The sequence below is a fragment of the Oryzias melastigma genome, linkage group LG7 (assembly GCF_002922805.2).
Source record: "Oryzias melastigma strain HK-1 linkage group LG7, ASM292280v2, whole genome shotgun sequence".
In the NCBI taxonomy this organism is placed as follows: Eukaryota; Metazoa; Chordata; class Actinopteri; order Beloniformes; family Adrianichthyidae; genus Oryzias; species Oryzias melastigma.
This window is the reverse complement of record NC_050518.1, coordinates 19,516,745-19,580,729: the sequence shown is the minus strand read 5'-3', so window position 1 is coordinate 19,580,729 and position 63,985 is coordinate 19,516,745. Positions and strand designations below refer to the sequence as shown.

The 63,985-nt window shown below is 39.1% G+C and overlaps 5 protein-coding genes and 13 non-coding genes across 18 annotated transcripts in view; 16 read left to right on the top strand and 2 right to left on the bottom strand.

Moving 5' to 3' along the window:
• The first annotated feature begins 11,296 nt into the window (after positions 1-11,296).
• Positions 11,297-11,378, top strand: trnas-gcu. The gene has a single exon. It is a non-coding gene; the product is annotated as a tRNA-Ser (tRNA).
• A 560-nt stretch (positions 11,379-11,938) lies between these two features.
• On the top strand, positions 11,939-12,020 carry trnas-gcu. The gene has a single exon. It is a non-coding gene; the product is annotated as a tRNA-Ser (tRNA).
• A 561-nt stretch (positions 12,021-12,581) lies between these two features.
• Positions 12,582-12,663, top strand: trnas-gcu. The gene has a single exon. It is a non-coding gene; the product is annotated as a tRNA-Ser (tRNA).
• A 561-nt stretch (positions 12,664-13,224) lies between these two features.
• On the top strand, positions 13,225-13,306 carry trnas-gcu. The gene has a single exon. It is a non-coding gene; the product is annotated as a tRNA-Ser (tRNA).
• Positions 13,307-13,901: 595 nt separating this feature from the next.
• trnas-gcu lies at positions 13,902-13,983 on the top strand. The gene has a single exon. It is a non-coding gene; the product is annotated as a tRNA-Ser (tRNA).
• Positions 13,984-14,961: 978 nt separating this feature from the next.
• Positions 14,962-15,043, top strand: trnas-gcu. Its single transcript has one exon. It is a non-coding gene; the product is annotated as a tRNA-Ser (tRNA).
• A 595-nt stretch (positions 15,044-15,638) lies between these two features.
• Positions 15,639-15,720, top strand: trnas-gcu. Its single transcript has one exon. It is a non-coding gene; the product is annotated as a tRNA-Ser (tRNA).
• Positions 15,721-16,281: 561 nt separating this feature from the next.
• Positions 16,282-16,363, top strand: trnas-gcu. Its single transcript has one exon. It is a non-coding gene; the product is annotated as a tRNA-Ser (tRNA).
• A 1,252-nt stretch (positions 16,364-17,615) lies between these two features.
• Positions 17,616-17,697, top strand: trnas-gcu. Its single transcript has one exon. It is a non-coding gene; the product is annotated as a tRNA-Ser (tRNA).
• A 561-nt stretch (positions 17,698-18,258) lies between these two features.
• trnas-gcu lies at positions 18,259-18,340 on the top strand. Its single transcript has one exon. It is a non-coding gene; the product is annotated as a tRNA-Ser (tRNA).
• Positions 18,341-18,935: 595 nt separating this feature from the next.
• Positions 18,936-19,017, top strand: trnas-gcu. Its single transcript has one exon. It is a non-coding gene; the product is annotated as a tRNA-Ser (tRNA).
• Positions 19,018-19,612: 595 nt separating this feature from the next.
• On the top strand, positions 19,613-19,694 carry trnas-gcu. Its single transcript has one exon. It is a non-coding gene; the product is annotated as a tRNA-Ser (tRNA).
• A 1,461-nt stretch (positions 19,695-21,155) lies between these two features.
• trnas-gcu lies at positions 21,156-21,237 on the top strand. Its single transcript has one exon. It is a non-coding gene; the product is annotated as a tRNA-Ser (tRNA).
• Positions 21,238-25,082: 3,845 nt separating this feature from the next.
• LOC112159438 (trypsin-3) lies at positions 25,083-35,439 on the bottom strand. The gene is made up of 5 exons (XM_024293482.2): positions 35,057-35,439; positions 30,702-30,861; positions 28,954-29,095; positions 28,611-28,877; positions 25,083-26,025 (listed from the first exon to the last, which is right to left on the bottom strand). The coding sequence occupies exons 1-5, from the start codon at positions 35,109-35,111 to the stop codon at positions 25,855-25,857; spliced, it is 795 nt and encodes a 264-aa protein (XP_024149250.1). The 5' UTR covers positions 35,112-35,439; the 3' UTR covers positions 25,083-25,854.
• A 4,853-nt stretch (positions 35,440-40,292) lies between these two features.
• Positions 40,293-46,353, top strand: LOC112159307 (trypsin-2). Its single transcript, XM_024293312.2, has 6 exons — positions 40,293-40,524; positions 40,889-40,964; positions 41,154-41,307; positions 43,591-43,729; positions 43,803-44,057; positions 45,865-46,353. The coding sequence occupies exons 2-6, from the start codon at positions 40,895-40,897 to the stop codon at positions 46,018-46,020; spliced, it is 774 nt and encodes a 257-aa protein (XP_024149080.1). The 5' UTR covers positions 40,293-40,524; positions 40,889-40,894; the 3' UTR covers positions 46,021-46,353.
• A 697-nt stretch (positions 46,354-47,050) lies between these two features.
• On the top strand, positions 47,051-55,028 carry pink1 (PTEN induced kinase 1). Its single transcript, XM_024293810.2, has 8 exons — positions 47,051-47,518; positions 48,740-49,021; positions 49,103-49,206; positions 51,954-52,136; positions 52,831-52,994; positions 53,087-53,214; positions 53,768-53,998; positions 54,132-55,028. The coding sequence occupies exons 1-8, from the start codon at positions 47,162-47,164 to the stop codon at positions 54,414-54,416; spliced, it is 1,734 nt and encodes a 577-aa protein (XP_024149578.1). The 5' UTR covers positions 47,051-47,161; the 3' UTR covers positions 54,417-55,028.
• A 1,293-nt stretch (positions 55,029-56,321) lies between these two features.
• Positions 56,322-58,875, bottom strand: LOC112159616 (tubulin alpha-1B chain). The gene is made up of 4 exons (XM_024293811.2): positions 58,720-58,875; positions 57,731-57,953; positions 57,499-57,647; positions 56,322-57,428 (listed from the first exon to the last, which is right to left on the bottom strand). Exons 1-4 carry the CDS (start codon positions 58,720-58,722, stop codon positions 56,448-56,450), a joined length of 1,356 nt encoding a protein of 451 aa, XP_024149579.1. The 5' UTR covers positions 58,723-58,875; the 3' UTR covers positions 56,322-56,447.
• A 2,888-nt stretch (positions 58,876-61,763) lies between these two features.
• The window catches only part of agmat (agmatine ureohydrolase (agmatinase)), an 11,880-nt gene continuing 9,658 nt past the window's right edge, over positions 61,764-63,985 (top strand). The window contains exon 1 of the mRNA XM_024292059.2: positions 61,764-62,360. Within this exon, the coding sequence (XP_024147827.2) occupies positions 62,086-62,360 (275 nt within the window). The 5' untranslated portion in view covers positions 61,764-62,085. The remainder of the gene's footprint in view (positions 62,361-63,985) is intronic.

Below are 63,985 nucleotides of genomic sequence, written 5' to 3'. Positions count from 1 at the left end.
ATCAAAGACTTATTACTTCTTTATCATAAGATTTGGAAATCATATATATATATATATATACCGCTCGCAAAAGTTAAAGGAGCACTTTAAAGAAACACATTAGATACATCAAATCTCATTATGAAGTTGGATATCTATACAAATAACGACAGGGCAGTGTCTTAGGAACAAAAGGATGCCAAGTATTTTAATGGAAATAAAAGTTTTCAGCCTACAGAGCCTCAGTTGTGTAGACACCATAAAATCAGAGTGAAATGAAGATGTGGCAGGCTAGTCCATTTTTTCCAAAAATTAATTTCTGCAACTCAAAATGCTTTTCAGTAACTTGTGTGGCCCCTAGAGCTTGTATGCATGCTTGACAACGTCGCAACATGCTCCTAATGAGCCCTCTGTGTGAGGGCACCCTTGAGCTGTTGTACAGTCTGAGGAGCAACCTGGCGGCGCCTAATGGACCCAAACATAATGTCCCAGAGATGTTCTATTGGGATTTAGTCAGGGGATCGTGAAGACCATTCAATTGGTTCAATTCCTTTATCCTCCAAGTATTGCCTGCATACCCTTGCCACATGAGGCCGGGCATTGTTGTGCATTAGGAGGAAACCAGGACCTTCTGCACCAGCGTAGGGTCTGACAATGGGTTCAAAGATTTCATCTGGATACCTTATGGCAGTCAGAACACCATTTCCTAGGCAGTAGAGGTTTGTGTGTCCCTCCATGGATGTCCTTCCCCAGACCATCACTGGGCCACCACCAAACCTGTCATGTTGAACCACGTTGCAGGCAGCATAACGTTCTCCTCGTCTTCTCCAGACTCTTTCACGTCTATCACAGGTGATCAGGGTGAACCTGCTCTCGCCTGTGAAAAGTACAGGGCGCCACTGGAGGACTTGCCAATTTTGGTGTTCTTGAGCAAATGCCAGTCGAGCTCCACGGTGCTGTGCAGTGAGCACAGGGCCCACTACAGGACGTGGGGCCCTCAGGCCACCTTCATGAAGTCTGTTCCTGATTGTTTGGGTAGAGACATTCACGGCAGTGGCCCTCTGGAGGTCATTCTGTAGGTCACGAACAGTGCTCAGCCTGTTCCGCCAAAGGAGCAGGTATCGGTCCTGCTGAGGGGTTGAGGACCTTCTACGGCCCTGTCCAGCTCTCCGAGAATAACCACCAGTCTTTTGAAATCTCCTCCATGTTCTGGAGATTGTGCTGGGAGACACATTAAACCTTCTTGCTGCAGCACATGTGGATGTGCCATGCTGGAGAAGTTGGACAACCTGTGCAACTTCTGTAGGGTTAAAGAATCGCCTCATACTGCCAGTAGAGATAATTATCAAGCCAAAATCAGCACGAGTGGAAAACCAGCCAGAAAAGATCAAGAGGGAGAAACTTGAAATGACCTCCACATGTAACACCAGTCCTGTTTGGAGGGTTTTCTAATTGTTGCCACTGAAGTGCACCTGTTGTTAATTCCATGAACACCAATACAGCTGAAATTGATTAATGAGGCCCTCAGCTGCTTAACCAACCAGAAAATTATCAGACAGGTTTAATTCAATTCATGGCATGATAAAAAAGTGTTCCTTTAATTTTTGTGAGCAGTGTATTACACAATGTTTTACATAATACAACATTTACAATGAAAACCCTTAAATTTTGCATTCTAACACTGTTAAAATATTAGTAAGGATATTTGCATGTCTTTGGCAGTATAAAATATGATGGATAGTTATTTAAATCAATACTTATGTATGTATAAAAATGCTGGCTTTGAACATTTATAACTTTAAGTAAGCTCCTCAATAATTAAACTGTCCTTTTTTGTTATTTAGTGTAAAAAAAATATAGTTTTATGCTGTAAAAATTAAAAACTTTTTTTTTAACAATGAGCACATCCAGTTAATTTATGTTTTAACGTATTACAAAATAACTACATCAGGGATATATTAAGAGTGGATCACAGATTCAGTATCTTCATTATTTTAAATATCTTTTAGAGACAATAGTGTACATGTAAATACAATTTTGTAAACCAAAATAAAAACAATTTTGAAACTAAAAATCATTATTGCCTGAACTGATTTTATGGGGAAAAATAAGTTCCCAGAAGTAATTCTTGTAAAAAGTCTTTATTCTAGGACTATTTGATTCTTGCACATATTCAGGGACATGATTGCAAAAGCAGTGCACATCATGCAAGGATTTTCATTTCAGAACGACTTTGCAGTGTTGAATAATAAACATATTTTTAGTCCTCTTTGTGACTTTTAGGGAACATTTATGTTTTTCAGGAAAATGTATTTTATTTCTTGATTTAAAGCCTGCAGTTTGTAAACAAGCTGACAACAGTCGACCACACTAGTAAAAGCATCTGATTTAAAGGACAAGAAAAACCTGACCATTTAAATAAGAAACATAGAAGATACAGCACATTTTAATATTTGCAGGCAGGAATGCATAAAGCTCCATTTTAGTAAGGAGATTATGCATCCAGGGTTAACCAGATTGTGTGGAATGTTGTATGATATGTGTGCTCAGCAGAGCTCAGGATTAGAGTTCACAAACCTGTTTGTACGTTAAAGCATTCAAGGGGAGCACTGCAGTGTTTAGTAGAGGAAAAGCAAACAGTATTTCTCCTTGAAACAAAGTGCAGCTGCAAAAGACAGCTAAATTGGTTCTTCCACTCCTCTGTTTGTGTTGCCAACATGATGTAAACAGGCTGAGAATGAACAGTCAGTGGACTCTGATCTGAGGCTTTAGAGGGTTATCAGCCACATCTCAGCAGAATACCTCATTGTAAGCTTTTGATTGCCGCTCAAAGCTTTGAAACATGATCAAAGTGATCTCCTTGAGTACAAACAAAGAAGAAAACTCCATGGATCAATAAAAAAGATGGATTTTGAAGACCCACTCAGGAAGATTGTGTTTTTAACATAGTCTTGTGGCCTTTTTATGACGATGACCACATATGTAGAGTGAATTAAGCTCGAAATTGCACTTTTGAGCATTTCTTATTCAAGTCATTGTAAATCTGGAGCAGACAAAAGAATTAGGGCTATGTTGATAAAATCGATTAATAGATTTGAGTTGATCTAAGCTTAAAAGATAAATAATCAATACTAAAAAATATAAATTGAGCTAGCACATAAAGATAAAGTCTGCTAGCTTGATGGTAACGTTTGATTTAATTTCTCATTGGACAGCAAATGCTAACGCTCGGTCGACCTAAACATACATTGGTGACTGAATGAACATCTTAATAATCTCACAGACATTAATTTTCCAAACTCTTTTAAGGAAGTATTTTTTAAAGTGCACTTAAGGACCATTTTTTGCTAATGGTTTCTTCTTGAAAAAAGTGTGTAGCATTGCCACATATGTTTACGTTCGAATACCGGTAGGAATGTCTTTTTACTGATGGGATAAAAAGAGAATTCAGTAATGACTTTCCATTTGATAACCCTGGTTGAAATGGTCCTGTATGTTTTGTTTTTCTCTGAGTTTATGTTTGAAATAATGGTGTTGGACTTTTTATCTACATCATAAAAGGAGCCTTGGACTACAAACATGGCTACCTGGGGACTTCCTGTCACACGGGACTACAAACATGGCTACCTGGGGACTTCCTGTCACCCAGGTGCCAGACTGATTACAAACATTACAGATGAGAGGAGTGTCTCTCGGAACGAGAGGGGTGAGAGGCCTGACCTGAGTGAGGATTCCTGAGCGAGCCCCACATACAACGTTGACAGCTGCAGAACACAATCTTAAGGATTACCGAGACAGAGGAGAAGAGTACCAACCTTGTTGGTGGAAGATGGAGGAAATCTATCGACTATTGGGTGAGACCTTCACATGCTTCGCCACTGGACAGATCCGGTAAGCCACATTTGTGCAACCTGCGGACGGAACGTTGATGACCTGCAAACCTACTTTAGACTGCTTTCGCCTTAATGGAGGAGGACGCCAAAGGGACGCGGCGATTGTGTAAATAGGAACTATATATAAAAAGACTTGGGTGGGTGCACCTCGGTGAAGGACTGGGAAAGACTTGTGGAGTTTATCTGTCAACTGAAGAAAAAGCTATAAAAGAAAAAACTGCATATTCTTGAGTCATTTTTCTTGAACGTTGGTAGTGTGCATAAAGAGAAGGAAAGCAAACTATAACTTCTTGTTTTTTGTCCGTAAGACGTATATTTATGCCCCTGTTTCTTTGTTTTTTTTGTTTGTAATACTTTGCTGTACTGTAGAGTGTTACAAGTGTACTGCTATAGTATGAGCTCCGCCTAGTGGCCAAACTGAAATACTCTCCAAGAGAAGCAGAACAGTGTTTGCAATGTTAATGATCTCAACATTTTTGTTAGATCTGATACTTTAAAAACAAACAAACAAAAAACACTGTATGCCTTTAACAATATCATTATTTTATTATTACATTTTACAATATGTGAACTGTATCAGATCAATATAAATATCTTCAAAACATATAAAGATTATTTCTGAAATAGAAAATGAATGAATGAATGAATGAATCTGTCTACATGTGTAAACCATGTATTTAGTCTGAAAATGATTGTCTATACCCAGCCCAAAAAAAAGGCTGTTTGAATGAATGTCGTCATTTTTCTCGTCTTAGCTGGCATCTAGCTCCAGTATTGCTCACCATTTTTTTTCAGCCGGTAATGTTACGTTGGGGTGTGAGGGGCTGTAAGCTAGCTCGAGAGAATGTAAACAGATAAGTGAAGGAAAGTGGGGCGGGGCTTACTCCGCATCCTCTTCCTGTCCGCAACTGAATTTCTAATGAACTCCTCCCACTCTACAGAATATATGTCCTAAAAAAAATATTTGGCTAAAAACATCATAATCATAACTAACTATAGACCACAGGGAATGCTTTTACATTAGATCAGATTTGAGCTTAACCGTTTCATTATCCGTGCTTGATAATAAACAAGCTCAAGGATTATTCTAAAACTGTAACTCGTCTCAGTCCTGCATGGTAAAAGACTGTCATTAAAACAGCAGTGCTTCTGTTATCTCGTTCCAGTCCCTCTTTACCCAGCATCCTCTCCTTTCCTCCCACTAACACTTTTCAGGCCGGATGCATCTGACAACCTCCTTTCTCCTTCTAATTGTTTCCCACGTCTTCTTCCTGTACTGTTTGCTGCCATGTTGTTGTACCAGTGTCTTTTGTTCCGGCGTCTTACTGTCTTATGTAACACCAGCGGTCTACCGCATGACAGCTACACAGCTTAATGATCAGCCTGACCTTCAGGGCTGTTTCCAGATCACAACAGTGTAATGGAAACGGGGTAAAGAATCGAAAGGCGGAAAACTGAATGAGCTGAGGCAAGGTCAGAAAGAAGAATCAGTTGAAGAGAGATGAGGGAAATCCCAACCTTAAAACAGACTAGTAGAATTAAAGTGGGGTGTTCTGAAAAATAAAGGCTGAATACAGGGTTGATCAGCTACCCCAAAGGAGACATGATCAGGGGTTTCCAGCAGACCTCCAGAGACAGATGAGGTGAGGAGATACCCAATTTCAGAGCACAGGAATTGAAAGTCCTACCCCAATCATCATTTGATCTATTCTTACTTATGCTGTTTTTTTTTACCCTAAATCAAAAAAACTGATGTCATTTTCTAGAACATGGTTTCTGCAGACTAGCAGGAGCTCATTAAAAATTTATCTCTGAGTTGTGGGAAGGATTGCACAGCAACCCCGCCCCCACTTCCCATCATCCATGTGTTTACACTCTCTCCCACTAGCTTGCGGCCCCTCACACCTCCAACTTAATTTTAGCGGTGCAACAAAAATGGCAAACAATATTGGAGCTACCCATCCCTACAGTTTTAATTGGAAAGACACACATAGAAGGCATCCCTGAAACCTCGCAACTTTGCTGAAAAGGTGGATTGGAGGAGCATCACTGTAATCTCAGAACTGCCAGGTGAACAGTGGGATCCAGGCAACAATGCAGTGTTATGTGGAAGAAGAGACAGTTGAAGCTGCTTGAGCAAATAAACTCTCCTGCTGAGTCTTTGGTACTCAGATCATTCTGTCATTAAAACTGAAAGCTCAAATATAAAGTGGAACCAAAAGCTTTAATATCTTAAATAAATTAAAAATCAAACTTGAAGAATCTGATGGTATAAAAAAGCCACAAAGTCTCAGTCTAATGTAGGGCATCCTTAATGGCTAAAAGACCCAGGAGGAGGGAGAAAATTAGCTGGAACCACTGGGGACAACGGATCATATTTTAGAATAAAGCTCAGACTTACCTGAAGATAAAAAGGTGTATTTGAACTGTGATTTATTACTGGGAATAATGAGTGGAGTACTGCTTCAGGTGGGGAGTGACCCGAGAATAATGCCGCTGAGGCAGAAATCTAGAAAAAAAAGGGTTCAGCACAACTTCTTAGAGCTGGACAGGTGCAGGTAAGAGAGTCCCTACAGGGACTCAAGGTCCAGAATGTGAAAAACTTTTGGGTAGAAAAGGGAAAAACTCACTGAGCATTGAGGAAACGAGAGATCTGAAGCAAAACAGGATCAGAAACCATCATAAAGTAAGGCAGAGGCTGTGCATCATGGCAAAAGTTCACACATTCTGACAGTGGGGGACATAAAATCAGCAGTGAGAGGCAGAGCTGACAAGAACCAGGAACATGGCAATACAAGGCAAAAGACAGAGCAGATGTGGCGACAGAACAGAACACCTGACTAAGGGACCTAAAACCATGATCTTTACACACACTGAGGGTACCGTACTAGCAAAATGGAAGCACCAGAGATGACCACAAACTCAAATTTATTGAGACTTACTTCAGAGAGACAGAACCTAAAGCCTTAGTCACATATGAGGGTTGACCTGTTGGGGTGCTGTGGGTTTTTGTTTTGTCCAGGTCCATGGAGGGTTGTAGACAGGAGCAGCTGCATCATAACTGAAGAGCAGGTGTGTGCTAGCGTTCCGTTGATGGTCTTACGGGGCACCTCAAGGAAGATTGTGAAAATGGTATGTCCCATTGTCACACGTGTACTTGTATCACAATATATTTTTAAAGGTCATGTAAGTTACACACATTCATGACATACAGGTCATGAAAAAGTCATTAAGTTGTTAGTGAGGTGCGAGTACTGACTCTTTACTGATGCTAATGCTGCACACCTGGTGTGTGCACATGATGCCATAAGACGCCCACACAACCTTCACTCAGTTTGTTTAGTTTCCTAAAGCTGCATTCATACCATCCTTGGCAATACGTGTTCAAGTGACCAAGTCCAATAAAAAGCCTATGTAAACTTGCGCATGTACGCATTTTGGGCTTCTGAGTTCAAAACTCTCCCATTCACGGGTCTCTACACACATTTTTCTGACTGTTTTCAGGTTCTATGTGGCCATTGAATATGCTTTGAAAGTTAAACCAGTCCAAACTTTGACCAATCGGGGACTCGGATTTGGCAGTGATGTAAGGACGTAATGAATGGATGTGCCAGTTGTTTTAACATTGCTCATGGAGGAGAAATTAATAATTGGTGTTTGTGACCTAATTCTGTGACACCAAGTTATTCAAGTATTGGAATAGTGCTGTGAAAGAAAAAACCCCAAGCAAAGTTTCACTCGGTTTCCACCGCTTTGACATTTCACACCAAACCTCTCCCAACTGTAGGTAGCGGACATATGCTAGGATCAGGTAACAACAGTCCACTGTGCATTATTAGTGCGGTCTTAAACAGGCATCACATGTCGGGTGTGACCGTAGAATAACGGACTCCATACACAGAGCACAGGATTTGGGGATTAAAATAATTCAAAAGGCGTACAACATTCCTGCCGAATTCACCCTCATGTGTAAGTGTTCAGTATAATTCTTTGCCCATTACATGCTTGTTGAGAAATAGTATATGGACATTTTTGCTCTACGGGTTGTCTGAGAGGTCTACAACCTTGACATTTCATGCAGGCCACCTACACGGTCCATATAGGTTTGCACATTTTTCATCTGCAGATAGCCCATATCCACCTGTACGGGCAGTTGTGACTGTGGTTTTTGCAGAAGAAACTTATAAACAAAAAAACATATGCATGGCTAAAGTACAACCAAGGTCACAAATAAAACCTCAAATCCTCACAATAGGACTAGAATTTCTCTCTCACTGAGAACTTCACCTCACATAACTCCATCTCACTTTTTCATTTTAAAGGAAAAGTCTGCTTTTTACCAAAAAAAGAAAATATTTTACACTGTTCAGTTGTAATTGTTGGCCTTCAACCAGAATCGGGAGCTTTAGCATTCATCCAGGTGTGATCTACCTAGCCTGTCAGTCTCTACCTGTGAGGGATTTCATCTCCATTTAGGCCCAAAAACTGGAATCAGTGCACAGGAAAAATAAATATCTCTATCTTAGACATGATAGTTTAAGCTGCTTGTCAAACCTCAAAGAGAGGCAGCTGAAACTTTGGATTCAAGTGAAATTACTGACAGAACTCTCTTCAGCTAAATAATGTGGATTCCTTTTGATGCATTTGCTGTTTCATTCAATCACATGTTTGCTTTGCAGAGAGGACTCGGCTTGCGTGGTTGTGCAGTAGAAACAGCTGATTCATTCAGCCCACTGTTCATAACAAGACTATTTTTGGTTTCAGCATTCACAAGGATGCGCTCACCAAGAAAAGCAACAGACTATTTGCTGCCTATCACTTTGTCAGTTTGTCATTTTTCATGTTTTCTGACGTTAATTTAGTCCCAAAAATGTGAAAGAAAAAAAATATTCTGACTTTTCCTTGAAGGCAGTTGCTTCCTTCTACATATCTGACACGTGCTTGCTGTCCTATTTTCTTGACAATGGCTTCTAGCTGAAGGCATGTGAAGGAATTAGGGACCGAGATTCTTCAGACAGAAAAAAGAAAAATATAGTGCATTCCTTTCTGCTGGGTTATAGATAAAGGAGAGGCTTTAGGAAACAAGTGGCTTTTTGGTTCTGAGGAGAAAGAGCTGCACCACAATCCGGTCACGTTTCAGTTTCCGCCGTGCCTTGGAGCTTCTTGGCAGTCCGCTGACCTCAAACAGTTGACAGGCCTCCAAGGCTGCAGCTCGGCTGCACTCCGAACAGAGGAATGGGGACATTCGCACAACTCCTTGCTCTTTTTTTCAGCTTTTTTCTTTTTTGCTACCTCTTTTCTATTTGCTTCAGGAGTGGCAAAAACATGTTTAATAAACTTAGCTAGAATGCAACATTTCAAGCCCAGACACAACTTTTACTGGATTAATAAGCTTAGTGATTTCAGAAAATAAGTAAGTATGAAGAAAAGTCTGCAGTTTTTTATTGGTTTAATGATCAGACGCCCTCTGGTGGATAAAGAGAGTTTTGCACAGGAAGTGTTCCATTTTAAAACCATGATTATTCAGCAAACGCACCTCAGTCTTCAAAGTGTCAACATGTTTTTTGTGCTTTGATGCAACTCAGACCAAATTGAGAAAATATTTTTTTAAAGCACGTCTTACTAGCACACATTAAATTAGTCCCTCCTGCATTGTTACACAATTAAAGAAATTCTGTCGAATGAATCCTAAATGACAAAAAAAAAAATTAAAAAGTATATTTCATTCTTTGCCTTTTTTTTCTTTTAGCAAAAGTCACATTTTACCTTAAGAAATTGAACATTTGCCCAGTATATTTGATAAATCTGAAAACTTTATTCCTTCCACTTGTTTTGTTAAGGTTAACAAGTTCTAAAAATCTAAGGAGATCAGGACTTGCATGTTTCGGGCGTATAGATTACAAACTTTTAACTTTAGTTACTTTTATTATGTTTCCTGGAGCTACATTTACATCATAATTATCTGTTCTGGGCATCCGCGTTTAAAAAACTCACATTCACGCAAAGCTATAAAACCGTTTAAAGCTCTGCATATAAAATGTGTTACCAATAAACATGAATTGCAATCAAACCAGGTCGAACCCTGACAAAGTAGGGACTTGGATTTGGTAGTCCTAGTGTTGTTTGCATATCCAAACAATGTGGTTGCAGCTTTTTCTCTACAAAATTACAAAACCTCAACTTAATCAAGTGGTTACAAACCACAGGAATGCTTACTATCTACAATAGCAAAGCTACTGCTAGGAACCTTGGCAACACCACATTTGCTAAGGGAAAAAAGGGGCAATTTTAAAGAAACTGCAAGACTAAATTGACAACCAAGTTGACTTGGTTCTCCTGGTGTTTGACCTTTCCAAAGGGTCAATTGGCATCCATTTTGAAACTCTCACCTATCCCTTTTTTGTATTAATGTAAACGGCTTAGATGGTTACCATGATCTGGTGTCTTCAATGAATCTCAGTCTAGCTTTTTTTTTTAGCCGTTTGATTCAAATCACAATCTGAAAACTGGCAGTCCTCAGGAACAACAAGCCTAGGTTAAAGAAGTTTTTACAAAAAGTCATGCTGTGTGATTTTTTTTCTCAAAACGCATAACATTCACCAGAAAGGTGTTTTCTTTTTGGACAAGTGGTGCCTGCATGTCTTTATTTTCCAAAAGATATTGCTTTCTATGTGGTGGAAATGGAGAAAGTAAGGGGCAGTAGTATCTCTTCAACAGCTAAATGACTCTTAGCAATGTTACAAAACAATCTTTTGAAAAAAAGTGTCAGTTTTCATTCATAGACAAATTGCAAGGGGCCAGGCTTTGATCAACATTTGACACTACCAATGTTGCACGCATGGGTTCGAATCCCATCCTCATCGCTTATGATTGTGTTTCAAGCTTACCAATGTCGTCTAGTTACTACGTTCTTGTGCCACTCTAAATCCTCTCATGATTCCAAAGGTTGTGGGCATGTTTACATTTGAAAGATGTTTGTATGAAAGCCATTTGGAAAGTATGTTTTCCTCATGGCATCCAAAAAACTGCAGGCAGGTAGTATCTCAAGAGTCTTTTGAAAGGAAAAGTGAAGTTTCATTCATTGGCAAAATGCAATGGGCCAGCCTTTGATCACCATTAGACACTCCCAATGTTGGAGAATGAGGGTATCGATCCCTCTACCTCTCACATGCTAAGCAAACGCTCTACCATTTGAGCTAATTCCCCTATATCATTCGTGGCATTTTTTTGGAACAAAACTCCTGCGAACCTTGTTGCATGTCAACACAGTGGTGTTTGATGTCTTGTTTTTGTTTGTTTTTAGTTGTTCCATCCAAAAATCACCAACTCGGTTGAGTGGTTGAAATGAACACGCTACCTCAGCATATGACATGCCATTGAAGACATATGACACTAGCCATATCTTGAAGCACATTAGGAAGGAAGATGAGGTGTCCGAGTGGTTAAGGAGATGGACTGCTAATCCATTGTGCTTTGCACGCATGGGTTCGAATCCCATCCTCATCGCTTATGATTGTGTCTCAAGCTTACCAATGTCGTCTAGTTACTACATACTTGTGCCACTCTAAAGCCTCTCATGATTGCAGAGGTTGTGGGCATGTTTACATTTGAAAGATGTTTGTATGAAAGCCATTTGGAAAGTATGTTTTCCTCATGGCATCCAAAAAACTGCAGGCAGTAGTATCTCAAGAGTCTTTTGAAAGGAAAAGTGAAGTTTCATTCATTGGCAAAATGCAGCAGGCCAGGTTGTGATCTCTATTAGACACTCCCAATGTTGGAGAATGAGGGTATCGATCCCTCTACCTCTCACATGCTAAGCGAGAGCTCTACCATTTGAGCTAATTCCCCTATATCATTCATGCCATTTTATTGGAACAAAACACCTGCGAACCTTGTTGCATGTCAACACAGTGGTGTTTGATGTCTTGTTTTTGTTTGTTTTTAGTTGTTCCATCCAAAAATCACCAACTCGGTTGAGTGGTTGAAATGAACACGCTACCTTAACATATGAAATGCCATTGAAGACAAATGACACTAGTCATATCATGAAGCATGTATAGAGGCAAGATGAGGTGTCCGAGCGGTTAAGGAGATGGACTGCTAATCCATTGTGCTTTGCACGCATGGGTTCGAATCCCATCCTCATCGCTTGTGATTTTGTCTCAAGCTTACCAATGTCGTCTAGTTACTACATGCTTGTGCCACTCTAAAGGCTCCCATGATTGCAAAGGTTGTGGGCTTGTTTACATTTGAAAGATGTTTGTATGAAAGCCATTTGGAAAGTATGTTTTCCTAATGGCATCCAAAAAACTGCAGGCAGGTAGTATCTCAAGAGTCTTTTGAAAGGAAAAGTGAAGTTTCATTCATTGGCAAAAAACAATGGGCCAGCCTTTGATCACCATTAGACACTCCCAATGTTGGAGAATGAGGGTATCGATCCCTCTACCTCTCACATGCTAAGCGAGCGCTCTACCATTTGAGCTAATTCCCCTATGTCATTCATGCCATTTTTTTGGAACAAAACTCCTGCGAACCTTGTTGCATGTCAACACAGTGGTGTTTGATGTCTTGTTTTTGTTTGTTTTTAGTTGTTCCATCCAAAAATCACCAACTCGGTTGAGTGGTTGAAATGAACACGCTACCTCAACATATGACATGCCATTGAAGACATATGACACTAGACATATCATGAAGCATGGTTGGAAGGAAGATGAGGTGTCCGAGTGGTTAAGGAGATGGACTGCTAATCCATTGTGCTTTGCACGCATGGGTTCGAATCCCATCCTCATCGCTTATGATTTTGTCTCAAGCTTACCAATGTCGTCTAGTTACTACATGCTTGTGCCACTCTAAAGGCTCCCATGATTGCAAAGGTTGTGGGCTTGTTTACATTTGAAAGATGTTTGTATGAAAGCCATTTGGAAAGTATGTTTTCCTCATGGCATCCAAAAAACTGCAGGCAGGTAGTATCTCAAGAGTCTTTTGAAAGGAAAAGTGAAGTTTCATTCATTGGCAAAAAACAATGGGCCAGCCTTTGATCACCATTAGACACTCCCAATGTTGGAGAATGAGGGTATCGATCCCTCTACCTCTCACATGCTAAGCGAGCGCTCTACCATTTGAGCTAATTCCCCTATGTCATTCATGCCATTTTTATGGAACAAAACTCCTGCGAACCTTGTTGCATGTCAACACAGTGGTGTTTGATGTCTTGTTTTTGTTTGTTTTTAGTTGTTCCATCCAAAAATCACCAACTCGGTTGAGTGGTTGAAATGAACACGCTACCTTAACACATGAAATGCCATTGAAGACAAATGACACTAGACATATCATGAAGCATGGTTGGAAGGAAGATGAGTTGTCCGAGCGGTTAAGGAGATGGACTGCTAATCCATTGTGCTTTGCACGCATGGGTTCGAATCCCATCCACATCGCTTATGATTTTGTCTCAAGCTTACCAATATTGTCTAGTTACTACATTCTTGTGCCACTCTAAAGGCTCCCATGATTACAAAGGTTGTGGGCTTGTTTACATTTGAAAGATGTTTGTATGAAAGCCATTTGGAAAGTAGTTTTTGCTCATGGCATCCAAAAAACTGCAGGGCAGTAGTATCTCTTCAACAGCAAAGTAACACTTAACAATGTTACAAAAGAGTCTGTTGAAAAGAAAAGAGAAAAGTCAAGTTTCAGTCAAAGGCAAATTGCAAGGCTTTGATCGCCATTGGACTCTACCAACATTGGAGAATGAGGGTATCGATCCCTCTACCTCTCACATGCTAAGCGAGCGCTCTACCATTTGAGCTAATTCCCCTATATCATGCAAGCCATTTTTTTGGAACAAAACTCCTGCGAACATTGTTGCATGTCAACACAGTGGTGTTTGATGTCTTGTTTTTGTTTGTTTTTAGTTGTTCCATCCAAAAATCACCAACTCGGTTGAGTGGTTGAAATGGACACGCTACCTCAACATATGACATGCCATTGAGGACAAATGACACTAGACATATCATGAAGCATGGTTGGAAGGAAGATGAGGTGTCCGAGTGGTTAAGGAGATGGACTGCTAATCCATTGTGCTTTGCACGCATGGGTTCGAATCCCATCCTCATCGCTTATGATTTTGTCTCAAGCTTACCAATGTCGTCTAGTTACTACATGCTTGTGCCACTCTAAAGGCTCCCATGATTGCAGAGGTTGTGGGCTTGTTTACATTTGAAAGATGTTTGTATGAAAGCCATTTGGAAAGCAGTTTTTGCTCATGGCATCCAAAAAACTGCAGGCAGGTAGTATCTCAAGAGTCTTTTGAAAGGAAAAGTGAAGTTTCATTCATTGGCAAAAAACAATGGGCCAGCCTTTGATCACCATTAGACACTCCCAATGTTGGAGAATGAGGGTATCGATCCCTCTACCTCTCACATGCTAAGCGAGCGCTCTACCATTTGAGCTAATTCCCCTATATCATTCATGCCATTTTTTTGGAACAAAACTCCTGCGAACCTTGTTGCATGTCAACACAGTGGTGTTTGATGTCTTGTTTTTGTTTGTTTTTAGTTGTTCCATCCAAAAATCACCAACTCGGTTGAGTGGTTGAAATGAACACGCTACCTCAACATATGACATGCCATTGAAGACATATGACACTAGTCATATCATGAAGGCAAAAAGAGGTGTCCGAGTGGTTAAGGAGATGGACTGCTAATCCATTGTGCTTTGCACGCATGGGTTCGAATCCCATCCTCATCGCTTGTGATTTTGTCTCAAGCTTACCAATGTCGTCTAGTTACTACATGCTTGTGCCACTCTAAAGGCTCCCATGATTGCAAAGGTTGTGGGCTTGTTTACATTTGAAAGATGTGTGTATGAAAGCCATTTGGAAAGTATGTTTTCCTCATGGCATCCAAAAAACTGCAGGCAGGTAGTATCTCAAGAGTCTTTTGAAAGGAAAAGTGAAGTTTCATTCATTGGCAAAAAACAATGGGCCAGCCTTTGATCACCATTAGACACTCCCAATGTTGGAGAATGAGGGTATCGATCCCTCTACCTCTCACATGCTAAGCGAGCGCTCTACCATTTGAGCTAATTCCCCTAAGATGAGGTGTCCGAGCGGTTAAGGACATGGACTGCTAATCCATTGTGCTTTGTACGCATGGGTTTGATTCCCATCCTCATCGCTTGTGATTTTGTCTCAAGCTTACCAATGTCGTCTAGTTACTACATTCTTGTGCCACTCTAAAGGCTCCCATGATTGCAAAGGTTGTGGGCTTGTTTACATTTGAAAGATGTTTGTATGAAAGCCATTTGGAAAGTAGTTTTTGCTCATGGCATCCAAAAAACTGCAGGGCAGTAGTATCTCTTCAACAGCAAAGTAACACTTAACAATGTTACAAAAGAGTCTGTTGAAAAGAAAAGAGAAAAGTCAAGTTTTAGTCAAAGGCAAATTGCAAGGCTTTGATCGCCATTGGACTCTACCAACATTGGAGAATGAGGGTATCGATCCTTCTACCTCTCACATGCGAAGTGAGCGCTCTACCATTTGAGCTAATTCACCTATATTATTCATGCCATTTTTATGGGACAAAACTCCTGCGAACCTTGTTGCATGTCAACACAGTGGTGTTTGATGTCTTGTTTTTGTTTGTTTTTAGTTGTTCCATCCAAAAATCACCAACTCGGTTGAGTGGTTGAAATGAACACGCTACCTCAACATATGACATGCCATTGAAGACATATGACACTAGTCATATCATGAAGCATGTATGGAGGCAAGATGAGGTGTCCGAGCGGTTAAGGAGATGGACTGCTAATCCATTGTGCTTTGCACGCATGGGTTCGAATCCCATCCTCATCGCTTATGATTTTGTCTCAAGCTTACCAATGTCGTCTAGTTACTACATGCTTGTGCCACTCTAAAGGCTCCCATGATTGCAAAGGTTGTGGGCTTGTTTACATTTGAAAGATGTTTGTATGAAAGCCATTTGGAAAGTATGTTTTCCTCATGGCATCCAAAAAACTGCAGGCAGGTAGTATCTCAAGATTCTTTTGAAAGGAAAAGTGAAGTTTCATTCATTGGCAAAAAACAATGGGCCAGCCTTTGATCACCATTAGACACTACCAATGTTGGAGAATGAGGGTATCGATCCCTCTACCTCTCACATGCTAAGCGAGCGCTCTACCATTTGAGCTAATTCCCCTATATCACTCATGCCATTTTTATGGAACAAAACTCCTGCGAACCTTGTTGCATGTCAACAGAGTGGTGTTTGATGTCTTGTTTTTGTTTGTTTTTAGTTGTTCCATCCAAAAATCACTAACTCGTTTGAGTGGTTGAAATGAACACGCCACCTCAACATATGACATGCCATTGAAGACATATGACACTAGACATATCATGAAGCATTTATGGAGGCAAGATGAGGTGTCCGAGCGGTTAAGGAGATGGACTGCTAATCCATTGTGCTTTGTGCGCATGGGTTTAATTCCCATCCTCATTGCTTGTGATTTTGTCTCAAGCTTACCAATGTCGTCTAGTTACTACATTCTTGTGCCACTCTAAAGGCTCCCATGATTGAAAAGGCTATGGGCTTGTTTACATTTGAAAGATGTTTGTATGAAAGCCATTTGGAAAGTAGTTTTTGCTCATGGCATCCAAAAAACTGCAGGGCAGTAGTATCTATTCAACAGCAAAGTAACACTTAACAATGTTACAAAAGAGTCTGTTGAAAAGAAAAGTCAAGTTTTAGTCATAGGCAAATTGCAAGGCTTTGATCACCATTAGACTCTACCAACATTGGAGAATGAGGGTATCGATCCCTCTACCTCTCATATGCTAAGCGAGCGCTCTACCATTTGAGCTAATTCCCCTATGTCACTCATGCCATTTTTATGGAACAAAACTCCTGCGAACCTTGTTGCATGTCAACACAGTGGTGTTTGATGTCTTGTTTTTGTTTGTTTTTAGTTGTTCCATCCAAAAATCACCAACTCGGTTGAGTGGTTGAAATGAACATGCTACCTCAACATATGACATGCCATTGAAGACATATGACACTAGTCATATCATGAAGTATTTATGGAGGCAAGATGAGGTGTCCGAGCGGTTAAGGAGATGGACTGCTAATCCATTGTGCTTTGTACGCATGGGTTTGATTCTCATCGCTCGTGATTTTGTCTCAAGCTTACCAATGTCGTCTAGTTACTACATTCTTGTGCCACTTTAAAGCCTCGCATGATTGAAAAGGTTGTGGGCATGTTTACATTTGAAAGATGTTTGTATGAAATCCATTTGGAAAGTAGTTTTTGCTCATGGCATCCAAAAAACTGCAGGGCAGTAGTATCTCTTCAACAGCAAAGTAACACTTAACAATGTTACAAAAGAGTCTGTTGAAAAGAAAAGTCAAGTTTTAGTAATAGGCAAATTGCAAGGATTTGATCACCATTAGACTCTACCAACATTGGAGAATGAGGGTATCAATCCCTCTACCTCTCACATGCGAAGTGAACACTCTACCATTTGAGCTAATTCCCCTATATCATTCAAGCCATTTTTTTGGAACAAAACTCCTGCGAACCTTGTTGCATGTCAAGACAGTGGTGTTTGATGTCTTGTTTTTGTTTGTTTTTAGTTGTTCCATCCAAAAATCACCAACTCGGTTGAGTGGTTGAAATGAACACGCTACCTCAACATATGACATGCCATTGAAGACAAATGACACTAGACATATCATGAAGCATGGTTGGAAGGAAGATGAGGTGTCCGAGTGGCTAAGGAGATGGACCGCTAATCCATTGTGCTTTGCACACATGGGTTTGAATCCCATCCTCATTGCTTATGATTGTGTCTCAGGCTAACCAATGTCTTCTAGTAACTACATGCTTTTGCCACTCTAAAGGCTCCCATGATTGCAAAGGTTGTGGGCTTGTTTACATTTGAAAGATGTTTGTATGAAAGCCATTTGGAAAGTATGTTTTCCTCAAGGCATCCAAAAAACTGCAGGCAGGTAGTATCTCAAGAGTCATTTGAAAGGAAAAGTGAAGTTTCATTCATTGGCAAAAAACAATGGGCCAGCCTTTGATCACCATTAGACACTGCCAATGTTGGAGAATGAGGGTATCGATCCCTCTACCTCTTACATGCTAAGCGAGCGCTCTACCATTTGAGCTAATTCCCCTATATCATTCATGCCATTTTTTTGGAACAAAACTCCTGCGAACCTTGTTGCATGTCAACACAGTGGTGTTTGATGTCTTGTTTTTGTTTGTTTTTAGTTGTTCCATCCAAAAATCACCAACTCGGTTGAGTGGTTGAAATGAACACGCTACCTCAACATATGACATGCCATTGAAGACATATGACACTAGACATATCATGAAGCATGGTTGGAAGGAAGATGAGGTGTCCGAGTGGTTAAGGAGATGGACTGCTAAGCCATTGTGCTTTGCACGCATGGGTTCGAATCCCATCCGCATCGCTTATGATTTTGTCTCAAGCTTACCAATGTCGTCTAGTTACTACATGCTTGTGCCACTCTAAAGGCTCCCATGATTGCAAAGGTTGTGGGCTTGTTTACATTTGAAAGATGTTTGTATGAAAGCCATTTGGAAAGTAGTTTTTGCTCATGGCATCCAAAAAACTGCAGGGCAGTAGTATCTCTTCAACAGCAAAGTAACACTTAACAATGTTACAAAAGAGTCTGTTGAAAAGAAAAGAGAAAAGTCAAGTTTTAGTCATAGGCAAATTGCAAGGCTTTGATCACCATTATAGCCTACCAACATTGGAGAATGAGGGTATCGATCCCTCTACCTCTCACATGCAAAGCGAGCGCTCTACCATTTGAGCTAATTCCCCTATATCATTCAAGCCATTTTTTTGGAACAAAACTCCTGCGAACCTTGTTGCATGTCAACACAGTGGTGTTTGATGTCTTGTTTTTGTTTGTTTTTAGTTGTTCCATCCAAAAATCACTAACTCGGTTGAGTGGTTGAAATGAACATGCTACCTCAACATATGACATGCCATTGAAGACATATGACACTAGTCATATCATGAAGCATGTATGGAGGCAAGATGAGGTGTCCGAGTGGTTAAGGAGATGGACTGCTAATCCATTGTGCTTTGCACGCATGGGTTCGATTCCCATCCTCATCGCTCATGATTTTGTCTCAAGCTTACCAATGTCGTCTAGTTACTACGTTCTTGTGCCACTTTAAAGCCTCTCATGATTGAAAAGGTTGTGGGCATGTTTACATTTGAAAGATGTTTGTATGAAAGCCATTTGGAAAGTAGTTTTTGCTCATGGCATCCAAAAAACTGCAGGGCAGTAGTATCTCTTCAACAGCAAAGTAACACTTAACAATGTTACAAAAGAGTCTGTTGAAAAGAAAAGAGAAAAGTCAAGTTTTAGTCATAGGCAAATTGCAAGGCTTTGATCACCATTATAGCCTACCAACATTGGAGAATGAGGGTATCGATCCCTCTACCTCTCACATGCAAAGCGAGCGCTCTACCATTTGAGCTAATTCCCCTATATCATTCAAGCCATTTTTTTGGAACAAAACTCCTGCGAACCTTGTTGCATGTCAACACAGTGGTGTTTGATGTCTTGTTTTTGTTTGTTTTTAGTTGTTCCATCCAAAAATCACCAACTCGGTTGAGTGGTTGAAATGAACACGCTACCTCAACATATGACATGCCATTGAAGAAAAATGACACTAGACATATCATGAAGCATGGTTCGAAGGAAGATGAGGTGGCCGAGTGGTTAAGGAGATGGACTGCTAATCCATTGTGCTTTGCACACATGGGTTCGAATCCCATCCTCATCGCTTATGATTGTGTCTCAAGCTTACCAATGTCGTCTAGTAACTACATGCTTTTGCCACTCTAAAGGCTCCCAAGATTGCAAAGGTTGTGGGCTTGTTTACATTTGAAAGATGTTTGTATGAAAGCCATTTGGAAAGTATGTTTTCCTCATGGCATCCAAAAAACTGCAGGCAGGTAGTATCTCAAGAGTCTTTTGAAAGGAAAAGTGAAGTTTCATTCATTGGCAAAAAACAATGGGCCAGCCTTTGATCACCATTAGACACTGCCAATGTTGGAGAATGAGGGTATCGATCCCTCTACCTCTCACATGCTAAGCGAGCGCTCTACCATTTGAGCTAATTCCCCTATGTCATTCATGCCACTTTTTTTGAACAAAACTCCTGCGAACCTTGTTGCATGTCAACACAGTGGTGTTTGATGTCTTGTTTTTGTTTGTTTTTAGTTGTTCCATCCAAAAATCACCAACTCGGTTGAGTGGTTGAAATGAACACGCTACCTTAACACATGAAATGCCATTGAAGACAAATGACACTAGACATATCATGAAGCATGGTTGGACGGAAGAAGAGGCGTCCGAGTGGTTAAGGAGATGGACTGCTAATCCATTGTGCTTTGCACGCATGGGTTCGATTCCCATCCTCAGCGCTCATGATTTTGTCTCAAGCTTACCAATGTCGTCTAGTTACTACGTTCTTGTGCCACTTTAAAGCCTCTCATGATTGAAAAGGTTGTGGGCATGTTTACATTTGAAAGATGTTTGTATGAAAGCCATTTGGAAAGTAGTTTTTGCTAATGGCATCCAAAAAACTGCAGGGCAGTAGTATCTCTTCAACAGCAAAGTAACACTTAACAATGTTTCAAAAGAGTCTGTTGAAAAGAAAAGTCAAGTTTTAGTCATAGGCAAATTGCAAGGCTTTGATCACCATTAGACTCTACCAACATTGGCTCAGTGGGCTAGGTGAAAGACTGACAACCAGGAGACCAGGAGACCTGGGTTCGATTCCAGGGTTGTCCACTGATCCCCACCCAGATTGGGTCAAGTACAGGGTTGTGTCAGGAAGGGCATCCGGCGTAAAAACTCTGCCAAGTCACTGATGCGAAACAGTGGGTGCTGTTACGCTGTGGTGACCCCGAAAGGGATAACCCCAAAGTGAACCAGACTCTACCAACATTGGAGAATGAGGGTATCGTTCCCTCTACCTCTCACATGCAAAGCGAGCGCTCTACCATTTGAGCTAATTCCCCTATATCATTCAAGCCATTTTTTTGGAACAAAACTCCTGCGAACCTTGTTGCATGTCAACACAGTGGTGTTTGATGTCTTGTTTTTGTTTGTTTTTAGTTGTTCCATCCAAAAATCACCAACTCGGTTGAGTGGTTGAAATGAACACGCTACCTCAACTTATGACATGCCATTGAAGACAAATGACACTAGTCATATCATGAAGCATGGTTGCAATGAAGATGAGGTGTCCGAGCGGTTAAGGAGATGGACTGCTAATTCATTGTGCTTTGCACGCATGGGTTCGAATTCCATCCTCATGATTTTGTCTGAAGCTTACCAATGCACCCGATTTGGACAATTACAAAAGCGATAGCTTAATTCCCCGTACATTACAGGGGATTTTTTAAACTAGCAAGACGGCTATCATAATCTGACAGCGGGGATCAGGAGTGGGGCCACTCACGTTAAAACCATAAGCAACGCCCACCCAGAAGAGATTTTCGAAAACAGGCTTCAGATCAACTTGAAAAATGGCTTTTTAAGACATTTAGGTTGTAGAATTTTGGTTAAAAACTGCATGATCATAATTAAAACATCCATCTTCTTGACCGCTTTGTCCCTTTTGGGGTTGCGGGGGTCCCCGAGCCTATCCCAGCTACTGTTGGGCGAAGGCGGGGTACACCCTGGACAGGTCGCCAGTCTGTTGCAGGGCCTCAATCACACACACATTCACACCTAGGGGCAATTCAGAGTCACCAATTAACCTATGAAGCATGTTTTTGGACAGTGGGAGGAAGCCGGAGTCCCCGGTGAAAACCCACGCATGCATGGGGAGAACATGCAAACTCCACACAGAAAGGTCCCAGCTGGGAGTCGAACCGGGGCCTTCTCGCTGTGAGGCAAGAGCGCTAACCACTGCGCCACCGTGCAGCCCTAATGAAAACACTACTGGGAATTTTTTAAAGAAATTGTTTTAGGGGGACTTTAAAGCCTTGCCTAAATATTCCTTTTTTAAGTCATTTTTTTAAGTTTATGCACTTCGTCTACTTACTCCCAGTTCTTATTTATGTAGCCGTCATCATTGCCCCCCCACCCCCTTTTAATTTTAAAAGTTTCCAAGCAGAGCCATGGTTTCTTGTCAGTCTGCAGTACATTCTCATCCATCATTCTGTGGAATTTGTTTGGTATTAGCAACGGTGTCTCCTCTTGCAACCTGTCATGAAACATTAATGCTTATGCTCCTGCCAATGACAATCAGGGCAGAAAATGCTTTTTAACGGTCTTCAGTTTTACCAAAGAGTCAAGAGGTTTCTGTCGTTTCACAGATAGAGCTGCAGCAGCAGCTCCATTAGTTTGCTGCAGGGATCATGTTAGACTCAAACAGAGAGAGCAGACTCTGATTAGTAAAGCAAGGCTGGTTTATTGACATTTCAGGGCAGCCGAACAGGTGAAGGGGCCGGCAGGCAGCCACTGTGTGCAACAAGGCAAAGGAGAGTAAGCAGTACAGGCTGACAGCCCAGCTGGATATGTGGGTTTAGGTGATTTTTAAACACATAGAAAGAAAGTCTGACCAAAGCCTCAGAGCACAAGGTACCAAAAATCAACCGTTTTAAGAGGATGAAGGATATGTGGGGTCCTGAGTCAAGATTAAAAGATCTGGCAACACAGTCATGGAGTAAGACAGAAGGGGGGAAGAAATACAGAAAAAACTATTCAGAGCATCAACAAGAACAATTGTCTGACCCAACTTCTCCATGATCCCTCCCTATACTCACTAGAAAAGAGGATCAAACACTTGTTTGGGAGTAAAACTAAAATAAAATTCAAAATGCAAGCGCAGAAAAGTTTTCAAATAAAAATATTAAGCATTTTGGGGCAAGCTTTTAATAGATATTACCTATTTTTTTAAGTGGTGATAATATGTTTATTATTTATGTTGAAACTTAGCAATAAAAAGGAGGAAATCCTTCATTATTCACTTTGTTAAATTTGTAAGTTTTTCCACTGTGCTGCTTGGAACCAGAAACATGACAATATTGTACAGTAATTGTGGTGCTCAAAGTATTTTTGGATATAGTCAGGAAATGTTCTCATTGCTACGAGACATTTCCACGAACTAACAGTGGATGCTGTTAATTTTTCTTGAACTCAAAAGTGGGGTTAAAGGTCTTGGTAGCATCATTTCTCAAACAACTTTGAGAAAAAAAACTCAGCATGAAGCTGGATTTGATATTTTTTAACATGAACATGTTTTAATTGGCTGAAAAAAAGTTGATGATCTGCATGAGTCACTTAGTCACACAAAACATCAAGGTCATTGACCGTTCAGTGAGCCTGGAGTGAATATGTTCCTGCACATGGTTTTTTCTGCAAATATGCTGCGGCCTACAGATTATAACAAAGATTTAAACAACATGTACGGCTAAGAAAGGGTGAAGTAGGCAAGACTCCACCAAAACTCTGTGGACTTCACAAGCTTGTTAGTGCTGTTCAAGTGATAAATGCACCGGTGTACGAATTGAGGAAATTAGAAATTAGACCGTAGAAAATTTTGTATTTGTCAGGAATTCAGACATCTCTTTAAATAACTTCATTCTTATTTGTAACATGAACTATGGGTATATAAGTTAATTTCTTTGTAGTGATACAAAGCCATATTTCGTAGGTAAGATAATTTGTCCATCCTAAATAACCAGAGACCCCAAGATTTATACATACACGAATAGCAGATGTTCTTTAATATACTAAGAAACATCTTAAAACCTGCTTTTGATGCTTTTATTTTGTGACTAATCCTTTTATTTTGTGACTCTAGTGTACTGAGTCAAGTGTTAACACCTGGACAATCTGACCTCACAAAGATGAAATAGCTTCTCTTAAAGTTTCCTTTCCAAGGAAGTTGTTAAATCTGAAATTAAATGCCATCAAGTTGTTCTATTTCGAACAGAATGAGACAGAAACTGTTGTTGCAGACGGGATTTCTTCTTTCTTTTTAATCAGTATCTGCACAAAAGGCTGCAAAGAAAGTTGGAGAATATTAGATTGGAGACACTTAAATTTTTTATATTGTTCAGAAAAAGATCCACGTTTGTCACAAACTATGTATTGTCTTTTAGGGAACCATAAACCAAAAAAAAGAGGTGATGTTATACCATAAACTATTACTGTCTGTTTGAACCAATACCTGTCTATACAATGCAGACATGAGGATTCACCTTTGTCATCCAGGATCAATCATGTCAAATATTCTGATGCTTTTCGGAGATGCCTTTCCATGCCATGACCAAGGACTTCCGCCCACATGTAAGCGAGCCCATAATATCAGGGGATAAAAGAAATCTCTTAGTCAGCTAGGACGAAGCAGAGTCAGGTCGTGAAACAAGAGCTGCCTCTGAAGTAGGCCATCAACTATTAAATCCTGTGTGATCCACCTATCAGGTGTAATCCAGTCTGGACAGATTTCACTTGGCGAGTGCTCCTTTTTACTGGAATTTCTGCTGGCGGAGTCGCATCAGGACGAGGTGGAAGGCGTCAAATAACTCAGAACAGGGATGCATATTTTATGGAAGTATTTGAACTACCTCCTGTCTGATTGAAGACACTAGCCTTAAAAACCTTTTTGATAAGGAAGCACTGGGTCTTTTTACTTAAAAAACATATTGAGAGTTTATAAAAAAAAGCAGATGACAGAATGATTATGAGGTATTTATTATAGAATAAAAAAACAAACTCTTTTTTTTTCATGCCATTGTGTGGATTCTTCAGTCTCTTCTCTATAGAGAAGTGCCAGGTTTACATATTAGCTACAAAAATACAATAATTGTGGGAAACATCACCTGTGAATCTCTGAAAACAACATATATTTTTATATAAAAAAAATACAAATAATGTTCAGGAAAAGCAGTCTGCATTCATACAACAGATGTTCTGCTTTCACTCTGAGTCTACAAGAAAACAATCAACCTTTTCCTGATGCACACATAAAATTAAAGCTGACTGGAATCAAGAGTTAAACCATTCTGTCTTGAATTAAACACAACAAACCCCACAGCTCAACAAGTTCTCGAGACGACAACAAATATATGAGAATGTTCCTAATTTAACACCCTTTTCAAAGCTTAAATGTTGCAGACTATTTGTCTCATCTCATATTGTTCAAAAAATGCCAAAGCACCAGTTTTACTTAAATATACATGGATTTGCTCACATCCTTTAGAAACAGGCTGACCTAGTCCTTAAAGGATGTGAGTGGGAAGAAAAGCGATATGGCACCTCGCTTTGGTCTGGAGACGTGTGGTCAGCGTGTCCTGCTTTGACTGCTGTTTCATCACTCGTTACTTATTAAAGCACTTTCATCAGAAAGACATTCGATGTGCCTTGTTTCTAGGGTTTCATTCAAAGACTTGAAAACTGCAAAGATGGATCCTCTGTTAGAATCTAAAGTTATCATCAACTGAAGAAGAAACCCTTAGCGTACCTTTAAGGCTAAATTGCTGAAAATTTGGATCAATTTTGTTCCAATTTACACAATTTTAGGATCAGTTTGATTTACTTTCCAATCTTTAAAAAAATACTAATTTGTTTTGAAAAAAAATATTTAATTTAGCATCAATAATTTCCATTTAAAGTAGAACTTGTAAAATGTACATTAAAAATTAAAACAAATACATTTTCTGTTTTGAAAAATAGAAGAAATTGCATTAAAGGAAAACCAGTCCATTAATTTTCAGTGATGTTGCACCTGAGAAAAAATAATCTATTAAAAAAATATTATTAAGAGTTCCCCTTTCCTGCTAAATCCAAACTGAGTTCAGATACTGTTGGTTTGAAGCGCACTGAACAGTCTCATTTATGTCTCATCAGGAAAACAAACAGATGTGCAACAATTTACTGAACATTTTTGGACCGAACGGTAAAATGAAGAGTTTCTGCAAGCTCTAATTCTTGTGACATCGACTGTAGTAGCTGAATATGGTCTCGTCTATCCACCGGCGGAACTTGGACACGGCAGTGTATACGCCAGGAAACTGAGCTTCGGCGCAACCTTTGCCCCACGACACCACGCCGTAAGCCCGGCCGTTGCACACGAGCGGCCCTCCGGAGTCCCCCTGTAATGACAGAGGACACAAACGTGAAAAACAAGGGAAAAAATACATCGTAACTAGCTGTGTCTGACCTAACGTGATATAATATTGCAGATTAACATTTTCCATACCAATCTGTTATTGATTTTCAGAACAAAAAGAAAATGTCATGGTTCAACAAAAATATACAATGTTAAATATACAAAAAATGTATGGTGGGCCTGAAGTGATAAAACAGAAATGGATCACTTAAAATAACTAATGATTTGTATGATTTGTTGTTATGAAATGTATGTATTATTAGCTTGATGAATACAAAAATTAATTTGTTTGAACTTATTTTAACTTGTTTAGCTTTTAATGTAAATGTTATAAATTGGTTTGTAAATTTTGTGAAATCCTTTAAGTTTTTGTGAAACCTGTTAAATTTGTGCATTTTATGCTTAGGGAACCCAGGAAGACGAGCGACCACTTTGTGGAATAAATAAAGAAATAAATAGGATTTAAAAAGTCACTTGCTGCAAAAAACATTTTAAATATCACAACAATTGAATAACAACAAATATTTTAAAAAAATTAGAGATAAAAACAAAATTTCAGAAACAAAAAAAACATTTCCGAAAACGTAACATCCAACAGCTCACTAATGATGACATCAGTCCATCATTTCAGCTGAAAGTTATTTGACACAAACCGATACTGGATGTCATCCCATCAGTCCATAGATCTACCTTTTCCAGTTTCTTATTGTTTTTCATTCTCTTTTTGCTTTCATGAAATTATTTTTGCTTTTCCTGAATTGTTTGGCTGTCTTTTAACATTTTTGATTTCTGGAATTTGTTTTGCTTTCCAAAATAATGCTGCTTTTTTAGTGATTACTTTGCTTTAGTGATTTGTTAATGTGATTTGCACCTTTGGGACACCGTAGTTGTGTCTGATGATTGGCTTTAAAAACTAAAACAAAGAGTTGTTTTTTAAAGCCTAACTCAGAGAAAATGTTTTTTTCTAATCTTGCTGATTCTTGTTGATGATGATCCTTTGATTTTTGTTTTCAATCAACATTTCATGGTTTTATTAGTTGTTTGACAGGTAAGTTGCACATCTAAAATCATCTCTGCAAATAATCCAGTTAGCCAAAAGGTTAAGTGAAAATAATTTTCACTCAAATTTATAAAACAGTTTTTATCACCAAATCAATAATATTAATTTAGGAGCACAAAAATTTGAGTTACAGTGTAACAGTTTACACATTTAAGCATTTACATTTTCAAATCATAATTTTTTTTTAACAGAATGAGCTGAAACAATGAATGAAAAACCACAACTAACTGCTTAGAATTAAAAGTTTTATTAAAATATAGATATAAAATGTGATATTTTTGATCAATTGACCTTTACAAAAGATAATCAAAAATATAAAATATTGCTGATCTTCTCACAAATTGGGTCTAGAACAATAAACAATACTATAGCTGTTTAAAATCAAAGCACATCAGATGTCAACATTGTCAGAAAATCTAAAATATAGTTTCAAACTCATTTTTTAAAGGACACTCAGCGATGCAAGTCTAAGAATTTGCATATAAACTACATCTATTAAACTGAATGAGCTTATGAAGCACTTTTCCAGACTGACCACTCAAAGTGATTTTACACGGCCTGCTCTTGTGACCTGACCGTCTGCACTGCAACAAGGCCAGAGATCGAACCCAGAGTTTCCTGATCAGCAGAAAACTGAGCTGCCCGTCTATACATCAAGAAGATGTTGGAACTGAACACGTTCAGAGGTGTTATTTGCTGCTCCTCAGACTGTTGGCTTTTATGTCCTTCCGAAATTCTTGCAACACACATATTTCTAGATCATAGTTGCATTTTTCTTGATCATGGAGTTTGTTATAGATAAAGTGTGACTTGTTTTGGAAGTGTAACCAACCAACTGATCGTCTGTTAACCAATACTTGTGTACCATCATTCATCAACTCCTCCATTCATTAACCCTGAAAAACTCACCTCATCAAATAATTGACAGAGAATTCTTTGTTTCATAATATTTAAATATCAATCATGGTATGTTGTGTGGCTTGGAAAAAAAATTATTTAGGGGAAAAAAGCACCTTATTTAGCCATTGTCTCAAATGTGATCCACACATTTTTAACATGGGGAAACTGTTATACATGATTAATTATCAACAAATGTATAATTTCTTCAATACAGCAAGTAGTCATTTAAGAAAAGAAAATAACAATCGCTGAGCTAATCTTAACCTTAAGTGTTGAAAATTAGCAAAACATTTTCCCTCCAAAACTGTTATTGAGATGTCACGGGGGCAGCCATTTTGAAATGAGCAGGAAAAAGCCCTTCCACTGCCTCTAGTGGAATGATAATGTACTGCAAAGCAGAACACATGGACGAAGTCACATACAATTGGTTTTTAAGGAAAGTTTTGATTATGCTAATGAGATAAGGGTCTCATAATTACGTGTATCAAATATGATACAAATGGTTATACAGGGTTAATTACAGTAATCAATCAACCTTCCCTCTGTCCATTTACTAACTATCCATCTATACCTTCAACCATTCAAAGAAGCAGTAAAGCGTCTCTTACCTGGCAGGCATCTTTTCCTCCTAAGCTGTAACCTGCACACAGCATGTTCTCAGTGATGCTCCCATTAAATGAGTCGCTGCTGTTGCATTTTTCCAAAGACACGATGGGAAGAGTGACGGTTCGGAGCGTGGATGGGATTTGGCCCCCGCTTGGAGCTGTGTATCCCCACCCTGACACCCTACACATTTTGCCCTCTGCGATGGTGGCGTCTTGCCGGGGCAGCAAAACCACAGAGACGTAGCTGTTCAAGAAGACGGGAGCCCTGAGCTGGAGAAGGAAAAGTATAGCTGGATCAGAAAACAGACCTGACGAGGGCATCAGATAGAAGCTCTCAGCGCCGTACCTTAATGAGCATTATGTCGCTGTTGTTTGTGACACTGTTGTAGTCGGGGTGAGGATACAAAATCTGGGGCTGGATTTCTTGCTCTGTGCCTTCGTAAACTGTCAAAGAATAGTCTCCTGCCACTATCACCATCCTGTTTAACCTGCAAGCAGAAAAGGGGAGTTACTAAAGTGGTATTCTGTGAATTATTATTAGATTGAAACAAGATAGCAGGAGGCTGGACGTAGAAAATGATCCACAAGTGTTTCGTCATGGTTTTAAAAGCCACATTAAATATTTTTCCTTTTTCAACCATAAACACGATCAACGTAATTCAAGCAGATTCTGCTTGAATTACGTTGATCATGTTAACAATTAAAGGATTACAGTAAATCAAAGAACATAAACGCTGGAGCTTAAAGTAAAAAAATTAAGAAAGAAAGTAAATATAAATTATCTTTAGCTTTGTATTTCAGTGTTTACAATTTTATAGAGATAAGACTAGTTTTCAGTCCAGAGCTTCTGAAACTAATTTAATTGGGATTTACAAGGTTTAAATTCATTTATGATTTAATGCACCAGAATTCCCTTTTTTATTTCTGTTCAAAGAATAATTGAGTTTGCTTAGGAAAAACATGCATTACAGCATTAGATCTTATTGTATCTTTTGTTAGAAGTTTAAATTTCTGGCAGAAATGAACAACATACTATAACAACCAGACACTATTAGGACACTTCTGCATTAAGATGATCCTACACTGCAAAAAGTGGAAAATCTGATCATTTCTATAATTTCTGTAATTTGTTACATTTAAATTTATTAGTTTTCATCAAATTAAAATTTTTAATTGATGGTTTACTCAACTTAAACATTTAATTAGATCAAATTAATACAGTAAAATGTAACAAATTACAGGTTTTTTGTTAATTGGTCCATTGTTTCACTTTTTACAGTGTGTGTCACACACTGTAAAAGAAAGTCATGTGACCCTCTGTTAAAAGTTATTAACTATTTCATGTTTTTTTTTAAAGTTCTTGTTAAAAAAATGATTTTATAGCCATAATAAAAGCAACAATAACATAAATGCACATCAGTGTCTCATTTTTCTAAAGGGTGAAGTCAGATTTTGAGGCTTCAAATGGCTCTTTGTCGGTGAGAAATTGACCTGAATGATGAATTAAGTGATAAATGTTGCAGACCCCTGAGGTCGAGAGTCATTCTATGTCATGTCGACATGATCACTCGTAAATTTTGTCTTTTTATGGCAAAAATGCAAATTAATCATTAAAAAATCTTACTTTCGAACTGCTTTTAAATAAATCTCCATTAACCTTTGATCTTTGGTCACAAATTGTGATGAATATTTCAAACACTGCCAATTCCCAAGACAGCAAAATGATCCTTCAGTTCATATGTGTAACAAAAGGTGTTCCATATCAGTTTGCAGATGTTCAACAATATGAAATAAACTCAATCTATTGTGTGGAATCATGACTTTTTTCTGTCTATTATATGTTTAAAGAGCTTTTTGTCACTGAACCTTGTATAGTTCTGAGGGTCAGATTGCAGGACTCCTTTGTGTGTCCATATCAGTTTCGTGTTCTTTCTTTTCTGTCCTGAAATTCTTGAATGTTTTCAGATCTTTACACAAAGAAGGTTTTACTTTGAGAGTACACAAACTCCTCCACAAACATCCTTTTTTTTCCCTTCTGCAAGATTATAAAACATCTGTTTTTCTAAAGAAGTCAAAGGAGTAAAGCTGGCTCACCCGATGTTACAGTGTGCTGCTGTGATTACCCAGAATTTATTGATCAAGAAGCCCCCGCAGAAGTGCTGGCGGTCCGACGTCTGTATCGACACGATGTACTTGATTGAATGTGGAACGGGAACGTAGCCTCCAACGATGCGCTCCTGTGCGAGGACCTGACCTGCGACGCAGACACAGAAGATGAACTCAGATGGGATGCAGAGAAACAAGCTCAGAGAAGACAAAGAAGAGAAGAAATCTTGCTCAGCAGAGCAATGACAAACATTCTCGCCTCTAAGGTTCATCGATTTCCTGCATTCCACCATTGTCTATAGCAGGAGTGGGCAACTACGGCCCGGGAGCCATATTTAATCTATTTAATTTGGCCCGCTAAACTGGAATAAATTATATTGATAATCCTATGAGTTAAAAATGAATTTAAATGAAATAAATCCTTATTAATGATTTATTTTCCCACTAATATTGGTGTCTATCAAGAGATGGTGCACTACTGAGAAATTTACATTTGTTTAGAGTGCAGAAAGTTATTTTGCATTCATGGGATTTTGGAAGATTTTGTGTGTTTTCCTTGTCCATCTGGTATTTTTCCGACATCACATGAATGCAGCTTTTTTTTTTAAGTTTGCATTTTTACCTGAGAGATATCAGCCCATTGGTGGAACTGGCAATAAAATGATAACCTCTAAAATAAAATTCCAAAATGTTTTAAAATTAGTTTTAAATCCAAATGGAAGCCTGTTTTTATCCAGATTATTTCTCTCTCTTATCAGGTGGACTATCACAACATTCCACACATCTGCTCCTGGTTTGGCCCTTCTATCAAATTTAGGAACCTTTTTGGCCCACGAGTCAGAAAGTTTACCCACGCCTGGTCTATAGAGTGTAGAAACACATCTCCAGCATGACACAGTCTGGATTACTAGACAGCTCCTGACGATTACTCAAGTCTTTATACAGCTGAATCAGGGCATTGAAAGTGTGATTTATGTGTTTTGTCCAGTCTAAAACAAACACAAACATTCTACATCATTAAGTTTGCAATTTAGTATTGAGTTTAAAACTTATATTAAATTTTGCATACAAGTACATTTAATAAAAAAGAAAAACGTGTATTAAATATTTTTCCCTGACACACATCCCAAAATACAAACACATAACGATGCTGTTGATTCCTAGTAGTAGTTTTCTTGTGAGTTAGATGTCTGATTCTTTAATGGAAACTTTGTAATAAGGAAAAGAGAGGCGTGAAAACTTAAATTTCAGATTCAGGTTGGTGACACCCCTCTGAAAAAGTCAAAAAGCTTGTGTTTCTCTGCTAATACGGATCCAATAACAAGCTAAAGATGCTGATCGTTATCAGTGATATGCACCATTAGAAAGCGTGTCTGCGGGATATTTTAACCAAGTATTAAGATAGTTTTATGTGACCCGTGACAAGTACACAGAAACAGAATCGCTCTTCATGGAAAACGAGCTGGCATTGATGTGATTCTTACGGATGGATGGATTAAAAATGTGTTATTACCATCCTGCAACAATCACACACAATTCATTCCTTTTTTCAATTTCCATACCTACTCAATTTCATTCAGTGTCCTTTGGTTGCTGGAGCCTGTCCCAGTTACTGTGAAGCTACAATCACAGTGTCCACCCTGAGACTGAAAGTCATGAGTCCAAATCCAGACCAAGTCATATCAAAGACTCTGAAAATGGGACCCAGTGCCTCTCTGCTTGACACAAAGGGGTTGGATTGGGGGGTTTAACCCCTCCGCTCTCCTTAGCTTGTTTTCATTTAAAGTGGGGTCATCTGGACCCCACAAGACAGTGCGATTAACTTTTTTTTATCATTGATTTTTGAGTTTCACTAATGTCCATGGCAGACATAAAATCCTGTCCACCAATGTCCACATTTGTCATGGAAGGAATCACACATCAATATGTGGTTGGAGTCATCTGGACCCCAAAGAGAGTGGAAGGGTTAAACCACCAAATGGTTCCAAATGTGCGGCTGTGTCTGCAGCTCACTGCTCCCCCAGGGGATGGGTCAAATGCGGAGAAACAAATTTCACACACCTAAGTGTCTGACTGCTAATGGGACGATAACTTTAACTGACCTAAGGAACGCTTATTAAGCAGCCACTTCCAGTGAGAGGTCTTTATAAGGTGCGTATATTTAATTTTTAGGATTCCGTGTTCAAAACTCTTGTGTCCACGCGTCGCTATGCAAGTTTTACGACCATTTTCAGGCTCCACATATAAAACAAGCATCCATTAAGGGAGCATTGGAACTTAAATCAGATCAAACTTTGACCAATCAGGGACTTGGATTTGGTAGTGATGGATGGATGGAATCCCTTTTAATTCACAGAAGTGCGAACTGTTTGAAAACTGATCACAACGGACAATCAATAATTGCAGTTTCACACCAATTCTTTCAAATATCGGAATAGAGCTGTGAAAGAAATGAAAAACGGTAGCAAGGTTCACGAAATTTGCACTGCTTTGACATTTTGCACCAACTATAGGTGGCAGACTTGCACGAGTATCATGTAGCGATGGTCCAGTGTGAACACCGTAGGCTAACAAGAACACATGTTTAGTGCGTTCTTGATTTCACCTCACATTTTTAGTGTGAACTTCAGAATGAGAATCCATATGAGGGACATACTTTAAGGATAATAATAATACATCTTTTAATAAAAATGTTTTGCTTTTTGGTCTGCTGTACAGTCCATGTGCTTTCACCCTGTAATTGAACCACATCAGGATTCACTTTAAAGTGAACATAGAGCCTTCTATATTAAGAGGAATGCACAAATTAATCTGTTGAGAAAAAATGACCAAGTGATATGCTTAAATCTTATGTAATTCTAAGATTAATTTTTATATGTATACGTAGAGAAGTGTACTTTATGAATTTGTTATTGTCAAACAATTTGTCTTTGTTTCAAGTGCCACTTCAATGTAATTTTATTTGATTTGAAAGATAGAAAAATATGATGTATTCCTATGGAAGAAAGAAAAAAAAGTTTTCATTTAATATTTTTCTTTTCACATCATCACCTATTAACTGATAAAATACACAATTTAATCTCAGAATTTTCAAGTTGTACTTTTATACTCCTTAGTAAATAGGTTTTTTCATGTATACTTTGGGGATTTGGGGGGTTTTCTCTTTAAACTGAACACTTTTTTGTCTGAGCTTCTCTGTTGATCTTCTGATGAGTCATGTTCTCCCTGAGTAAATTAGTAATCTCCTTATAGGCTGCATATTGTTAAATTCCCAGTAAAGGAACATCCATTAACTCACCCCAGGGAGCCGCTGTGAAGCAAAAGAAGGCGTTTACCCGAGACCGACTTACCTGTCCCCGAGAGCGTCGACATTGTTAAATCTTAATGGAAAAAAGAACTAAAGTTGTAGATCACAAAACCTGAGAAGCCTCTGAGGTGCAGAAATTGCTGTTAAGGATGAAACTATATCTCATTACTGCCCCAGATATTGATCTACAGCTATAATGAGCTGCAGCGGTGCGTGTCAAGAGCAAAGTGGGAACTTTCTGCAGCACGGATTGGAGTGCATGAGATTAATGCACACGCGCCTGTAGTGCTGAGCATCATTTTAGAGATTCGGTAATCATTTTAAACAAATTTTTTAAACATTTAACAATAAATGTTTTCTTATTTAGCATTTTGAAATGATTAATAAATGCATCTTATTTGGAAAATGTTTGATTAATGCTTGGAATTATTTATTATTTATCATAGAGTCTGTGTTTTTATGTTGTCTGTATAAAACAAAAGCAGGCTGAAAAATATTAATCTGTTTCTAAAAAAGATAAGTTTGAAAACCGATTTTAATAAACTCTTTATCTTAGCTTGTCAGATTTTTAATGTAAAAGTGAATAAAACAGGAGTTGAGGATTTATTTACAGAACTTCATATTGTGACAAGTAAATGTTCAAACTTGGATTTCCTGTTTTCTTACAAATAATTGTGATTATTTCTTTCATTTTTATTATTGGTTTTAAAGTAAAGTTAGCATCTTTTGTTGGATTTAAAGGAACAGTATGCCCAATTAGATCCAAACTGAAAAACCATCTGATTTGTTTTGCTTTTTTTTATTTTGACTGGGATAAAAACTGTAAACAGTAAAATCAAAACTGTCTAAATATTTCCAAAATGTATATTATAGCAATTACAATTAAAAAATATTCAAACAATAAATTAAATCTAATTTGTTATGATCATAAACAGTACAAATAAAACTGTTTTTTAGATTTTTCTAATTTTCGAAAAAAAAATCATGTGATATTAGAAAAAAAAATCAACATTTAAGCAAAAAAAAATCTACTCACAGCAAACAGCCGAGACTTTCAGCAGGACACAAAGCAATAAAGATGGCAGCTCCATAGTGAGACAAAGGGGAGATTCGTCTGTTCGCTGGGAGTCTTAACCCGTCTAATCCTAGAGGAACCAGTCTCACCTGGACTCTCGAGTTTCTTGTAGTTTCTATTTCTGTTTCCATGGCCACGACCTTGTCGAAGGCCTATTTATAATTGAAGCGCCGTCAGCATGACGCCCTTGTCTTTAGGCCCTCTGTGACGTGCCCAGGTAACCCTACACACACGCCAACTCTTTATGTAATACAGCATTGTTGTTTTATTTTGTTATATAAAAGACGTATGCTAAAAACCTATAATTTATGACCATGAATGCCGTTTTGAGATATAACAGATAAGGTGGTGTCACATTGCTATCAGATGGGACCAGAGGTTCTCTGTGCATGTGATTGAGGTGCAAAAAGTGGATGAAATTGGCTATAAAATGGAAAACTTTAAGTTACCAAGAAGAACTCATGTATGTTTCAGCAGTAAAATGTTTTATCAATACAATCATTAAAGAAAGGAGCATATTTTTCTCTGGGGAGCCCATGACCTCTGCTGGCTAATGATCCTTCACACCTTCTGCTTACAGGTGTCAGCAGAAGAGTAACCTCTGCTATTCTTCTGATGACCATAGCTCACATATGTCTTTTTCACTCCTTTATCTCCTCATTATCTAACCTGCATTAACTCACTTGCTCACAAACTTCCAGTAAGTTTTACTTCAGTGTCTCTTTTTTTTTAAATTTAGGTTACAAGACAAGAAGTTTCGTTATCGTTTACAAGCAGAACAGAATTACTTGATACTTCCTGCAGATATTTTACAGGACATTTGGCATATTTTCATGCACTTTTTTTTTTTTTTTTAAGATATTCCCGTTTGCACTTTTCTTTAGTTACGGTGATGACTTCTGTCTGGAAGTTGAGTCATGACTTCCTGACATCCTCTTTCTGGAAATGCTTCAACGGTCATCCATCATCAGTCTGTTGAGTTTTGAAAACTTAATACTTCAAAAACATTTTTAAAAAAAAAGATTCAATTTTTTTTTTCCAAAAGCTACAGTGGGGCAAAAAAGTACTTTGTCAGCCACCAATTGTGCAAGTTCTCCCACTTAAAAAGATGAGAGAGGCCTGTAATTTTAATAATAGGTTTACCTCAACTATGAGAGACAAAATGAGAAAAAAAATCCAGAAAATCACATTAATTTTTAAATGATGTATTTGTAAATTATAGTGGAAAATAAGCATCTGGTCACTACAAACAAGCAAGACTTCTGTCTCACCCAGAGCTATATGAGGATCCTCTGTCCTCCACTCGTTACCTGTATTAATGGAACCTGTTTGAACTTGTTGAATGAATGAATGATTGATTGAATGAATGAAATGGTTTATTTCAAGCAATTAGGAATAACACATGAAAAAACACATCACACTGAATTACATCTAAATCGCTTGAAAGGGAGTGGGAGGAAGCAAACTTATATAATCCCACCCCGGCTCGACCATACCATTTTCTATACATGAATTATCAATATCCGTTTAGGAATTAATATCAAATATTTATACTCTACAATAACAGATTCAAGTTATAAAGGATAATTAATATCATTGATTTAATCAAATTTCAAAACATTAAAACGTGTTATCTATATAAAAGACACCTGACCACAACCTCAAACAGACGCACTCCAAACTCCACTATGGCTAGGTCCAAAGAGCTGTCTTAGGACATTCATTCATTCATCTTCTTGTCCGCTTCTTCCCTTTCGGGGTCGCGGGGCGCCGGAGCCTATCCCGGCTACTGATGGGCGAAGGCGGGGTACACCCTGGACAGGTCGCCAGTCTGTCGCAGGGCCTCAATCACACACACATGCACTCACACATCCACACCTAGGGGCAATTTAGAATCACCAATTAACCTATGAAATGATCACAAGAACGGTGAGCAAAAATCCCAGAACCACATGGGGGGACCTAGTGAATGAGCTCCAGAGAGCTGAGACCAAAGTGACAAAGACTACCATCAGTAACACACTACACCGCCATGCAGGGACTCAAACCCTACAGTGGCAGTGTAGTGTGTTACATAACAAAGTGTTGAGTTGAACTTTTGATAGTGATAAAATACTTAATTTCCACCATTATTACAAAAAAAATCTTTAAAAATCTGATATTATGATTTTTTTTCTCATTTTGTATCTTATAGTTGAGGTGTATCTATGATTAAAATTACTGGCCTCTCTCATCTTTTTAAGTGGGAGAACTTGCACAATTGGTGTACTGACTGAATACTTTTTTGCCCCACTGTATAAGTTCAGGAAGACCATCCATCTATCTCCACTTCCTGTTAAGGGTCATGGGGTTACTGCAGCCGTCCCATCTACCGATGAGTGAGAGAGAGGTACACCCTGCACAGTTCAACTCTCTGTCGCAGGAACACAAAGAGACACACAACCACACACACTGACATTCACACTTAGGGGTCAATTTAGAGATACTAATTGACCTATCAAGGATGTTTTTGGTCTGTGAGAGGAAACCGGAGCAAACTCACACACACACACACACGGGGAGAACATGCAAACTTCACCCAGAAAGGTCCCAGAGAGGATTTGAACCAGCAATTTCTCACGGCTAACTACAACTCATAACAACAATTCTTTTCTTGATATAATCTTACAGCCTCTAGATCACAGACTAATGATGTGTTATCTTGAGTATACAAAAAAAAAGATTTTCACAGATCACTGAATGATGCTAATCTTCTCAAATAACAATGACTGATTCAAAAGTTGTTTCCGAATGAGAACATTTAATCAATTTCCATCTGAGTTTGACCACAAATAAAGTCATTGGGGATAAGTTGATCCATTTGATCCTGCGTTTGTCGTTTCAGCAGAAATAAATGTTTTTATTTCTCAATAGAAGTCTATGGGGGGCTGCACGGTGGCGCAGTGGTTAGCGCTCTCGCCTCACAGCGAGAAGGCCCCGGTTCGACTCCCGGCTGGGACCTTTCTGTGTGGAGTTTGCATGTTCTCCCCGTGCATGCGTGGGTTTTCACCGGGGACTCCGGCTTCCTCCCACCGTCCAAAAACATGCTTCATAGGTTAATTGATGACTCTAAATTGCCCCTAGGTGTGAATGTGAGGGTGAATGGGTGTGTGATTGAGACCCTGCGACAGACTGGCGACCTGTCCAGGGTGTACCCCGCCTTCGCCCATCAGCAGCCGGGTTAGGCTCTGGCACCCCCGCGACCCCGAAAGGGAAGAAGCGGCCAAGAAGATGGATGGATGGATGAAGTCTATGGGGATTTTGGCTTCTTGGAACCAGCAAGTACTTCCCGTTTGAAACACGAGAGGGGGAGGAGCCAATCAGTTTAGTTCTCTTAAACAATCAATGGTGTGAACCGATCGCATACTTTGAGTTTGAGGATGGTTATGAAGTGTTTCTGCTGAAACTCAGAGCTCAGAGGAAATCTTACTTGAAGTCTTGCAGTTTGTTTAGATATATTTTGTTGAACCTCTGTAAGATTAAATTATGTTGATAACAAAACAGGTCTGTCAAAAGTATTTCTGACTATAAAATATTGAGATCCAGGTTGTTTGAATTTTATGTTCTTTTCCAACTTGACAAGCAGCATCAGTTACATGTGCAAACCTCCTCTTGTCTGTGCGATTGTTCGGACATATGAGAGTTTCAAACCTAACCAATTCCAAACAGCATTGATCCATCCATCTTCATAACCTACTATAGCCCTTTGGGGGTCGAATAGGACTGATGTTCTCTCTCTTTAACCCTAGAGCATTATCACCAGGTGATTTTCACCTGAGTTAAAGTATTTATATGATTTTCAATACATTGCATTTTTCTGGGAGTCATGGGTCCCAGGTAAAGCCCCACATGTCCCAGGAATGGGTGGACCAAAGGCCAAATCTACAGTATCATTTTTTTTTTTTTTAAGAATTTTTTTCTTTTGAAATTCAATTTTTTCAGTATTTTTCAAGCATGTTTCAAGGATCTTCCTTTGTTTTATTTTCCAAAAATAAAAAAAATAACTACTCTAATTTATCATGTCTTGTCATATTTTGATCTATTTTTTATTTAAAAAAAACACACTTTTTATTGAGTATATTTACCCGTCATGGTGTAACTTTTTATAGCAAAAGTGTTCTGGAAAGCAGACTTTAGTGACATCTTCTGGATGTTTTCCTCGGGTTTGGGCGGGATTTGTCCACTTTTCTCTCAGTGATAATCCTAAGGAAAAGTACAGGCTGTTGTAAAACCCCTTACAAGTTACTGCATTAGAAAACATATGAATATATTTATGACTAGGAAACAAACTATGGACTTTTTGGGGGGAAAGTGTCAGTACATGAAGCATGAAATGAGAGTTTTCTGTTTCATCAGAGTAAAATTGTAAATAAATGTTTTTTGAGCATGCTCATACGCTTCTGTTATTTTATTAAAATGAGATTTGAAACATTTGTACCTTTTGAGGAAGTTGTCGCGTATAAGTAAGTGTTGCTCATGGATGGGATGCCACCTCTACACATGTTACAAAACGAATGTCTCACTGTTGTGCAGCAAACAGTTTATTTCATGTTTAAAGAGAGACTGGAATGACTTGCAAAGGACTCCCAGATTGTACTCTTATTTCACAAACAGATTTTAAAAACCATTTTAGAGACCATTTTAAAGATAAATGCTGTTGTTACGCAATGCAATGATTTTAGGGTCTCATGTTTTAGAATGTGTTTTTTCTGATTCTATTTTATTTTTTGTTTCTTGAAACCTCTTTCTTTCTTTCACTCTCAAAAGATCTTCCCTTTTGCCAGTTGAAAATAAGAAGGCTTTTCTTAATTTTTCCTACCTGGATAAATTAAAGTTAAATAAAAATAAAATATTTAGAGATAAAGGAAAAATCTCTGGGTTATTGTGTCATGGGGGTGTCCTTTTGGAGCAGATAATCCATAACATTTGTATTCCTCTGGGTCCTCTTGTGTTGGTCAATGTTTCTAAAATACTTTAGAAACATTGTCAAAGCTGTTTTACTTATCTCTCATGCTCACAAACACACAAACATGTTTTTTTTTAATACAAGTAAATAAATAATTTCAGGAAAATGTCTCCATTGAGCAGAAAGTTGTACTTTCTCGGTTACCTCATGACAATAGAGAAGAGAAGGTGTTCCCAACTCGCATGTCCAATCTCCCAACAATCTGAAACTTTCACAGACACAAATGGATGTTATGCAAGGCGATCCGTTTGCTTTGTTGATTAGTGGGTCAGCTTCACTGTCGCATCACAGTCAACAAAAAGATGGAAGGATAACTTTAGCTAAAGATTGCTGCGAGGATACAGTTTCTCTATAAAGGGAAAAAGGAGAACTCTGCTTTCATCAGTTTGAGGCGCTCCGAACGTTCTGCCGTCTTAATTTTAAGGTGAGCATGTATTTCGTTTGAAATTTCCTGGTTTGTAACTACTCATTTCCCATCAATGATCGGACACTTTTGGGTCGGTTTGGGTCAAGTAACTTCCCAGATTCGCCTGTTTAAACTTTCTTTTAACCCACAATCGTACTTCAAATTTACTACTGTCATATTTTTGATTGTTTTGTGCATTTTTGTTTTTGTTTTTTAATGCGAGTCCCTGAAAGTCACCTTCAAATATAATGTAGTATTATCATTTTTAACATTCAGATTAATTTTTTGATCGTGTTTAATAACCGGCCAAACGTTAATTGATTTGATTTTTTTTTTCTATTTTGTTGATTAAAAGCATGTATTTTTATTTTTTGAATTTCAGGTGAAAATGACCAACATGAAGAACCTACAGTGCATGTCCGGAGTTCTGTTTCTTATGCTACTTTCATCGGGTTCATGTGAGTTAAATTTTTTTTTTTTTGTAGGTGTTGAATTCAAGTATGTATTCAGTATAACTGTCGGACAAAATTATTTATTCTTTAAATTTTCTGTTCAAATTACAGTCAAACAGCCAAATTGACTTTTGTTTTGCTTTTGTAATACGATAAAGTAATATAAACATCTGTTTGTTGGGTGCTGGTGAGCAGACGTCTTTGCAGGAAGAATCATTGGAGGTCAGGAGGTCCAGCCATACTCCATCAAGTACCAGGTCTCCCTGCAGACTGAGAACAGGAACCACTACTGTGGAGGAACCCTGGTGGATGAGCAGTGGGTGGTCTCTGCTGCCCACTGCTGGAGACCGTGAGTACTGACACCACTGAAGGAAAATACAAGTGACCCCTTTGAGGGGAGAGTTACTCCACTGCTATATTTTGAAGAACTTTTGTTATGTAAATTCTAGATTAATTAAATACTAGAAAAATCCCTGATCAAAATCAAATATTGGTGAAATGATTCAATTGATGATTCGGTTAAAATGTTTCAATAAGTTATCTCTAAATGAAAGCAAAACTAAATTTATGATTTTTTTTCCTGGCAATAAAAGTGAATTTATATCTAAATGGAACAGAAATTCAATATATTGAAAAAAAAGTTTTGGGGTGTAATAATTGATGATAAATTGTCTTGGAAGTCTCATATAAATTATCCAAGGTTCTATATCTTTTGGTATTGTTTAAAATCAGCGATGCATTAAACAAAAAGAGTATGTATCTTTTTTATGGCTCATTAGTTGTCCCGTATCTTTCATATTGTCCAGAGATTTGGAGAAATGCTGGAGGGGGCGGTTCACATCGTGCTGACATCACCACCATACAATTTACTTGTTTTTGTGGGTATGAGAGGTTTTTAGAGGATTACTCTTAAATGCGTGAAAGGATCAAAATACCTATTTGGGGTACTTTATAGAGAGGAATGAACAGTATAATGCACTCAAAACCTCAAAAAAGTAGAATTTTCATGGTATGGCCTCTTTAAAACGAAAATATCCCAAACACAGGTGGGACCACCATGGAACCCACAGACGAACCCACCTGGGACCCACCAATTCAGCTCAAAAATGGGGCCTCCATTGAAATGTTAGCTGGGAAAGATTCAAAAATGTTAATTTTCTTGACTAGGCTTTATGTTGGGCAGGATTTATAAAATCGCTCTGAATCGATTTAAGCTTAATAGATCAATAATTGATCCATTAAAGCAGAGGTCGATCTAATGCGTAATACTAATGTCCGCTGTTTGATGTTAACATATAATGGGATTTCCTATAGGACTACTAATGCTAATGCTTGGTCGACCTAAACATACATTACTGACTACATGAACCTCTTTATATAATCACAGCCATTAATTTTTCCGAACTCTTTTAAATAAATATTTTTGAAATAACCATTTGTGGTCTAAAGCATCGTTATTAGGTGTGTTTGAGAACACCCAGCGCCTCGCCTGCACCGTCGGCGAGACCAAGCTGCTGCAGGCGGAGGCGGGGAAAGGCGCCTGAGATGAGGGTAAAATGACAAGACTGTACAAGAACAAGAAGTTGGGGCTTGTCCTCAACATTCGGTTGAATTTTAATATGCCACTCCTCCTAGTAAGATCTGTGCTGTAATGTCTTTTATATTATTTTTAACATCTGTCAGAGTAAAACATAAAAAAAATAGCCACTGGATGAATTTCATGTGCACTGTCCCAAATAAATAAATAAAATAGAAATTAAAGTTAATTTTAAAGGCAACAATAACACACATAACCACAGATAATATGAAATCTAGTTGATTTTTTCATCAGCGATTCACTACCTTCCAGAAAGAGTTACAAAATATTCTGATTTCCTTCATTTAGCGCTAGTTATTCCTGATCAGCATCACATCTAACTGCAAGAACTAACAGGACACTGTTTCCCACAATGCATTGTTTTGTAGTCCTCAAGGCGGCTTGTAGCCAGCGCTGTACCTATTTTCTGTCTGCGCTGGCTTAGGAAGGCGCCTTGAAGCCGCCCTTTACCCTCAATACTTCGTGACGGCGCACATTTGACGTCGGTGACAGAACCTAACCATCATACACCGCGCTGCAGGTGATCTGCGCAGCGCTGTGTCCACCTTGGTCAGCTCAAACACACTTATTTGCGCATCCTCTCTTCTTCTTCTGGAATAAGGTGTAGTGCTATAGCATGATCGCCACCTAGTGGCCAAACTGAAATGGTCTCCAGGAGAGGCAGAACAATTGCTGGAGTTTCTCCATTTGAGAATCCACGTATCACTATTAACAATCTTATTGTTATTTCACTAATGCATTTTACAGTACATGAACTGTGTCAGATTAATATGAATATCTTCACAACATATATATAGATTATTAATGTATTTTTAAACAAATGCGTCTAAATGTGTAAACGGTGTCAACTCAAATTGAACTGAATCGAATTGAGTTGAGTGGATTGAAAGAATAGAGAAAAATCTGAATCAAACCGATCCAGGAACTGGTGAATCGAATTGAGTCAATTCTGAAAAGTATTGGTGATACCCAGCCCTAGTTTCATCTCTTCTGATATATCTTAAGCTACAACTTTGGACTGTCTGTGACTCACAGGAGCCACCTGATGATCGTGGTGCTGAGCGAGCACAACCTCATCGTCAACGAAGGCTTTGAGCAGGTCTTCAGCGTCTCGAAGATATACCTCCAAAACTACAACTACAAAACGTACAACAACGACATCATGCTGATCAAGGTTAGCGGAAAGCAGAGCAGGCGCCTTCACATCTTCAGCCGGCACCTCTTGTAAACTCTGGTTTGTGTTTCAGCTAGCTCAGCCGGCAATACTGAATGCTAACGTCCAGCCAGTTAAGCTACCAGAGGAGAACGCCCCGCCCATTAACGGGGCTGTGTGCACTGTGAGCGGCTGGGGAGTCACACAGGTTTACAGCTACAGCCTCTCACCTGTACTGCGGGCTGTGGACGTGAGAGAAATGTCTTACTGCAACTGGTACTACTGGGGGAGGATCACTGAAAACATGCTGTGTGCTGGATCTCCCTATGGTGGAAAAGATTCTTGTCAGGTATGACAATGAAAATGTCTGCATTGGATTGTTGTTGACAAAACAAAAGCCCCTATAGGACAAGGTATCCATGGAAACATCCATTGTGGATCTTGCCAGCAGGTGTCTCTGAGATGACGGAAGACATTTAGATGGTATCGTCTTTTGCATCTCAGCAGATTGTAATATTGAAGTCCCAGTCTGGTGGTCTATAAATTTAAAATCATTCCCAGTGCTCGTTTGATTACAATTATGCTGTTTTTGCCAAAATAAAAAAAATGTCATTTTTTAGAATACAGTTTCTGCAGAGCGGCAGGAGTTCACCAGAAATGTGTTTTTGAGTTGTGGGTGGGACTGTTGGCATGGAGTCAGCCCGCCCCTACTTCCCATCCTCCATCTCTTCCACTAGCTTACAGCCCTCACATCCACAGCCAAACATTACTGGTTCATCAGAAATGCAGAGTATTATTGTAGCTATCCTGCCGTGCAGTTTAGATCCAGATTCCAGCTCAGACGAGGAAAACAAAGATGGATATAGTCATCTATTAGTAGATGCATCAGAATGGAGCGGAGCAAGGAGTTTATGGCCTGCCGTATTAGTTTCTATGTCGCAGCTACAAAATGTTGCACCTTATTCACAACAATTTGAATAATTAAATAATCAAAAATGAAAAATGGCCACAAGAGCATGTTAAAAACACTCAAAACACAATTTTGAATGGAGTGTGTCTTTAAAGGGTACCCAAACAGGGAAGGTGGAGGCTGACTCCACAGCCAAAATTTGAAAATCCAGTCAGAGGGGTGGGCCTGGGGAACAGGACTGTTATCATTACTGGAGCTGCAGATCATGATGTGGGACTTCTGAAATGGTTTGACCAAACACAAAATTCAACTGTAATGTCTCAATTCAAACTTTAGAGAGCAACACACAGACAGTTTTTGACTATATTTTCAAGAATTAAACCATTTTATTTTAATTTATCAAAAATTTGGCTATGACCAACAGACAGCACTTTCAAAGACCCATTTATAGAAATTAACAGCCAAAAAAAGTTAATTTAGGGTTTGGTTAAGTCTGCATTCTTTTAGGGCTCTATGTAATCTGATAGACATGATTTTTGCGTACAGATGGGAAATTTCCTCCAAACTGTTGTGTGGACCAAAGGCCTAATAGTAATTATCTCAACTCATTGGTGGGCAAAACCTGGTGAAGTTCAACATAAAATTATTTCCACAGGCCGAAGAACCAAAATAAACTAAAGTAAAACGACAGTGCAATCGAGAAAAAAAATCACAAAAAATACTATAAACAGGTCTAATCAGGATGTGCATCCATTCAATACTTTACAATAGTCAGATGATGTCTGCCATGCATTACATCCTGAGCCAAGTGTTTTTAAGACAATGTCGCCCCCTAGTGACCATTAATGGAAACCATGTTGGTTTATTTTGTTTTTTTCAGTTTAGTTAACTTTAATCTTTAATCTTCTGTGGAAAAAAAATAGTTTCAAACAGAACTCTCCTAAATCAAGTATTTGTTGTATCAGCTGGATTTTTCTTAGGGTTTTGTTTTTCTCTTGTAAAGGTATTCAAATCATAAATAGGTGTGAAACTTATTGCCATTTCTTAATCAACTAGCGGACTACCGTCATCTGAAAAAATAAGTTCAAAATACCATTTGAAGTAGTTTTTTTTCAACATTTGTTATTATTTATTGGTGCTAATCAATAGCAGACACCACAAATATGAAGGAAATTTTTTGAACTATCGATGCAGATAGAGGTCACACACTGGCTAAAAGGAAATGCTGCTTTCTCTGTCCTCACAGGGCGACTCTGGAGGTCCGCTTGTCTGCAATGATTACTTAGAGGGCATTGTGTCCTGGGGCATCAGCTGCGCAAACCCATACTACCCCGGCGTCTACACCAAAGTGAGGCAGTACGTCAAATGGATCAACTGGATTATTGAAAATGACTCTGCATGAGGTGTCACTGAAAAGCTTGTTCATAGTTCTCAATGTTTCTTCCCTTGTTTGGTGTACTTGTAACCTGTTGATCAAAGTTATGTCAAAAAGTGATTTGGGGTCAGTTTTTTATTTCTGTATTGTCCCTCATTCATACATGACAACAAGAAGAAGTAGATGTAGTGGTCAAATAAAGTGACTGAAACTTTCACATAACTAATTTAACAAATCACACATCTGTTATCATCTGACACACTAAAGCACTTGATTTTGCTGCTTTGTTATGCACAGAAAAACATTGGGACAAAAAAAAAGACAATTGAAAAATTCTAGTGCTGTTATACCTAAAATAAATGACAGAATAAAGCATCTGATGACAACAAAGATGAACTGTTTGTCCATTTTCTTCAAGCATTTTATTTCACATCATAAAACAGAATAAACGACAACAAAAATATATCTACCTCTGAAATATTTTGGGGGCTCCCATCATGGTTAGTGACTATTTGAATCTGTCAGATGACTCATAGCCAAACTAACTTTAAAGAGCTTACCATAGTTTAGGCAGCTTCACTTGGAAATACTTAAAGAACTTTAAAAAATAATTTCCAAAAAAAAATATATATATATATGTATATATTGGTCAAACGACATCTTTATTTGTCCCCGCCCCCTAAATAATTCCAACAAATCCTGCCTGTCCCCCATACTTCCAAGTACTGACAACAGAGGTGAATGACAGGTTTTGGACCAATAAGATTAGTCTGGTGCGTTCACGGTAACTCCGTAATATAGAACAATACAATGATACTGGGACCTCAAGAGCCAACCAGCTCTAACCTTTTCCACTACAATTATTACCGGGGTTAATGACAGATATAGGTGACAATTGTTGTGTACAACACACGATTAAAGTGTTAATGTCTCTTGCCCTAAAATAAACAGTGTTGTGGTTCCCACCAGTGACTTATTCATTTACTTTCAATGGCTCCCATGCACTAGAGAGGTCCGTGAATGCATTTTTTTTAACCAACAAGCTTTGCTCTTTCGCGCATGCTCAGCTGCAGCTGTTTTGTTTATTTGGCTCCTCGCGACAGCTGTGCGTGCCTGACTGGCGTTCCGGGGGCTTTAAAACGTCTTTAAAACCCCGTCTGGGCTCACAATGTCGGTTAAACACGCTATTAGCCGAGGGCTGGAGTTGGGCCGGTCAATTTTTCAGTTGGGGGTCCTTAAAGCAGGTGGTCGAGTCGCAGCGAAGCTCCGAGCCGACCGAGTTCGTGCAGGCCCGTCCTTCCGGACCGCTCAGCCTCAGGCTTTCCTGCCACTCCGATACCGGTATTACCGCACCTCTCTGAGGGGTCTGGCGGCTCAGCTCCAGTCGGCTGGCTTCGTTAGGAGGTTTGCTGGATGTTCGCCCCGGAATAGAGCTGTTTTTCTGGCTTTTGGTCTCGGTGTGGGATTAATCGAGAAGCAGATTGAGGACGACAGGCTGAGTTTGGCAACATGCGATGAGATTAAGGTATGAATTTCTACTTTATATTATTATATTACTTTATATTTATTTAGCTTTTATGTAACGACGATTTTATGTTAAAACTTTCTCAAAATAACTTTGACTTTTATTGTGATTTTTATATGTATATAAAAAGTTAAAACAAATTTGTATACATTTTATTTTCCATTTAAAAAACTATATTTTCTTGGGTCTAATAGGGGTAGTAATTATCCCTGTAAATTAACCAATTAAAGTTCCACTCCCATCATCTTTTGATATATTGTAAAAATGTTCCCAATGGTCTTTTTATTATGAATATGCTGTTTAGCCAAAAAACATAGGAAACTGTGTTGTTTTCTAGGACATAGTTTCTGCAGAGCAGCAGTAGTTCATTAGTAATTCGCCTCTGAGTAATTGGTGGAACTGTTGGCACAAAGCAACTCCACCTCCTCTTCCCCTTCCTGAAGCTGAGAGCTCTCTGTTTACATTTTCTCCAGCTAGCTTTATCCCATAAAGGGGAAATTACCTTGTTACCATTACTCTATTAAAGCAACCGCTAATAGTAACACTAAAAATACACTTAAATATGAAGAGGATTGTCCATGATGGATTCAAGCATCAGTGACATCGTCCTCTCTCCCACCACGGTCACAGACTCTAGGGGAGAGCGGAGCCGGTCCTTCACACCAGTTTTTCCTGTTCCTGTCAGTGCATCCACCCGCCACACAGCTGTTCACTCTGTAGAAGAGGGCAGATGCAGCAACGGCATCATAAAAAAAAATCTCTTTAGAGAGTCTTGAAAAGTCTGCAGGACCCCAGTCTCCTCAGCCTGTGATCTCTAGTCACTTCTCCAGGGTTATTTTGTTGTTGCCAAGCAACAACAGCTGATCCTGGAGACCGCTTCAGAACCAAGATGTGTGGAAAATAGTTGGAGGAGTAGCAGGCATGCCACTGCACTCGTTGCATGAAAAAATCCTTAATCATAAATTTATAATAAAAGAATTACAAAACAAAGAACTAAAAACAAAAAGTAAGTTAACTATGTACTAGCCATTAGCATTGGTTTGTGGCTAAACTAACTGGTTTGAGGGTTATAGGTTTGTATGAATTCATGAGACTTCATACAAACAATATTCAGAGCATCAGTTTCTACAAAGCAAAGTTTAGATTTCAAGACAAGACTTGAAACTTGTGTTCATTTAAAGATGTTTATCTGTACTGAATCTAATTTCTCCTGAACTGCAGGCCGTGTTCAGACAGAAGAAGTTCCAGAGTCCTCCCAAGCCCTTCACCTACGGATACAAACTGGAGGATTATATTGTAGGAAACCAGATTGGGAAAGGATCCAACGCAGCTGTGTATGAAGCTGCTCCTCAGTTTTTCTGCTCAAAGAAGAGCGATGGTGAGCCCGCCACTGTGCAGATACGAGACAGTGAGGACGAAGAGGGAAATCCCGCCACCCCATCACTGACCTGCTGCTCTCTGAGAAACTTCCCGCTGGCAATCAAGATGCTGTGGAACTTTGGGGTGAGTCATCACCAGAATCTGAGTGTGCCAGGAGAAGGAGAGGTGGTTTGTGACCAGTGTTGTGATTTCATGTGTTTGCAGGCGGGGTCATCGAACGAGGCGATCTTTAGGACGATGTCACACGAGCTGGTTCCCACAGACCCTCTGGCTCTGACGCCAGAAAAACAGCAGCTCACTTTAGACGGGTAAATATGCTGAAGACTTTGAAGGGCTGCAACGGATCATCACTGATTATTTAACCCTTTAACATCGGCGGTGTTGCCGGTGACACCTAAATAACAAATGCTCTTTGATATACAGTCACTCTTTAACAATTCAACATGAATCAGCTGATTCTGACATGAGTAAAAATTACTTTTCACAGCAGCTTTGAGACATAAAGTGTTGAACAACTGCGCAAAACCGCCTTTTTCTGCAACAGAATCAGCTGATTTACATGATAATTAACATTAGGGTTGAAGAGTTACAGTAGACGAATAAATGTCAGCACACTACCTATAGCTCCAGTGTTTGGTTGAACCTTTATTTATAGAGGGAGGTCAGTTGAGAACAATTTCTCGTTTACAACCACAACCTGATTACACATCACCAATACAGAAAGAGCACAACAGGGCAACAGGTAATAAAGATAAAAATGGCATTTTCTCACATCAATTATTTAAATATTTACAATACAAAGTCTACAGGAGGCATCGAGTTAATGATTACAATGAAAAGGCAGAAGGAAACCCATTAAAAAAAAGTGAAAGTTAAAAACATCTGCATTCATCACTGATCACATCTGTTAAAGAAGTCCTAAAAGCAGCTAATGAGGCCAAGGTACACAACTTCAGGGTTTTCTCTAGCTCAGAGGTCTGCAACCTGCGGCTCCAGAGCCACATGTGGCTCTTTCATCTCCCCATGGTGGCTCTCTGGATGAAGAATAATTAAATATTAATAAAAAGAAATTTGAGATTAGCTATTATTTTAGCAAGATGCTAACATTTTTGGCTAATTTGTTATCTAGTAGGGTTTTTGGGCTAATTTAGAGTTTAGCTTCTATTTTAGCAACAAACATTTTGACTAATTTAGTTTACTGAAGAATTGTATGCTAATTTGGGGCTTTGCTAATAATTTAGCAACATGCTGATGTTTTCGGCTAATTTGTTATCTACTGAAGTTTTTTTTTTTAATAATTTAGAATTTAGCTTCTATTTTAGAAACAGGCTAACTTTTTGACTAATTTAGCTTATGGAGGAATTTTGGGCTATTCAGGAGTTCAGCTAGTAATTGAGCAACGAGCTAGCTTATTTTGTTTTGGCTAATTTGGACTCTAGTTAAAATTTGTATGCTAATTTGGAATTTAGCTGATATTTTAGCAATATGCTAACATTTTAGGCTAATTGTTATCTGCTGAGGTTTTTAGGTTAACTGAGTAATTTTAGGCCATTTAGGAGTTCAGCTAGTAATTAAGCAACTGGCTAGCTTTTTTGCTAATTTAGCCTCTACTAAAGGAAAACATGTTAACAAAAATCCCTTTTGGGAAATGATAAATTATTTTTATGTTTTTTTTGCTTTTGTTCGTGCCTCCTGCTCCCCACTGGTCATCTCGTCCGGGTCAGGTCTCTTGTAGGACGGTGTCGCGGTGTTGGGGCCTTCTCGCAGATCTCCCTTAGGTGAAGCTCCCTCCGAGGTCTCCCGTCTCGGCATGGGTCCCCCTCCAGCGGGCTGCCTTGACTGGCGCTAAGCAGCTGACTTTAAACTGGTGCGGACCAGGGGAATCCGACTGTTGATTTCTGCATGTGATTTCTGCCCAGTACTCTGAATGTCCCGCTTGTGTTTCAGTTAACTATGTTTATGCAATTTCATAGTTATTGGAAAGGCAACTCATGAAGTTTTTCACTTTCTCGTCCGAGCTGACATCCAGCTCAAAACCATACGGCTGAAAATTACCGATATTGCTTGATATTTTTATGTTGCAACGGCGAAGATTTAGGCTAGCGAGACACAGAGCTATCATAATCAGACAGTGGGGATCGGGAGCGGAGCACTAACAGCCACGCCCCTCAGAGGAAATTTTTGAAAAAGGAGCTTCAGATCAACATGAAAAATGGCTTTTAAAGACATTTATGTTGTGGGATTTTAGTTAAATTCTTGATTAACTTCATGATCATAATTAAAACACTACTTGGAATGTTTTTTTCATAGGGTGAGTTAAAGGGTTAAAAGCATGTTTACGTTTATGTGAACAGGACAGTTTGGGCAGGGCAAATCGCATACTAGCCCATCCCCCAAATTATGTAAATCAATTCAGTTGGAGATTTTTTTTATTTTTTTTTTATATGATGAACTATAATGACGGAATAGAAAGTTGGTGGACAAAACTGTTACGGCACGTCAGCATTATGACATGACAAAAATCATACAAACAGGGCAATACGTCTAGCATGTTTACATATATAAAGCAACTTCAATCGATTTTTTTTTTTTTTTTTTTTTTTTTTTTTGACATTTCTAGAATTCACATAAAGTTTTTTTGGATATATGTGTAATGGAAACGCAGCTACTGACAACGACAATGGAGAAAAAAAGACGACTCAGCAACTAATCACGTATGCATCTTAGCAACCTTTCTCTGTAACTTAAAAGTCTTAAAATATTACAAAATCCATCAGTTTTCATATCAGCAGATATGAGGCCGTACTCCCTTTTAGAAAACTTCTTTTCCTTTCAGCTTTTCTCTTCAGGGGTCGCCACAGTGAATCAGATTCCTCCATCTCTCCCTGTCTTACTGAAAGCTACTTGACAATAATCGCTCACTCTATCACACCAGATCCTAAAAATGATCAAAACCGGGAGTTTTTTGATCCGTTGCACTCCTATATCTTTATACTTCTACCTTCCAGGTCAGAGTCAGGAGCCGTTTAAAAATTCCAAATCTATTTCTGTGCAGAAACTTTGGAGTCCTGCCCAGACGAGTATCCGCTCACCCCAACGTGATCAGAGTGTATCGGGCGTTCACAGCAGACGTCCCGCTGCTGCCAGGCGCTCAGGACGAGTATCCAGACGTGCTTCCTGCCAGACTCAACCCCAGCGGCCTGGGCAACAATCGCACTTTGTTTTTGGTGATGAAAAAGTAAGATCTCCTCATATCTCACCCCTGGATTCAAACTTTTGAGTTTTGTTAAAATACCGTATTTTCCGGACTATAAGTCGCGGTTTTTTTCATAGATTGAATGTCCCTGCGACTTATACTCCAGTGCGACTTATATACGAATTTTTAATGATGAGATATGGACCGTAAGTCTAGAGTGCCCTCTTATGGTGATCTATGCAATTACTTTATTTACTTCAGTTATTCAGACGTGACACAGAGGACTAAGAATTTAACGGATTTAGTGATATGGAGTCAGATTGCGTGCAATTAATTACAGTAAAGATAAAAAGTTGATGAGTTCTTGAGTCTATAGTTAAATAAAACTGTTATGTTATATAAATGCTACACCTTTTCGTTTTTTTCATGATGCTAATATGTGAATATGTGTTGACACATATTCAGCCTGTTTTCTATTCACTTATGAATGTTATAACTTACCTTCCAGGATGATGTAATATCGTTTTTTTCAACCAGTTTGTAAAATAAATTACTTGAAAAAAATGCGACTTATACTCCAGTGCGACTTATGTATGGTTTTTTCTTCTTCATTATGCATTTTTTGGCCCCTGCGACTTATACTCCGGTGCGACTTATAGTCCGAAAAATACGGTAGATGTCGTGACGGGGCCTACCTTCTCTATGGCAACTCCCAAATTGTTTGTCTCTTTCACAGCTACCCCTACTCGCTCCGTCAGTACCTGCAAGTGTGCACGCCGAGCCGCAAGCAGAGATCTCTGATGGTGCTGCAGCTCCTGGAGGGTGTGGACCATCTGTGCAAGCAGGGCGTTGCTCACAGGGATCTCAAATCAGACAACGTGCTGCTGGAGTTTGACTCAGGTGAACTTTAATATCCGACTTTGATTGGAATAGGACCTTGTCTAGCATCAGCTACATTGAATTGTTTTATTTTTGTTTGTTTCTATACGCAGATGGTTGCCCCCGTTTGGTGATCACTGACTTCGGCTGCTGTCTGGCTGAGAGCGAGCCGAGGCTGCAGCTGCCGTTCAACAGCATGTGGGTCGACAGAGGGGGCAATGCCTCCCTTATGGCCCCTGAGGTACAAATTAAGGGTTTTTTTTGTTTTTAAAGAAAACTAAAGAATTGGGTTACATATGAGAATGCTTTGTTACATGCTCCATGTGGCCTCAGTTTCTTTTTAACCTTTTAATAACGGAGCTCCAGTTCTTTGATTTACTGTAACTTTTCAACCGTTAACACGATCAGCGTCATTCCAGCAGATTCTAAAGGGGAAAGCCGGCGTGAGCTATAGTATAGCATGTATTGTCAATAGGAAATACCATGACTTCCTGCTATATTTAATGGTACTATGTGTTGCCAGATCAGGGTTCAATAATATTAATGCATTTCTTTATAAAATGATTAAATTTTTTTGTTTAAGCATCAAGCAAAGAGAAAAAGATGGACTCAAAAATAAAAAAATAGAGTCCCAACATAGCTCCGTGTGGTACTCCATAGAACTAAATACAAGAGATGTATTTGTCACAGCCCTATTAACTGTTTGATCCCACTTTAGTCATTTGAATGGGTGGTTTGGTGTAGTGTCTGAAACCTGTCAGAGCTCATCATCTCTCTTTGTGTTTCTGGTTTAGGTGGCCTCTGCAGTCCCTGGACGTGGAGTTGTGATTGACTACAGCAAGGCTGACGCGTGGGCTGTGGGCGCCATTTCCTATGAGATTTTTGGTGAGCCAAACCCATTCTACCAAGCCGTGGGGCTGCACAGCATCAACTACCAGGAGAAGCAGCTCCCGGTCCTGCATTCCAGCGCCCCAGCTGATGTGCAGTTGGTGATCCGATTACTCCTCAGAAGGAGTCCTACAAAGGTAAAGCGAAGCATCTTCGAACAGTTTACTCAATTCATTAAAAATGGTTGAATTCATGCAATCTTTATTATTTATCAGAAAATACATGAGAGCAAATGTAAAAATCTAATTCCGTCTTGTTTCTGCTGTATAGCGTCCCAGCGCTCGCGTAGCAGCAAACATGCTCCACCTCACCCTCTGGGGTCAGAAGGTTCTGGAGAAACAGGACAGTGCCGGCATGAGAAAGCTGGCTGATTGGTTGCTGTGCCAGTCTGCTGTGGTTCTCCTGAAGGGCTGCAGTGGACCTGCTGGGAACAGGGTGGAGGCGGAGCTTCAGAGGAGCTTCCTGTGTAACCTGGAGCTCGAGGAGCTGCGCACCGCGGTGGGCTTCCTGCTCTACGGACGAAACCAGCACACGGCCCGCATCCCGTCTGCTTAGATGTCTTTAGATCCACAATCAGAGCCTAGCAGTTATCTGCAATGGTTTCTCTGTGGTTAGCCACAGGTTCAGCCACTTTATTGTTGTTGGGAGGTTTTATATGCAGCACTTTAAGTTGAATAAAGCTGATATACTGAAGAATACTTCTCTAAAGCTACAGGTGATGCACGTTCAAGAGCACCCTAAACATGTATTCTGGAACGTGTTTTGTTCATATATTGGAAAAAGCTTCTTCTGTCTTTTACTACTGTTTACTAGAACATGTCTGCCACAGCTTTATTCTGATAGAAGACTTGATGTGCAATTATTGATTTGATCTGTGTGATCAATATTCATACAGTTGGTACTTCCCTGAATGAACAGAGGCACCATCCATAAATCACTACTAAATTTGGGTCCCTGATTGGTCAAAGTTTGACCTGGTTCAACGTTCACCTGTGCAGTAGATTCCCTTCAATGCACTTTGACAAATGTTGCACTGTTTTTTTCTGCTGTGTAGAATCATAAAAGTTCACATTTATTAATCAGCTGCCTATCAGTGAGGGTATCAGGTTGCAGTCCCTGCGTGTCTCCTGCATGTTTAGTGAGAGATGTGACTTTGTTCCCGTTTGGTTTGCACCTTTTAATAGACATATTCACAGATTATTGTCAGTTAATCAAAATGGTAAATATGAAAATAATTGTTGATGTTTTCAGGTTAAAGTGGGTTTGTAACTCCCATGAAATTCTTCTTTATGAAGAAATAAAGTTTTGGGGACTTGCAGAAAATAAAAAAAGGAATAATATATGGATTTAGATAAAGAAAGAAAATGATACAAATATTTTTCTGTGTTTTAAATAAAAGTTTAAAAACTTTCTTGTGTGAATTACCTTTTTTAATAATAATATTACTTAACTATCAGAAATAGCAGTTTTTTTCTTTGTGTAACTAGCTACACATAAAGGCGGCACGTCACAGTCCTCGTCTTTGTTGTCGTGGTCCAGTGCTCAGCTGTGCCTTCAATGATTTGTTTGAATGGTGGTGGGGTGGGGGGGTTGGAGTCCTCAAAGCAGGAGAAGAATTCATTGAGTGCGTCTGGTAGAGAGGGGTCCCCGGGGCATTGTGCACCTCTGTTGTTATAGTTATAGCATGATGCCCCTTCACATACTCTGGGGTTCATTGGATGTAAAATGTCCCTAAATCCTCTGCGCGTAAGCAGCCTTGGCCCTCTTCACTCCAGCACGCAGCTTCCCTCTTGCCGCTCTGAGAGCCACCTTGTCCCCAGACCGGAACGCAGCATTTCTGGCTTTCAGCAGAGACTGGATCTCTGCATTCAGTCAGGGTTTCTGGTTTGGGTAATTCGTTTCCGTCCTGGTGCTGGTGACGTCCTCTGTGCACTTCCTGATGTACCCGAGGACGCCTGATGTGTAGTCCTGTCAGTGATCTTTTATCTCTTCCATTTCCTAAAAGTTGCTCCAACGTTTGTTCTGTTCTCTCCATGCACCGTGTTCTTGAGACCAGGTTGATCACACCAACAAACGTCAGTAATATCTGGCTCATTCACAGATCTACCAATAAGATTAATCTAAGGAACCATACATTGCACCAGCTTTATATCCTTTAAAACACAAACAGGGTTTCTTTTAAGGAAGATTGTAATGAATCATCAGAAGACAAAGCATTATGCCATATTTTATGTTTTTTTATCTACTCTGAGTTATTTTAAATTAGTCTAAATAAAAAAAAAGAAGTTTAGATCTATATTCATCATAATGCTCTCAATTGTTCCCTACTTAAGTCAATAATTGAAAAGCATGGAGATATTTTTGATGTGCCAAATCGTTAAAGTCTAAACAAAAGTCCTTAATTAATGCATTCTACTTGTTGGTGTTTACCCAGAAATGAACATAAATGACACAATAGCATCACGTTACAACATCTTTATTTTTAAAGATCCAAACTTCCATGCAATGTTACAAATCTGAGCAGAGTCAGATTGGTACATGAAGATACAGTTTGGAAAATGTGAAAGACTTTACTGGGTAACACTTTTAATACTCTTCTCCTTCTTCCTCTCCTTCTCCCTCAATGGAGTCGACTCCAACCTCCTCATAATCTTTCTCCAGAGCTGCCATGTCCTCCCTGGCCTCAGAGAACTCTCCCTCCTCCATACCTTCACCCACATACCAGTGCACAAAGGCGCGCTTAGCGTACATCAGGTCAAACTTGTGGTCCAGCCGAGCCCAGGCCTCTGCAATAGCAGTGGTGTTGCTCAGCATGCACACCGCCCTCTGGACCTTGGCCAGGTCTCCACCGGGGACTACAGTGGGCGGCTGGTAGTTGATGCCGACTTTAAAGCCGGTGGGACACCAGTCCACAAACTGGATGGAGCGCTTGGTTTTAATAGTGGCGATGGCAGCGTTCACATCTTTGGGCACCACATCGCCACGATACAAAAGACAACAGGCCATGTACTTTCCATGGCGGGGATCACATTTCACCATCTGATTGGCCGGCTCAAAGCAGGCGTTGGTGATCTCAGCCACTGACAGCTGCTCATGGTAAGCTTTCTCTGCAGAGATGACGGGGGCGTAGGTGGCCAGAGGGAAGTGGATGCGGGGATATGGCACCAAGTTGGTCTGAAACTCAGTCAGATCTACATTGAGAGCACCATCAAAGCGTAGAGAGGCAGTGATGGAAGACACTATCTGGCTGATCAGCCTGTTCAGGTTGGTGTAGGTGGGGCGCTCGATGTCCAGGTTCCTACGGCAGATGTCATAGATGGCCTCGTTGTCCACCATGAAGGCACAGTCAGAGTGCTCCAGAGTGGTGTGGGTGGTCAGGATGGAGTTGTAGGGCTCCACCACAGCAGTGGACACCTGGGGGGCTGGGTAGATGGAGAACTCCAGCTTGGACTTTTTACCATAGTCCACAGACAGACGCTCCATCAGCAGGGAGGTGAAACCAGAGCCGGTGCCACCACCAAAGCTGTGGAACACCAGGAAGCCTTGAAGACCAGTGCACTGGTCAGCCTGAGGACGTATATGGAACCCAGTTAGATACAGATTGGGAGTTAGCTTAATATCCTACAAATACACCCACCAGTTTGCGGATCCTGTCCAGAACCAGGTCAATGATCTCTTTACCGATGGTGTAGTGCCCACGGGCATAGTTGTTGGCAGCATCTTCCTTGCCAGTGATCAGTTGCTCAGGGTGGAACAGCTGTCGGTAGGTCCCGGTGCGCACCTCATCTGATGAGACGGGTCCAGTCAAGATGTAGAATCGAAATAAAATCCAGAGGAAAAGAATAAAGCCAACAAATTCAATACTTTACCAATGACAGTAGGCTCCAGGTCCACAAACACCGCCCTAGGCACGTGCTTGCCAGCTCCTGTCTCACTAAAGAAGGTGTTGAAGGAATCATCCCCCCCACCAATAGCTTTGTCACTGGGCATCTGTCCATCGGGCTGGATTCCATGCTCCAGACAGTAAAGCTCCCAGCAGGCATTGCCAATCTGGACACCAGCCTGACCGACGTGGATGGAGATGCACTCACGCTGGGAAGAAGTAAAACGGCAAAAAGAAGAAAATATATGTACATGTATTAGAGGGAAAAACATTGGAGGTTTACAACCAGACACCTGTCGAGATCAAACAAGCTTTTCAAAAACAGTCCCTTTAGCCTTTATTTAAAACATTTACATGCTCTAGTTGTGACAGAAACATACTGAAGGCATGTATTTTACAGAGAATGATGCATTTTACGCTGCAACACTGAAGTGGGGTTTGCACAAAGGATTACAGGGGAGAGAAAGGATTATCTAGGTCAGACATGTTGCAGGGTGTTGGTGCTATAAAGGCTGCAGTCACAATAGTCACACTTACAGGGAGACGGTGCATTTTTCATTTTTACTATCTGTCTAATGTTGAGATGTCTTGCTTTGTTATTTAATAATATAACAGGGAAAACCACAAATATTGCACATGAAAAAACAGGAGGCAGCAGGGAATTTATATAACATCTAACAAACATGGATGACAAATGGGGCGACCAAACTGACAAATGAATGGAAGCCTGGTGAAGAGAAAAAGGCGTCTAAGCTGATTTAGCTGTGTAGAGGAGGATTAGGCGTTTGCCTTGCAAAAGATCATTGTAAATGCTCTTCTTTTTTAGAAATTAAATTAATGTTTTGATCAATTTAAAATTCGAGGAAATAAAACAGCAATCTAAAAAATATAAAACACAATCTTCTACAAGTTAAACAGAAAATGCACCAACATACACCTTCATCTTCAAGAATAAAATGATATAGAGATGCTTACCATGATCACTCGTCCTTATTATGTAATGTAATGAGACAAGTTTGAGGATGCGTGAATTTGAGATGTGCAGAGGCTGAAGACTGAAGCCGCTCTGGTCACGCGCAGCGCGCTCACAACCACCTCAGAGGATTCAGAAAGAGGACAGTAGGCATGCGCGCCGTGTGGTAAGGCAAGCCAAATGGCTGAATTATCTTCATTTGAGGCTGAAAGGCTGGTGAAAATAAAATCCTGGCTTATTTTCTTTGTTTGAAGAAAAAAAGATTAAATGACAACAGCTATAAATCATGATGGATTACATTGTATTAGGACACACACACACACATAGAAAAAATAAAGAAAATATTAGGGCTGGGTTTAAAAAATCTATTAATCATTTTGAATCTATTTAAGCTTAATAGATCAATAATCGAGTCACAAAAGATATAAATTGATTTAGCACACAAAGCTAAAGTTCGCTAGCTTGATGCTAACGTTCAATAGAATTTCCCATAGGACGGCTAATGCTAACACTTGGTTGCCAAAAAAAAAATAATTTCTGATTAAATGAACATCTTTATTGTTATCTTTATTATTTACTTATAGGCATACTTTTCCAAACTCCTTTAAGGAAATAATGTTTAAAGTAACTATTTATGGTCTAAAACTTCGTTTTTCGATCAAACTGTTATCTTCTTCTAGAATAGAGTGTGCTACTTCTACAGCGCGATCGCCACCTAGTGGCCAAACTTAAACGTCCTCCAGGAGAAGCAGCACTGTTTACAATGTTAATGATCGGAACATTTTTGTTAGAACTTCTCCTTTAGAGAATCTATGTAACACTATATAATATTAATCTCAATATTTTACTAATAAATTTTGCAATATGTGAACTGTATCCAATTAACATAAATATATTCAAATTAAATAATATATTTTTAATGTATTTCTAAACAAATGCGTTGTAAACCTAAAATTGAATGAATTATTTATTTATTTATTTTTATAATTTTTAAATGTTTGTGCTAGAGCAACTGTAATTTTTACACACAAAAAACATATTATGTTCGTGTTTATGTGTAATTGTAACAACACCAAAGTGAACATTTTTAAGTTTTATTATTTTTTATTTAGTCTTAATACAAAATGAAACTTAAAAAAACAAATGTTATGTATTTTTGGGTACAATGTTTATTGTAGTAGCATAGTGTTGTCACTTTAACCCAATGCATTATGGGAGATGCAGTGCAAAAACTGATACCTGATGCTGGACAAACTCACGTCTCCGAGTTTCATAATTTTTTTTCTCTTTTTCCACAGTTTGACACCGGACACAAGCTTTAGTTGCTATTTTTTTGGAACTGTGAGATTTTATGAGCCAAGTCGCAACAAAAAAGTGAGGATGTTGACAACTTTTGATTGGTCAGACTGATGACATGATTTTAAGCCTCCAAGAATGATTGGCAGACACAGTTGGAGGGACGGAATTTTTCCAAAAAACAGCTAGCTGTGGCTAAATCGCAGGACCGCCATTCTTATCAAAAAGTTTTTATTGGAATCAAATCAACAGAGAGAAAAAATAGTATTGTGTGGTCTTTTATATTCCTAACTATTAATTGTTTTATCAGGGCGTGTTTGGATAAAAACAGAGCTGATATCCTGTTGATAGAAAATGTTTTTAGATCAGTGAAAATGAATAATTTCCAACGGCACACTGGTTGAGAAACACTGCTTTATAGTAGTGAAGTGCTTACTCAATTGACGTTAATCATCTGATTCTGTTGCGGGGAAAATCGTCTTTGCGCCATTATGCAAAAAATATAGCTTGATTTAGCACGTAAAGCTAAAATCCGCTAGCTTAATGCTAAGTGCTAGCATTAGCTATTCTATGGGAAATTCCATTAACGTTAGCATCAAGCTAGCGGACTTTTGCATTATGTGCTAGTTTAATCTCTTTTTTAATGGATTGATTATTAATCTATAATGCTTTGATTGATTCAAATTGATTAATTGATTGTTTTCAACCCAGCTCTAACTAAAAGTGGTTTGAGGGGTCACTTAGTCTAGTTTTCATCATTGACTGTAGATGAGACCCGGACTGAGTCCCCCCAAATAGGAAATACCCATTGGCTCCAAGAAACCAAAATCCCATAGACTTTTATTGAGAAATAAACAGCTATAGAGTCATTGTATTTAGAAAAAGCATTCTTTCACTGCTATTTTTTCTTAACCTATTCTTGCTAACCCTATGATATTTTTCTTTACAAACAAACAGACTGAAAAACAGCTTCTTTCCAAAAGCAGTATCCATGTTAAACTCCTACTCACACAGATAACGTCTCATCAAACTGTACAGTATATCATACATTTATATACTGCTTATGTATGCATATGTAAATCTGGTTATTTAAATGCTCGCTTTTTTGCACATCCATAATGTACATATCTGCACGTCTGGATACTATGATGGACAATACACACTTATATGGCACAGTTCGTTGTATATATTTTTCTACATATTTTTTTATACTTTATATCGTATTTTATATTATGTTCTTTGTTTTTTATGCCAATTTCTTTGCACTGAAACGGTTGCTGCAATTTCCTTGTCCTTGTGATAATGACAATAAAGGTCTATCTATCTATCTTTATCGCAAGCTATTCAAGTTATAAACAGCCCAATCAGAGGCCTGAATAAAAGCGTGTGGTGTCCATTGGCCCACACCTGGAACATTTGACATTTTCTCTCGATCCCACTTTCAGGAGTGTAGATTTCAAACAAGCACACTTGAATACCGACAGCCATAGAAATGTTGAGTCAGAATGACTTGGATCAATCTCCACCATTAACATGAATATCTGATTTTACCAACCTCAGCTGAACTGAGGTGTGTTTTGGATTTTGGCCCCATGTGTGATTAAGTTTGACACTCCTGGTCTATAATTAGCCTACTAGTTACTGACTTCGTCTGACTCCTTCTGAAAAATGGCTACTGAATTGGCTTCATTTCGCAGGAGCCAGACATATTTTCTATGGGTGATGTCACACTTGCTCAGTCCAGTTCTTTTATAAAGTCCATGGATCTGACAAAACTGTTGACTTTTTTGTAATTCCTAAAAACATGCCATGAGGCTAGAATTCAATCTTTTTCAAAAGTAGAGATTTTTTTAAATCAACTTCATTGCTGGTGAATCTGTAAAGCTCAACAATATTATTATGCATTTTTTATTTAATTTTTTATTTTGAACGTATTTTGCTGACAAGAAAAGAGGTGTAGGCTACTTTCATTTTTGCGTGTACGCCTTTAATGACGTTCTCCAGGAACCTCTCAAAGGTCGACTTTACACAGTCCATGCTTTACCCCGCCGCCGCTTCGGCTCCAAGACGAGATGAAGAGAATGTTTCCATGTTGGAATAAGTTGAGCTTTAAAAGCGCCGCAGTGGCGAACTTTTTGTCCCTCGCCTCTCAGAGAGCTCTGACACCGAGCAGAGCATGCTCCCCCGGGAAGAGCTTCAATATCCCGCCGAGCGCTGAGTTCGAGGCGCGGGTCTCGGGGATCCCCACCATGGCCAAGCTGCCGTACCGGGAGTCTGCAGACGGCCTGGACGCGGCGTTTGTGGGCGTCCCCATCGACACCGGAACCTCCAACCGGCCCGGAGCCAGGTGCTGTTTTTACTGGCAGATTCCGGACGTTTGCAAACATGTCTGATTCTCTCTCTGAACTTCTGACTAACATGGTGAAGTGCTGAGAAAAATAGAGGGCGGGAAATATATGATGTAAAACTCCTGTTAAAACATTTCGAGAAAGAAATACATTACTAACGACCTGTGACTTGTATGGGGTAAGTGTTGGCCATTTGAATATGGTTTGGCACAATGTGTCAAATTTCAAGGCCCGGGGGCCGGATCCGGCCCGCCAGGTGATTATATATAATCTTCTTTATTGTTATTAATGGCCCGATGTTGTCTTGTGCTTATTTATAACTTGCATAATTTTGACAAAATATATATTTTTATGGAGAGTAAAATATTGAAAGTTATTTAGGGTTCAAATTGATTTATTGTACAATAATATTCCTGATTTTTTATTATTCCTAGTTGTGTTAAAAAGTTACGTTTTATAAATGTCTTTTTAGTGCGTTCGATAAATGTTTATCCTGTTTGGCCCGTGACCTAAGGTGTTTTTTGGGATTTTTTGAACCCTTGTGTGCAGAGGTGGGTAGTAACTCGTTACATTTACTCCGTTACATTTGATTAGTAACTTTTTGGGTAAATTGTACTTGTGAGAGTTGTCAAAATACGACTTACTTTTTACTTTTACTTGAGTACAACTCTGAGAGAAAAACGTGACTTTTACTCGAGTACACTAGGCGTCTCGCTGCTCGTTATCGTTCCTTTTGACTGGAATAAATCCAAATAATCTGAAATGATCCGGAGGGGGAGAAACTTCCCCCGGCTCCGTACCGTCATGTGACTCCTTGTGACCAATCATATGAAGCCAGACAGTCACGTGACCGTGCACACACACACACAAAAAACTCTGCGCAGCAGAAAGCGCGTAGGGAAATCTCTCCTCTCAACACTGATATACATTACTAGATTTTACAAAATATGGCTCGAATTAAAGCTTAGAAAATTATTGATGTTGTGGTATATTTAACTATTTATTATCTATTAAGCTCAAGCTGTAAATAGTGCAAGAATTGTGCCTTCTACTGCTACAGATAAGGCATTGCTGTCAAATGAACAGCTTCTAAATATCTGATTTTTTATTCTGGCTCTGTGCTAAAATCCGTATAACAGAGCTTGTAAATGATTGCCACCCAAGACTAGAAATGAGGGAGATTGATGAACTTTAACCTCATTAATGACTGATAAAGTTTATTAACAAAGTCCATCGCCTATTAAAAATATCTCAAAGTGCTAAATAATAATAATAAAAACACCCTTTACCACATTTTGGAATGAAACTAAAACTGTTTTTGTTTTTTTTAATTACGTACATAATAAATAAATCTCAATTGCTTCAGAATTTACCTTCACATGGACGATTTCATAGTACTTTGATAAAACGGTTCCAGCTAGCATCTTTACCCGATACAAAAACATTTTTAAACTTTGATCATAACATCAAATACATCTGCCAAACTGTATAATAGCAGTAAATGGTGTGGCAGGATAAAGTTTATGGCCACAGCTCCTTCACTAACGACTGATCTCTGCTGTCTTTGCGTCACTGAGCAGGAAGCGTTAGCCCTGTATTTTCTGGTTGGGCTTCCTCCGGTCCG

What these genes read in the sequence shown, in the direction of transcription:
- LOC112159307 (XM_024293312.2), top strand. Translation starts at nt 40,895, where the DNA reads ATGACCAACATGAAGAACCTACAGTGCATGTCCGGAGTTCTGTTTCTT. An exon ending in ACGACATCATGCTGATCAAG is followed by an intron (nt 43,730 to 43,802) that starts GTTAGCGGAAAG and finishes TTTGTGTTTCAG; the next exon opens with CTAGCTCAGCCGGCAATACT. An exon ending in GTGGAAAAGATTCTTGTCAG is followed by an intron (nt 44,058 to 45,864) that starts GTATGACAATGA and finishes CTGTCCTCACAG; the next exon opens with GGCGACTCTGGAGGTCCGCT.
- LOC112159438 (XM_024293482.2), bottom strand. Translation starts at nt 35,111, where the DNA reads ATGGAGCTGCCATCTTTATTGCTTTGTGTCCTGCTGAAAGTCTCGGCT. An exon ending in GCAGCACACTGTAACATCGG is followed by an intron (nt 29,096 to 30,701) that starts GTGAGCCAGCTT and finishes TTCTGCTTGCAG; the next exon opens with GTTAAACAGGATGGTGATAG. An exon ending in GAGGAAAAGATGCCTGCCAG is followed by an intron (nt 26,026 to 28,610) that starts GTAAGAGACGCT and finishes CTGTCATTACAG; the next exon opens with GGGGACTCCGGAGGGCCGCT.
- pink1 (XM_024293810.2), top strand. Translation starts at nt 47,162, where the DNA reads ATGTCGGTTAAACACGCTATTAGCCGAGGGCTGGAGTTGGGCCGGTCA. An exon ending in CAACATGCGATGAGATTAAG is followed by an intron (nt 47,519 to 48,739) that starts GTATGAATTTCT and finishes CCTGAACTGCAG; the next exon opens with GCCGTGTTCAGACAGAAGAA. An exon ending in CAGCAGCTCACTTTAGACGG is followed by an intron (nt 49,207 to 51,953) that starts GTAAATATGCTG and finishes ATTTCTGTGCAG; the next exon opens with AAACTTTGGAGTCCTGCCCA.
- LOC112159616 (XM_024293811.2), bottom strand. An exon ending in CCTGGAGCCTACTGTCATTG is followed by an intron (nt 57,648 to 57,730) that starts GTAAAGTATTGA and finishes CCGTCTCATCAG; the next exon opens with ATGAGGTGCGCACCGGGACC. An exon ending in TGGACAGGATCCGCAAACTG is followed by an intron (nt 57,429 to 57,498) that starts GTGGGTGTATTT and finishes ATACGTCCTCAG; the next exon opens with GCTGACCAGTGCACTGGTCT.